Raw genomic sequence first — 72,089 nt, forward strand, 5'->3', positions numbered from 1 at the left:
ACATGAGGCGGGCCACGCCCCCTGCCGCCATCACAGTAGGCCAGACAAAGGATACAGCTTCAGCTATGGTACGTGTTGTGTAGTCGGTTGCAACGTTAAAGCTCACGATCGTGAAGGCAAGAAACTGGATTAATCTTTTCATCGTTTTCCATCCTGGCGGCAACGTGAGGGATCCCATGTATCCACCAAACAAAGACGCCAGGCATGGATTGCAGCGGTGAGACGAGCGGATATCGAGTTCCGTGCAATCCCCAGCTTTTTGTTGGTTTGCTCGCGGCATTTTCTCTCCGGTGAGTTCTAAAGTAATTCATATCACTATCCGATTGTTGAGTCTGACGTCACTAGCCGTGTCTGGGCCTAAACTCTGCTGCAGGTCCATATATCAAATGATCACTGTGGCATTACTGAGAGTTAAAACACTGTCTTAAGTCTTTCATCTTTAATAAAATTATCAGCGTTCTGCTCTACCAGGTGTAACAACTGAGTTAAACATCCAGGCATCCATGACAATGGAATTTATGACATATGAGTTAGAAGTTAGCAGCAAGTTAGCTCGCTAGCTTCTATCTAAATACAATATAGCATGTCCTGACTGCGGGGTTTTGGAAACAAATTAAAACGTACAGCTTTCTTATCACTTCCAACATAAATGAAGACAGAAAACTAAACAGCAGTGACATTTGTAGGGTTACTGAACTTGGGCTAGCTGGTATATAATGATGTGCTACGTGACCGCTAGCGACACAGCTATGTTAGCATAATATAAACACGCTAACTTTTTTTCCACTCGATAAAAGTTAACGTGAGTGTTCTCGGTGGTCAGGAACAAATGTAATCGCATGGCAGGATGCTGTAAAAGGACCAAACTAAAAGGCTTTTAGTGGGGGTTTTTTCAATGCGCTGCGGTCATAGATAATGAGATAAAACATGCTAATGTGTGATGCTGCAGAACCACGTCATGTCGACTGAATAGCTTTTGATTTGGCATTATTGCAGGCAAACCAGCATATGAAATGGATGTAACAAATCCAGTGGTGATGGGAGTGACAGCGTCACGGAAGCTGAAGGGCAGACGAAGGACTGTGTGTGCAGTCAACAGGGCAGAGCAGAAATAAACCGGCTGTTGGAGGAGAACAGACTGCTTCGAGCACAGTTGCAAAAGACAGAGCTGAATGAAACTTTCTTAAAGGACGATACCGAAAAAGTAAGATATTACACTGGACTATATTGTTATGCAGTCTTAATGTCCCTCTTCAACACTGTCAAAGATTTCCTGCCAATATCGAAGAAACTGACAGGTTTCCAAATGCTCTTACTCACACTAATGCGTCTGAGACTTGATCTTCCAGTCCAGCATCTTTGTCATCTATTCCATGTGTCGCACAAAACACTGTCTTCTGTCTTCACCGATACCGTTGATGTTTTGGGCAGACTGACAGAAAGAAGGATGACCTCAAAAAGTGATATAGTCCAGACAGAGCTTACAAATGATGGGCCATTTGCTAAACCTGCAGCACACACTGCTTTCTATGTGAAAGAACCATTCTGTGAGAAAAACTCTACTGCTCATTTGATCTATGACCTCTGAAAAACAGTTCATGATTTCCATTACTATTCAATTATATAAAAAAAGTACATTCCCTGGGTTATACAGCACTGATATGCAAAGCTTAATTGTATATCTGTAACTCTAGAACTGCAGTATTTATAGTTTTCTTAGTTTAATATTTCAATTTCATATTCTTCTTCTAAGTATAAAATCCCTTTTGTTATATTTGTCTCGTTAATTTAACTGAAATACACTGAAAATTGCTCACAAATTAAGGTTTATGTGTCAATACAAATGCAGGTTTTATTGCTGGGAGCTTCCCGTGATGCACTGACTATTTCTTCTTCCATGACACTAATGTTTTGTCTTTGCTTCATCATTTATGTACTGTACTGTATCCCCAGTTTTCCAGCGAGGGCTGCGTACATTTTGATTGCATTAACGTTTTTATCCAGCCTTTATGTGCAAGCTTGAGCTGCAAAATTCAAATGTAGTTACTGACAGGCCAAAGTGCAACAGGGAAGAGATTAAATGGGATCAAAGGGAGTGGCATTATAAATTCCTTCCTTCCTGAGATTCAAATCCTCCAATCAAAACGGTGCCAGCAATGCAAAGACAGATTTCTTTAAAAGATTGGACACAATAACAAAGTCAGTCGTTTATTTATTAAAGCACTGTTAATAATTTTAGTTGCTGCTATTTCAAATAAATGTTTGGTACAACAAATTTCTCCGTGTTCTGTCTCAGGCTTTATTCGGGCCCTGGTACTAGAGCTATGGTCTGTTCTTGAGTGCAGCAGTGACGACATCAGAGTGGTCCGTCCCAAACCAACTCCCATTGACCCCACAGATAGGAGTTGCATTAAGGTATTGTATGTATGTGCGTGCGTGTGTGTGTGAGAGAGAGGGAGAAGGAGAAACTTCCTGGAGCCCACAATGCCCCAATTTTTAGATATCTACATAATAGTACAGACACAGATCTCTTAGAAGTTTTGCTTTTCCATCATGTTTTTAGCTCACTGGTTACAAAGGTGTTTAAATTGATTAAAATTAAATTGATTCCAATTATTATTAACCCAGGACTCAGAATAGTGGTCCATGTGTTGCTGTGATACCAGCAGCCATGTAGAAAATTCACTTGTGAATATTCATATTTAAGAAACTGGCAATAGTGATTTTGTTAACAAGAAAGGCTTTTTGCTGATTGGTTTATGGGTGTCTGGGCAAATAAGCCTTACTTTCATAAGACTGCATTTTTAGTTATGTTTTTGGCAGAATTTCTCTCAGGAAATGTCAATGGTTTATTTAAATTAAACAAGACATTCTACAGGTTGAATAAAAACACTCAGACTGTTGTTCAAGGTTCAACAATGAAGACGTGCACGGGTGGAAGCTCGAAGGAGATCCACACCCGAGGCCTTGCAGTCAGATTTATTTATACAAAGGGACAGTTGCATTTCCTGTTTTTCAAGCATATTTATCAGCATGTGTGTGTGTTCTGTGTGTGTGTGTGTGTGTACGTGACAGGATGTAATGGCATGTGATACACAAATATATGAGCATTGCAATACATTCGAAAGCTTCATAACGGAGGTATCTTTTAATAATAGACATCTGCAGTTTAAACTTTAAGAGTTACTTCTAATGTCCCTGTGAAATATATGAACATTCTGAAGCATGCTAAGTAATAAAACCTTAATGCATAAGTGAATAAATCATAGTACAACTTAAATTCTTCTAACATTCCCTCCTGTTGTTCAAATATTTCATCTGTAACTTTATTGAGTTCAGTAGACAATCACTTGTGAAACATTTTCAATTGCCACGTCATTGACTAAGTACAGACGGAAACTACACATAGTCGTCATCTTCTTCACTGTCCGGGTTCTGATCGCTGTCATAGGCTGCGGGATTATGCACTGCTACATAAGCATTAACGGAATGAGCTATCATATTTGACACCATTTTCTTAAAGCAGGGTATTACACAGGTTGTGAAAACACACATTAATAAGAGTAAGGAGGCAATTCCAACAAGTCCTTTAATCAACAGGGACCTCCACCATCCGTTCAATAACCATGTTAACCAATCTTCAGGATCTAATATTTTGTCTTTTTGTTCTGCATTTCTAATTTGTTTCAGCACGTTTAGAGCGTCGGTCATGTTAGGTGAGTGTATGTTGTCTGGAATGTATGTGTTCTATCGTACACATAGCGGTACCAAGCGTTGTTCATCCAGGGGTGGTCATGGTCCTGTGTCAGGTCACATAGGTGTGAATCGTCGTGTGTCCATCTTTTACTGTGGGTGATCTCTTGGTCTTGTTTCCATAGGTCGCAGGGGTTGGTGCCATTGGGGTCAACACCATATCCTCTTGGACAGTAGGGATTGCAGGGGTTGTCCCTGCAGGCTATGTCCATGCAGATGGCGGCGAGTGCTGTAAACACTGAGATGATGAATAGAAAACACAGGGTTATGCATATGGTCAAGTAGCAGTTTTCAGACCAGTTCTGGGGGTTTAAGCGATCTCTCCATTGTGGGCTTCTGGGGGCTTCTTCTTCTGGGCTGCTCGTCTGCTCCTCCTCCAGCTCCTCTAATTCCTCCATCTCCATCTCCATGTCAGGCATCACGATTGGTCCCCACACCGGGCAGGTAGGCTAGGTTTGAGTCAAGGGAGCGATCTTCCCGACTGCAGCCTCTTTAGGCCTCCCGTGTGGCGACCCCTGGCCAGAGGAGCGAAATCACCTGTGTTGCCACCTGTGACCCTACTCCCCACCAGGCGGTACACAAAGAGGTTTGGAGAGAGCTGGAGTCTATGTGTTGGGCTCAACCTTCTTAGTGTGACTCTGGTGTATCCACGACGGCCTTTCAGCTATTTTGCAGGCTGTAGGGGTCGTCAGAAGAACCTGATAGGGGCCTTCCCACCTTGGTGTGCTCCAGCTTTTCCGCTGGAGGACCTTGATCAGGATCCAATCACCTGGCTTCAATCTGGAAGAAACTGGAGAAGAATCATCCGGCAGTTGGTTGTTCAGTACTATGTCTTTGTTTTTTTAACAGTTCAGTCATCCATTCTGCTAGTGTGGTTTCTCTGATTGACTTGTCTATGGGTTCGCTAGTTAAAGGTCATCCAGTTTAGTGGACGTTACCATTCCTCTGTTTTGCCATATCTTAGCGAAATGATGAACTGCAGCGAAAACGTATTGGCTGTCAGTGTGGATGTTTATTGCTTCGCCTTTGTGTAGCTCACAAGCTCTAATAACAGCAGTTAGCTCAGCACTCTGGGCTGAGTGAGAGGAGGTGAGGGGCTCTGCCTCTATTACAGTATCAGTTGTGGTTACTGCATAACCCACACGGCTTTTCCCCAAGCTATCTTTTGCTGCAGAGCCATCTACAAAAACGTTCTTGTAGCTTTGCTGTGGTGTGCTATAGATATCTGCTCTTGGTTTCGTGTCCTCATCTAATTTTTGCATACAACAGTGTTGTTCACCATCCTCCTCTGTGGGGAGGAGAGTGCTTGGGTTTGGCTGACCACATTTCTCGATTGTGATGTGCGACTGTGACAATAGGATGCCTACATATGAAAGCTGTCTTGCATGTGTCAGATATGATAGATTTGCTTGCAGTAGGATCGAGGTCACAGCGTGTGGCACCTTGATAATCAGGGTGTGTCCGAGGATAAGGTCAGCGGACTTTTTCACTGCTTCCGCTGCAGCCGCACAAGCTTGCACGCACGACGGTAGTCCTGCTGCTACTGAGTCTAATCTGCATGAGTAAAATGCTAGAGGCCTTTGCTTCTCGCCAAATGCTTGAGTTAGCACTGCTCTCATGTAGCCTGAGCCTCCGTCTACATGCAAATAGAAAGGCTTGTCATAGTCTGGCAATGCTAAAACTGTACGTGTTTGTAGCGCAAGTTTTAGATCATGAAATGCTTTTTCTGCTTTTGGTGTCCACTCTATTTTGTCTTTTAGAGCTAAGTGTTTGCCATAGATCAGATCCTGCAGAGGCTGCACTAAAAGTGCGTATTCGGGAATCCAGCATCTGCAGAAATTACATAGGCCTAAATAGCTCATCATTTGCTGCTTTGTGAGAGGTTTTGCTGCGTTCTGCACTGCTAGTTTTCTGCTGTCTAACAGTGTCCTGCCCTCTCCTGTGAGTTTGTGGCCAAGGTATGTAACTTCCTGGCTCCAGAGCTGTAGCTTGTGTTGTGAGACTTTGTGACCCTGTTCTGCCAGATGTCTCAATACCTTCAAAGTATTTGCTTTGCAGTCGACCTGCGTGTGTCCGGTGACCAGGATGTCGTCTACATATAATAGGAATTGTCCTGGAGCAGGCAGAGTGCAAAAAGACATAGATTTCTTTAAAGCTTCTGCATACAGGGTGGGGCTGTTTTGGAAACCCTGTGGTAGCCTTGTGTAGGTGTATTTTTGCCCATCAAATGTGAAACCAAACAACCCGCGTGAGCCAGGGTGCAGTGGTACAGAGAAGAACGCGTTTGATAAGTCTATCACTGAAAACCACTGTTCTTTCCGTGTCACTTGATTTAAGATGGTGTGAGGATTGGCAACTACTGGTGGAATTTGCTCAGTTATCTCGTTGATGGCTCTCAGGTAATGTACAAGCCTATACTTTCCTGTGTTTGCCTTTTTAATTGGGAAGATAGGCGTGTTACAAATTGTTTCATTTGTTTTTACTAATATTCCCGCTTTTTCCATGTCTGCAATCACTGGGCGAATTCCTGCCTTTGCTTCTGCAGATAGTGGATATTGCGGCTTCATTGGTCTGTGTTTTGAAATTACCTTTACTTGTATTGAGTCAGCGTTTTTTATCAGGCCGACATCTGTTGGTCCAGTGGACCATAGGGATTTTGGCAAGTTTGCAATGTCTGTTTCATCTACAGGTGCCAACAGCGATCATTCTGCCCTCTCAGTTACAAGGCATGTTTAAATAATTTCTTGTTTCTCAAAGAATTCACACATTTCACTCATCTTACATATTTCAACTTTGAAGTTAAAGTTTTCTTATTCCATCTCTCTCTCTATATATATATATTTAAACTTTGAATTGCTCACAGTTTACAGCTCTAAAACTGGGCATTGCCACAAATTTGTTTCCAAACCGACAAAATAAAATAATCAAATAAAACAAAAAACAAAAACAAAACATACATGAGTCAGGACACAAAAAGAAAAATGCTGCTACTGAAACAGAGCAGAAGTGTGAGGGAAAACTGAGCTCACATTCTATCACTCATACAAATAGTAAGCTGTTCTTCATTGCGCATGTTTGTGTTCTTAGCCCGGTTTAATCAGTCTCTATGCATTAATCTCCACGAGCTTGTCCTTGTAAGGTTAATGCATTTTCTGCTTGTCCAGGTCTGTTTTGCTCCTGAAGAAACACAACTAAGACATTTTCATTATTATCCTGAGTACTTAAACTACCCGTTTCCCTCTCTCTGGTCAGAAATACCAACTTATGTTATGTGTATAAGTGTAAGCAGGTCTTCAGTACTTTTCCTATGCATGTTAATGTTCAGTGAGTGTAAGCTGCTTTCTTCATTGCCTCTGCATGTTATAATCAGGTGTAATTCATGCATCTTTTCACTGATTTCTTAATTCAAAACCATCCCACTTCTGATTCTTTCCAAAAATAATCTCACATGTAACACTTTGTGTATGTGTGTTTTCTATTCATTGATAGACTGCTCCCTGTGCAGCTTCCGCTCGGAAACAAATAAATAAAAACGTTTAACTCGCTCATTAGCTTAGTAGTGTCCACATATTTAAATCAGCTTCTCAATCTTGTAGCTTTAGCTGTTATCTACAGGGTTTGGCTTATTAGTTGTCATTATAAATGTGCTCTACATCTCAGTAATATTTATCTAGGCTAAATGACAAGTTTTCAAGCAGGTTAAGTGCCTCTATGCACCTAATTGGTTTAGATATTGCCTTTATTTTCTTCATCTCATATGTCATTATACTGAGTTTGAGCAAACCTTAAACTTGATGCAGACTACTTCATAACAATTATCCATCTCACATCATACTGACTAGGATACTTCTTGTCATTAATATTATATTTTTATTAATATTATCATCTTTTTCTTTCTATATAATGACAACAGTATATTACAACATTTATCAGTGTAAATCACTATACTACTACTGAGCCAATTTAATAGTTTAGGATCATCTTACTCAGCAAACAGATAATTTAGTATTCATCCAATCTGTACAAATTTGCTTTTTCTCTGAACAGGTTTGTGCCTACTTTTTAGACTGGTCTTCTGTTTGCCTCATCTCCGATCCAACCTTCAGTCACATTCATTCTCTCTGTTGCCTGTCGAACCAAGTAATTTATTATTTTTTTTGTTTCTATATTTTATTTTGTATCCATCAAGGGCTCTGGGTGGGCTGCAGTCCCACCCGTCATCCAGGCTGGAGACATTTACCTTTTCACACACTTTCCTTGGCTGAACAATGACACAGCCTTAATCTACCTTATGCATCTCTCTTTTTATAGAAAAGGTTTTCATGTGAATGATTTCCTTTTATTTATTTTACACAATCTGGGCATGATCGTCATGCCAACTATATTTCATTGTTTAGTTCTGTTTGTAAGGTTCCTCTTGTAATTTTTTATCTAAATTAGCTATTGCTGTTGGATTGCATTTTCCTTCCCAAGTTGAGTCTTTTAGTGTCTTAGGATTTCTCCAACGATTAGCACTTATCTGTCCGGCGCCTGGACATTTTTTCCTCTAACCATTGTTCATCTGCAGTTAATTCTGGTTTTGTTTGTTTATTCCCCATTTTTCCTTTATTTTGTTTTTTCTTTACACTTTAGATTTTATTAATAGGAAGACAGAACTGTGTAACTTTCTCTGGTATGAGAATCAGGGGTGGTTATTAAGGCAGCCTTCTACCCTTGTCCTATTGTCAGGGGCGGCCTTAATTTTATGCGATGAAGCGCAACCTTCTCCCTTTATCACCAGTATATCAGTTATCACAGGATTACAGTAGGAGTGATGTAGGGTCCTAATGTCCCTTGTCAAAATACATTCACGTCCTTATTACTCACACAGATAACTTCACAAACGCGGCGTATTATTTCTTATCTACTGACACATCCTCTATTTTAGTCCCAGACTAATTTATTTAAACTGCCAGCTTCTCGAAACGAGTCTCCTGGAGACTGCCAGTTCCATTTGAAAGAAGCGAGTTCCACTATGGCTACCAGTCTCTGTAGACGAGCCTTTACACCTCAGGACAGTGTCAGATAATGAAACGATATTATCGCGATGTGTTTTGAGTGTTAATATTCACCTGGCTCCACGTTTTAAGTGCCGGTCAGAGATTCCCCCTCGTTCCCAGGACCGTGGACCACTTTGCTAAGGAACGCTGGCCAACCCCGAATTCACGTAGTTGGTCTTTACTCCTTTGTAGAAAGGAGGCTGTCGACAGACTTCAGCGCGGGCTCTCCACGATATCAGGGAACGACGAGGTCACTCTGTTGGAGCAAAATTAGCCCTAATTATTGGTAATTAACGTCCAATAATGTCCAATAATGTCCACTAATGTCCACTCCGGCTCGAAGGACCATTTTAATGTCAATGGTTTATTTAAATTAAACAAGACATTCTACAGGTTGAATAAAAACACTCAGACTGTTGTTCAAGGTTCAACAATGAAGACGTGCACGGGTGGAAGCTCGAAGGAGATCCACACCCGAGGCCTTGCAGTCAGATTTATTTATACAAAGGGACAGTTGCATTTCCTGTTTTCCAAGCATATTTATCAGCATGTGTGTGTGTTCTGTGTGTGTGTGTGTGTGTACGTGACAGGATGTAATGGCATGTGATACACAAATATATGAGCATTGTAATACATTCGAAAGCTTCATAACGGAGGTATCTTTTAATAATAGACATCTGCAGTTTAAACTTTAAGAGTTACTTCTAATGTCCCTGTGAAATATATGAACATTCTGAAGCATGCTAAGTAATAAAACCTTAATGCATAAGTGAATAAATCATAGTACAACTTAAATTCTTCTAACAGGAAAGCTTCAACAAGCTCCAGCGTGAGCCTGTCTGTGTGTGTCTGATGCTTGGCCTCTGACAGCAGCCAAGTCATCTCTCTCAGAGAGACTAGCCAAGTGAATACGGACAGCCAGTGATGTGTAAACTGTGTCCTGCCACAGGCGACTTTAAAGTCTGCCTTATCAGTGGGTTATACATATATGCTGAGGTCAAAGGAAAACTAAATATACACACACCAGCACTTTGGTGAATTAACTCGAGTCTTTGCTTTAATCTGTGCTAAGTACAGTAGGAGGTTTGGTAGTACATATGAAGATAAGTTCACACATGCACAGAAACATCAGAAGACACATGAAAGTATAGATATTTCTATTTTAGAAAAAAAAATCCATCGTATCTTGTTTTTTTCTTTACGTTTCTTTGAAGCTGTTTAATATAATCTAAGTTGTAGCTCGTTTGTGCAAGTGTCTCTCTTTTTTTCCTTTGATGCTTTTGATGATATATTTTCCCTGTTCTACCAGACCCAGTGAAAAATGCAGGGAGCTTTCCTGTAGTTTAATATTCTTCAGGCTGCAATAGGTTTCTGCTCAACCACTCTGCTCAGAATATATGTCTTATTCAGTTTTGAGAGTGTGGTAAACCATGTTTTATCTTTGCAATCATAAATTCTTTTTACATTTTGTTTTGCTTTGAATACTACAGATATTATTTGTCATATTATCGGTAGTGTTTGTAGTTGAATAGTGTTATATTATTATTATGTGTTAGGATTTGATCAATCCATGACGTGCACAAATGCATTCACAATGGTCTTTAAAAGCAAATACATTTTTTCTCTCTAACAGCTGCTGTATTTACTTTCCTCTTCAGTCCTTCCTGTACTTGGTCAACCTCCTCTCCTCTTCCCAGTCGGTGTGGCAACTGCTGGGCCGACAGTCTTTGGCCAACAAAAGCGAATACACCCTGAGGGAGATGCCAACCTCCATACCTGTAAGTGTTTTTCTTCTTCTTCTTTTCCACACACTGCAGTTTTTTTTTGTCATCCATCTGAGGGCATGTTTGCACTTTTTATTTGGCCTCCAAACACCACCCACCCATTTGTTTTACTTCAAACGCATTCAAATAAACCCTCTCACACTGAGACTGATATACGTTCTCCACCTTACCCATTGTAAATTTCCACACAGTTTTCGTTTTGCACCCTATCCGGTGCATTCTTGTTCAAAGCCTCTCATTTTACTCCACAGGATTTGATTGACAGACTGATTGCCGTGAATTCGGATGGGAAGATTCATTCTCTCTTCCACTACGAAGAGAGTCACACATTCGGCCTAAGGTGGGATTCATTATTTTTTTCATATTACTTAACATCAGTGGGGAAGTAGACGATATCAGATTATCACCTGGTGACTGCACACACACTTCAGCCTCTGGCAATAGGAGACTGGCATGGTGACGTAATCGGCCTTAAAATGCGGCCTTTAAGGCTGCAGACCCTGAATTGGGATACAGCCTCTGAATCGCTGCATCTTGTAGCTGTGTCGTCTTAAATTGGTCATGTGATTTTGACGCGCCGGCGCGTCCGGCAACCCCAGAGGTTTAACTTAATATTTAAGTGTCTCTTGGTTTTAGACTAGTTGTTTAGTCTAATTTGATGTTTTAAACCAGAAAAGGAAGAAGAGGGCTTAGAATTACAGGTAAGAACTGCTCAGTGGTATGTGATAAACTGTAAATGTAAAGCTTACAGGTCAGTCCTCATGTTTTTAAATCAGATTTTGAGTCTATACATGGCACATTATGCTTTTGCATGTTGTGAAATGTGCTGCAAAACAAACTGAGGTAAACTAACTGGTTTACTGTGATGGATTTAAAGTGCGTGTGACTGGTGCGCAGTGGCTGTGGTGCTCACGGTCAGAGTTCAGTCACAAAGAGGGTAACAGAGATGAATTTAAAGTTAAGGTGATGGTGCTTAGATTCATTCACAGACTGAAACCTTCACACCAACTTTATCCTGTGTCTCTTAGTTTTAGACTAGTTGTTTAGTCTATTTTGATGTTTTAAACCATATCACAGGGTTTTTACTTCACCATTTACGGGGTTTTAACAAGCAAACAAAAGACAGATCGTGATGTTTGAAAATGTTTTGGAAATATTCTTTAAAGATTAGATGTAAAATACGCAGAGGACAAATTCAATTGGTTTATTAGTTTATTACATAAGTTGAAAAAAAGTTAAACAAGTAAATAAAGAAACAACGTAAAAGAAAAGTAAACAAAACAAATCGGTAAATAAAGGAAAATGGTAATAAGAAGGGGAAAAAAAAGAAAAGAGAAAACCCCAACAATCCCCTCTGAGCAAGCACTAGGCGACAGTGGGGAAGAAAAACTGCCTTTAAACGGGCAGAAACTTCCGGCAGAACCAGGCTCACGAGGGGCAGTCAACTGCCGGGACTGGTTGGGGTGAAAAAAGATGAAGGAGAGAGGGAAGAAGTGTTAGGAGAGAAGGGGAGAGGAGAGGTGAAAATTAAGATGGAACAGAGGTGGAGGGAGACGAGGTGACGTCAGCAGTAGAAAAAATAGAAAGAGTAGAAAAAGCAGGAGTGTCCCTCCTCCAGAAGAAGCGGAAACGTTTTTTCTTCTTTTCCATGAGCTTTTCCACGACCACTTTTTTCTCTAGGATGAGGGTTCTCAACTGATCGGTTGTTTCTTCAACTTCCTTCTCAAGTTTCTGGCATCTTTGCTCCATTTCTTTTAATAGATTGCACTTGTCTGTATTTTGCTGTTGTTTTTCCTTGTGCATCTTTTCTAACTGCTCATTTCTTCTTGTGATTTCTTGAAGCTTACGCTGCAGGTCTTCATTTATTTTCTCTTGTTGCTGCTTTTGTGCAAGCATTTCAGCGTTTTCACACTTCAAGTTGTCTGAGTTCAACAACATCTCATTAATGACCTCTGAGTGTTTTTTCGCCATTTCATTGATCCTACGCTGCATCTTTGAACATCGTTTTTCCAATACTTCTCCTTCCAGTTCAGGTGTTCTGTCCTTCATTGTATTAATTTGTTCAGTTGTAGATTTCTTCTCTCCAAGTCCTGGAGAATACGTTTTTTTTCTTTTTCCTGTTGCTCTTTCTCTTGAAGAAGCTCTTTATTTTTGCACTCTGTTTCATCCAGCCTGACTGGATTTGGATTTATTGAAGAAGGACCACCAAAATCTTTGTTCTATTTGGTGTACATGTTAAGAGTTGCTGGACTAACAGTTGGTTTGATTTGCTTCAGAGAATCCTCAAAGTCTTTTATCTTAATGTTGCGCACCTCAGCAGCAGCTATAACACGGACTTGTTCTGGTGCCAACTCTCTTATTGGGCCAAGTGCAGCATCTTTGGCTAATGCTGTCAAATCGCTCCCTGAATATCCTTCAGTCACTTTTGCAAGACAGGACAGTTCGTCTTGGCTCAGTGGACTCCCGTGCGTTCCCAAAAGATTTTTCAGCAGCGTAAATCTTGTCTTCTCATCGGGTAAGGTCACATATACTCTTTTTGCAAAGCGCCTTAATATTGCTTCATCGAGCTCCTGGGGCCTGTTCGTTGCTCCCATTACAAGTACTCTGTCATCCTTTCCTGACTGCAACCCGTCAAACTCAATGAGGAACTCAGTTTTTAAACGGCGAGAGGCGTCGTGCTCCCCCTCCCTCCTTTGACAGAGCAAGCCGTCCACTTCATCGATGAAGATTACTGAGGGCTGTCTCTCTCTTGCAACTGCAAAGAGTGCTCGTACGAGCTTCTCGCCTTCTCCCACATATTTGGAGGTCAAACTAGCAGCACTGATGTTGAAGAATGTTGCATTAGACTCTGCAGCAACTGCTTTGGCGAGCATGGTCTTCCCATTTCCTGGTGGGCCAAATAAAAGCAAGCCACGTGCAGGAGCTCTCAGACCAGTAAAGAGATCAGGTCTTAAGGCAGGAAGGATGACAATTTCTTGAAGTGCTTGCTTTGCCAGATCCTGCCCTGCGATGTCATCAAATGACACAGTCGCTCCACTGTATACAATTTCATTTGTAATTAAGCTGACCAGTTTACTGTCCACATTCTTTTTCATATCCCTCTTCGGGGGCTGTTTCACAGCTGCCGGTCTTCCATTCTGAGTTTTTCCCACCCGAGCGGTTTTCTTTGCATCAGTTATTCTTAATGGAGGTCTTACAGAAGTGGAGGGTCTGATGGTGGTGGAAACACCTGCGGGTTGACTTTTAGGAACTGACTTTGGCTTACTTGCAATTGTTTTGGTCGACATTTCTCTTGCGCGACTTCCCCCCTGTTCACAGTCATAACACGGTAAACTAGTCATAAACGAAAACGTTTAGGCTATTTATCGCATTTAAAGGTCTTTCTTTGGGACAACGTCACAGAACACAGAAACGTCACAGGGCTTTGGAGCGTGATGTTACAGAGGTTTACAAATACTTTCAAATATAGCTCTGGTCGAACGTTTGAAGGCTGCGAACAAACTGACTAAAACTTGCTGCTCCTGACCCCTATTTATAGAAAAACTTCAAAGGCTCAAAGGCATGTGCTTGTGACATCATCACATGTCCTTGTGACATCATCACATGTCCTTGTGACATCATCACTCTTCATGAATCAGATTGTCACATGACATTTTAGAATGGGGATGTTTTTTTTTAAACCGTTTTCAAATTTAACCCTCTGTGGTCCAGGGTATAATTGGCCGTTCTTGACTATTTTTGATTTTACCTCTATATTTCACCTTTAAAATATGTTTTTCTTGCCTTATTTGGCACCATTATTTTCAGCACAACCTCAAATATCTGAAATTTGAGTTATTGTTTTCATTTTGGTATACTATATTAGCACAGTTGATCTAAATTAATAACACAATAAATTGTGTGTGCATCTCCTGTTTTGTCATGGTTGTATGTCCCGGTTCGTGACAGGCTGCATGAGCTCATCTGGTGGGAGTGTAGTACTGTAGTATTTCAGGCATAAAAACGTGGTTTTCACAGACCTTGTCACAGGGTCTGAGTCTAAGATTCAAATTGTAAACACACAAACACTCAGGCTTGCTGCAAACCTTAGCTGATCCCCCGTGGGCTTAATTTACTGCCATTGTTTACGCACCATTGTAATTGCTTCTCTAGTTTGGCATTACACTTTAATTATGGAATGTAATTATATTTTGTCTATTTTTAGTTGTGGCATTGTGTTGTAATTAATGAAGGGCCTGCACACTCCAATATCAATTTACAATTTAAATTCTCCACAGCATGTTTAACTACATTATGTTGTGCCTTTCCAGAATCCCAGATTTACTTACACATCTCCCTTTATGATACATTAGTACTACATTTGACCTAAACCTTTTCCATCCTTTTTCCAAACTCTCATTCATTTTTTACCTGATAACCAAAAACTGTGATAGTGAAAGGCTGAAATATTTCTAGGGGTATGAGATTTCTGTGTGTTTTCTGTAGGTGAGCAGCTGCGAGAAGTTTGGCTACGGGGTGATGGTGACACAGGTGGCAGCAACTGCTCCGGGAGTTGTGGCTCTGCACAGTTCAGGTACTATTGCAGTTATTTGGACACAACAAACACTTGTCAGCTGTGATGCTTAAGGCTTATATTATAAGTTGTTGTTGTTGTTTTTGTGTTGTCGGTATAAAGGAGACTTAAGGCAGCTTAGGGAGAAATGTATTTGTCAAACCGTTTTTGTTTGGGTAAGAAAGAGTAAGAAGAGGCGTTCTTTTTTGATAAATGGATTCACATATCAGTTGTATACTGATACTAGGTTTATCCATATGCAAAAGGCTCCAGGAAATACCGTACTCTTGTCAAAAGAGGTCAAAAAATGAAGCTAGTGAACAAATATTTTAATCCTGCATTCTTTCTATTGGCTAGAAGGGGCGACTCAACTGGTTATGGGAAAAGAAGTCTGATTACTTATCAGCCCTTCGCTTATAACAGCACCGCTGCGTTCTGAAACCTATTCTCTCCTATGACTTTACCCACGCAAGAACAGTTCCCTGCTGTGTTGAGCAGCGCTGGCTGTGGAGCACTCATGTGTTCCATGATGTGACATATGTTTGTGCCATCGATAAAAAGGCAGACTGACAGAAAGAAGGATGACCTCAAAAAGTGATATAGTCCAGACAGAGCTTACAAATGATGGGCCATTTGCTAAACCTGCAGCACACACTGCTTTCTATGTGAAAGAACCATTCTGTGAGAAAAACTCTACTGCTCATTTGATCTATGACCTCTGAAAAACAGTTCATGATTTCCATTACTATTCAATTATAAAAAAAAAAAAAAGTACATTCCCTGGGTTATACAGCACTGATATGCAAAGCTTAATTGTATATCTGTAACTCTAGAACTGCAGTATTTATAGTTTTCTTAGTTTAATATTTCAATTTCATATTCTTCTTCTAAGTATAAAATCCCTTTTGTTATATTTGTCTCGTTAATTTAACTGAAATACACTGAAAATTGCTCACAAATTAAGGTTTATGTGTCAATACAAATGCAGGTTTTATTGCTGGGAGCTTCCCGTGATGCACTGACTATTTCTTCTTCCATGACACTAATGTTTTGTCTTTGCTTCATCATTTATGTACTGTACTGTATCCCCAGTTTTCCAGCGAGGGCTGCGTACATTTTGATTGCATTAACGTTTTTATCCAGCCTTTATGTGCAAGCTTGAGCTGCAAAATTCAAATGTAGTTACTGACAGGCCAAAGTGCAACAGGGAAGAGATTAAATGGGATCAAAGGGAGTGGCATTATAAATTCCTTCCTTCCTGAGATTCAAATCCTCCAATCAAAACGGTGCCAGCAATGCAAAGACAGATTTCTTTAAAAGATTGGACACAATAACAAAGTCAGTCGTTTATTTATTAAAGCACTGTTAATAATTTTAGTTGCTGCTATTTCAAATAAATGTTTGGTACAACAAATTTCTCCGTGTTCTGTCTCAGGCTTTATTCGGGCCCTGGTACTAGAGCTATGGTCTGTTCTTGAGTGCAGCAGTGACGACATCAGAGTGGTCCGTCCCAAACCAACTCCCATTGACCCCACAGATAGGAGTTGCATTAAGGTATTGTATGTATGTGCGTGCGTGTGTGTGTGAGAGAGAGAGGGAGAAGGAGAAACTTCCTGGAGCCCACAATGCCCCAATTTTTAGATATCTACATAATAGTACAGACACAGATCTCTTAGAAGTTTTGCTTTTCCATCATGTTTTTAGCTCACTGGTTACAAAGGTGTTTAAATTGATTAAAATTAAATTGATTCCAATTATTATTAACCCAGGACTCAGAATAGTGGTCCATGTGTTGCTGTGATACCAGCAGCCATGTAGAAAATTCACTTGTGAATATTCATATTTAAGAAACTGGCAATAGTGATTTTGTTAACAAGAAAGGCTTTTTGCTGATTGGTTTATGGGTGTCTGGGCAAATAAGCCTTACTTTCATAAGACTGCATTTTTAGTTATGTTTTTGGCAGAATTTCTCTCAGGAAAGCTTCAACAAGCTCCAGCGTGAGCCTGTCTGTGTGTGTCTGATGCTTGGCCTCTGACAGCAGCCAAGTCATCTCTCTCAGAGAGACTAGCCAAGTGAATACGGACAGCCAGTGATGTGTAAACTGTGTCCTGCCACAGGCGACTTTAAAGTCTGCCTTATCAGTGGGTTATACATATATGCTGAGGTCAAAGGAAAACTAAATATACACACACCAGCACTTTGGTGAATTAACTCGAGTCTTTGCTTTAATCTGTGCTAAGTACAGTAGGAGGTTTGGTAGTACATATGAAGATAAGTTCACACATGCACAGAAACATCAGAAGACACATGAAAGTATAGATATTTCTATTTTAGAAAAAAAAATCCATCGTATCTTGTTTTTTTCTTTACGTTTCTTTGAAGCTGTTTAATATAATCTAAGTTGTAGCTCGTTTGTGCAAGTGTCTCTCTTTTTTTCCTTTGATGCTTTTGATGATATGTTTTCCCTGTTCTACCAGACCCAGTGAAAAATGCAGGGAGCTTTCCTGTAGTTTAATATTCTTCAGGCTGCAATAGGTTTCTGCTCAACCACTCTGCTCAGAATATATGTCTTATTCAGTTTTGAGAGTGTGGTAAACCATGTTTTATCTTTGCAATCATAAATTCTTTTTACATTTTGTTTTGCTTTGAATACTACAGATATTATTTGTCATATTATCGGTAGTGTTTGTAGTTGAATAGTGTTATATTATTATTATGTGTTAGGATTTGATCAATCCATGACGTGCACAAATGCATTCACAATGGTCTTTAAAAGCAAATACATTTTTTCTCTCTAACAGCTGCTGTATTTACTTTCCTCTTCAGTCCTTCCTGTACTTGGTCAACCTCCTCTCCTCTTCCCAGTCGGTGTGGCAACTGCTGGGCCGACAGTCTTTGGCCAACAAAAGCGAATACACCCTGAGGGAGATGCCAACCTCCATACCTGTAAGTGTTTTTCTTCTTCTTCTTTTCCACACACTGCAGTTTTTTTTTGTCATCCATCTGAGGGCATGTTTGCACTTTTTATTTGGCCTCCAAACACCACCCACCCATTTGTTTTACTTCAAACGCATTCAAATAAACCCTCTCACACTGAGACTGATATACGTTCTCCACCTTACCCATTGTAAATTTCCACACAGTTTTCGTTTTGCACCCTATCCGGTGCATTCTTGTTCAAAGCCTCTCATTTTACTCCACAGGATTTGATTGACAGACTGATTGCCGTGAATTCGGATGGGAAGATTCATTCTCTCTTCCACTACGAAGAGAGTCACACATTCGGCCTAAGGTGGGATTCATTATTTTTTTCATATTACTTAACATCAGTGGGGAAGTAGACGATATCAGATTATCACCTGGTGACTGCACACACACTTCAGCCTCTGGCAATAGGAGACTGGCATGGTGACGTAATCGGCCTTAAAATGCGGCCTTTAAGGCTGCAGACCCTGAATTGGGATACAGCCTCTGAATCGCTGCATCTTGTAGCTGTGTCGTCTTAAATTGGTCATGTGATTTTGACGCGCCGGCGCGTCCGGCAACCCCAGAGGTTTAACTTAATATTTAAGTGTCTCTTGGTTTTAGACTAGTTGTTTAGTCTAATTTGATGTTTTAAACCAGAAAAGGAAGAAGAGGGCTTAGAATTACAGGTAAGAACTGCTCAGTGGTATGTGATAAACTGTAAATGTAAAGCTTACAGGTCAGTCCTCATGTTTTTAAATCAGATTTTGAGTCTGTACATGGCACATTATGCTTTTGCATGTTGTGAAATGTGCTGCAAAACAAACTGAGGTAAACTAACTGGTTTACTGTGATGGATTTAAAGTGCGTGTGACTGGTGCGCAGTGGCTGTGGTGCTCACGGTCAGAGTTCAGTCACAAAGAGGGTAACAGAGATGAATTTAAAGTTAAGGTGATGGTGCTTAGATTCATTCACAGACTGAAACCTTCACACCAACTTTATCCTGTGTCTCTTAGTTTTAGACTAGTTGTTTAGTCTATTTTGATGTTTTAAACCATATCACAGGGTTTTTACTTCACCATTTACGGGGTTTTAACAAGCAAACAAAAGACAGATCGTGATGTTTGAAAATGTTTTGGAAATATTCTTTAAAGATTAGATGTAAAATACGCAGAGGATAAATTCAATTGGTTTATTAGTTTATTACATAAGTTGAAAAAAAGTTAAACAAGTAAATAAAGAAACAACGTAAAAGAAAAGTAAACAAAACAAATCGGTAAATAAAGGAAAATGGTAATAAGAAGGGGAAAAAAAAGAAAAGAGAAAACCCCAACAATCCCCTCTGAGCAAGCACTAGGCGACAGTGGGGAAGAAAAACTGCCTTTAAACGGGCAGAAACTTCCGGCAGAACCAGGCTCACGAGGGGCAGTCAACTGCCGGGACTGGTTGGGGTGAAAAAAGATGAAGGAGAGAGGGAAGAAGTGTTAGGAGAGAAGGGGAGAGGAGAGGTGAAAATTAAGATGGAACAGAGGTGGAGGGAGACGAGGTGACGTCAGCAGTAGAAAAAATAGAAAGAGTAGAAAAAGCAGGAGTGTCCCTCCTCCAGAAGAAGCGGAAACGTTTTTTCTTCTTTTCCATGAGCTTTTCCACGACCACTTTTTTCTCTAGGATGAGGGTTCTCAACTGATCGGTTGTTTCTTCAACTTCCTTCTCAAGTTTCTGGCATCTTTGCTCCATTTCTTTTAATAGATTGCACTTGTCTGTATTTTGCTGTTGTTTTTCCTTGTGCATCTTTTCTAACTGCTCATTTCTTCTTGTGATTTCTTGAAGCTTACGCTGCAGGTCTTCATTTATTTTCTCTTGTTGCTGCTTTTGTGCAAGCATTTCAGCGTTTTCACACTTCAAGTTGTCTGAGTTCAACAACATCTCATTAATGACCTCTGAGTGTTTTTTCGCCATTTCATTGATCCTACGCTGCATCTTTGAACGTCGTTTTTCCAATACTTCTCCTTCCAGTTCAGGTGTTCTGTCCTTCATTGTATTAATTTGTTCAGTTGTAGATTTCTTCTCTCCAAGTCCTGGAGAATACGTTTTTTTTCTTTTTCCTGTTGCTCTTTCTCTTGAAGAAGCTCTTTATTTTTGCACTCTGTTTCATCCAGCCTGACTGGATTTGGATTTATTGAAGAAGGACCACCAAAATCTTTGTTCTATTTGGTGTACATGTTAAGAGTTGCTGGACTAACAGTTGGTTTGATTTGCTTCAGAGAATCCTCAAAGTCTTTTATCTTAATGTTGCGCACCTCAGCAGCAGCTATAACACGGACTTGTTCTGGTGCCAACTCTCTTATTGGGCCAAGTGCAGCATCTTTGGCTAATGCTGTCAAATCGCTCCCTGAATATCCTTCAGTCACTTTTGCAAGACAGGACAGTTCGTCTTGGCTCAGTGGACTCCCGTGCGTTCCCAAAAGATTTTTCAGCAGCGTAAATCTTGTCTTCTCATCGGGTAAGGTCACATATACTCTTTTTGCAAAGCGCCTTAATATTGCTTCATCGAGCTCCTGGGGCCTGTTCGTTGCTCCCATTACAAGTACTCTGTCATCCTTTCCTGACTGCAACCCGTCAAACTCAATGAGGAACTCAGTTTTTAAACGGCGAGAGGCGTCGTGCTCCCCCTCCCTCCTTTGACAGAGCAAGCCGTCCACTTCATCGATGAAGATTACTGAGGGCTGTCTCTCTCTTGCAACTGCAAAGAGTGCTCGTACGAGCTTCTCGCCTTCTCCCACATATTTGGAGGTCAAACTAGCAGCACTGATGTTGAAGAATGTTGCATTAGACTCTGCAGCAACTGCTTTGGCGAGCATGGTCTTCCCATTTCCTGGTGGGCCAAATAAAAGCAAGCCACGTGCAGGAGCTCTCAGACCAGTAAAGAGATCAGGTCTTAAGGCAGGAAGGATGACAATTTCTTGAAGTGCTTGCTTTGCCAGATCCTGCCCTGCGATGTCATCAAATGACACAGTCGCTCCACTGTATACAATTTCATTTGTAATTAAGCTGACCAGTTTACTGTCCACATTCTTTTTCATATCCCTCTTCGGGGGCTGTTTCACAGCTGCCGGTCTTCCATTCTGAGTTTTTCCCACCCGAGTGGTTTTCTTTGCATCAGTTATTCTTAATGGAGGTCTTACAGAAGTGGAGGGTCTGATGGTGGTGGAAACACCTGCGGGTTGACTTTTAGGAACTGACTTTGGCTTACTTGCAATTGTTTTGGTCGACATTTCTCTTGCGCGACTTCCCCCCTGTTCACAGTCATAACACGGTAAACTAGTCATAAACGAAAACGTTTAGGCTATTTATCGCATTTAAAGGTCTTTCTTTGGGACAACGTCACAGAACACAGAAACGTCACAGGGCTTTGGAGCGTGATGTTACAGAGGTTTACAAATACTTTCAAATATAGCTCTGGTCGAACGTTTGAAGGCTGCGAACAAACTGACTAAAACTTGCTGCTCCTGACCCCTATTTATAGAAAAACTTCAAAGGCTCAAAGGCATGTGCTTGTGACATCATCACATGTCCTTGTGACATCATCACATGTCCTTGTGACATCATCACTCTTCATGAATCAGATTGTCACATGACATTTTAGAATGGGGATGTTTTTTTTTAAACCGTTTTCAAATTTAACCCTCTGTGGTCCAGGGTATAATTGGCCGTTCTTGACTATTTTTGATTTTACCTCTATATTTCACCTTTAAAATATGTTTTTCTTGCCTTATTTGGCACCATTATTTTCAGCACAACCTCAAATATCTGAAATTTGAGTTATTGTTTTCATTTTGGTATACTATATTAGCACAGTTGATCTAAATTAATAACACAATAAATTGTGTGTGCATCTCCTGTTTTGTCATGGTTGTATGTCCCGGTTCGTGACAGGCTGCATGAGCTCATCTGGTGGGAGTGTAGTACTGTAGTATTTCAGGCATAAAAACGTGGTTTTCACAGACCTTGTCACAGGGTCTGAGTCTAAGATTCAAATTGTAAACACACAAACACTCAGGCTTGCTGCAAACCTTAGCTGATCCCCCGTGGGCTTAATTTACTGCCATTGTTTACGCACCATTGTAATTGCTTCTCTAGTTTGGCATTACACTTTAATTATGGAATGTAATTATATTTTGTCTATTTTTAGTTGTGGCATTGTGTTGTAATTAATGAAGGGCCTGCACACTCCAATATCAATTTACAATTTAAATTCTCCACAGCATGTTTAACTACATTATGTTGTGCCTTTCCAGAATCCCAGATTTACTTACACATCTCCCTTTATGATACATTAGTACTACATTTGACCTAAACCTTTTCCATCCTTTTTCCAAACTCTCATTCATTTTTTACCTGATAACCAAAAACTGTGATAGTGAAAGGCTGAAATATTTCTAGGGGTATGAGATTTCTGTGTGTTTTCTGTAGGTGAGCAGCTGCGAGAAGTTTGGCTACGGGGTGATGGTGACACAGGTGGCAGCAACTGCTCCGGGAGTTGTGGCTCTGCACAGTTCAGGTACTATTGCAGTTATTTGGACACAACAAACACTTGTCAGCTGTGATGCTTAAGGCTTATATTATAAGTTGTTGTTGTTGTTTTTGTGTTGTCGGTATAAAGGAGACTTAAGGCAGCTTAGGGAGAAATGTATTTGTCAAACCGTTTTTGTTTGGGTAAGAAAGAGTAAGAAGAGGCGTTCTTTTTTGATAAATGGATTCACATATCAGTTGTATACTGATACTAGGTTTATCCATATGCAAAAGGCTCCAGGAAATACCGTACTCTTGTCAAAAGAGGTCAAAAAATGAAGCTAGTGAACAAATATTTTAATCCTGCATTCTTTCTATTGGCTAGAAGGGGCGACTCAACTGGTTATGGGAAAAGAAGTCTGATTACTTATCAGCCCTTCGCTTATAACAGCACCGCTGCGTTCTGAAACCTATTCTCTCCTATGACTTTACCCACGCAAGAACAGTTCCCTGCTGTGTTGAGCAGCGCTGGCTGTGGAGCACTCATGTGTTCCATGATGTGACATATGTTTGTGCCATCGATAAAAAGGCAGACTGACAGAAAGAAGGATGACCTCAAAAAGTGATATAGTCCAGACAGAGCTTACAAATGATGGGCCATTTGCTAAACCTGCAGCACACACTGCTTTCTATGTGAAAGAACCATTCTGTGAGAAAAACTCTACTGCTCATTTGATCTATGACCTCTGAAAAACAGTTCATGATTTCCATTACTATTCAATTATATAAAAAAAGTACATTCCCTGGGTTATACAGCACTGATATGCAAAGCTTAATTGTATATCTGTAACTCTAGAACTGCAGTATTTATAGTTTTCTTAGTTTAATATTTCAATTTCATATTCTTCTTCTAAGTATAAAATCCCTTTTGTTATATTTGTCTCGTTAATTTAACTGAAATACACTGAAAATTGCTCACAAATTAAGGTTTATGTGTCAATACAAATGCAGGTTTTATTGCTGGGAGCTTCCCGTGATGCACTGACTATTTCTTCTTCCATGACACTAATGTTTTGTCTTTGCTTCATCATTTATGTACTGTACTGTATCCCCAGTTTTCCAGCGAGGGCTGCGTACATTTTGATTGCATTAACGTTTTTATCCAGCCTTTATGTGCAAGCTTGAGCTGCAAAATTCAAATGTAGTTACTGACAGGCCAAAGTGCAACAGGGAAGAGATTAAATGGGATCAAAGGGAGTGGCATTATAAATTCCTTCCTTCCTGAGATTCAAATCCTCCAATCAAAACGGTGCCAGCAATGCAAAGACAGATTTCTTTAAAAGATTGCACACAATAACAAAGTCAGTCGTTTATTTATTAAAGCACTGTTAATAATTTTAGTTGCTGCTATTTCAAATAAATGTTTGGTACAACAAATTTCTCCGTGTTCTGTCTCAGGCTTTATTCGGGCCCTGGTACTAGAGCTATGGTCTGTTCTTGAGTGCAGCAGTGACGACATCAGAGTGGTCCGTCCCAAACCAACTCCCATTGACCCCACAGATAGGAGTTGCATTAAGGTATTGTATGTATGTGCGTGCGTGTGTGTGTGAGAGAGAGGGAGAAGGAGAAACTTCCTGGAGCCCACAATGCCCCAATTTTTAGATATCTACATAATAGTACAGACACAGATCTCTTAGAAGTTTTGCTTTTCCATCATGTTTTTAGCTCACTGGTTACAAAGGTGTTTAAATTGATTAAAATTAAATTGATTCCAATTATTATTAACCCAGGACTCAGAATAGTGGTCCATGTGTTGCTGTGATACCAGCAGCCATGTAGAAAATTCACTTGTGAATATTCATATTTAAGAAACTGGCAATAGTGATTTTGTTAACAAGAAAGGCTTTTTGCTGATTGGTTTATGGGTGTCTGGGCAAATAAGCCTTACTTTCATAAGACTGCATTTTTAGTTATGTTTTTGGCAGAATTTCTCTCAGGAAAGCTTCAACAAGCTCCAGCGTGAGCCTGTCTGTGTGTGTCTGATGCTTGGCCTCTGACAGCAGCCAAGTCATCTCTCTCAGAGAGACTAGCCAAGTGAATACGGACAGCCAGTGATGTGTAAACTGTGTCCTGCCACAGGCGACTTTAAAGTCTGCCTTATCAGTGGGTTATACATATATGCTGAGGTCAAAGGAAAACTAAATATACACACACCAGCACTTTGGTGAATTAACTCGAGTCTTTGCTTTAATCTGTGCTAAGTACAGTAGGAGGTTTGGTAGTACATATGAAGATAAGTTCACACATGCACAGAAACATCAGAAGACACATGAAAGTATAGATATTTCTATTTTAGAAAAAAAAATCCATCGTATCTTGTTTTTTTCTTTACGTTTCTTTGAAGCTGTTTAATATAATCTAAGTTGTAGCTCGTTTGTGCAAGTGTCTCTCTTTTTTTCCTTTGATGCTTTTGATGATATGTTTTCCCTGTTCTACCAGACCCAGTGAAAAATGCAGGGAGCTTTCCTGTAGTTTAATATTCTTCAGGCTGCAATAGGTTTCTGCTCAACCACTCTGCTCAGAATATATGTCTTATTCAGTTTTGAGAGTGTGGTAAACCATGTTTTATCTTTGCAATCATAAATTCTTTTTACATTTTGTTTTGCTTTGAATACTACAGATATTATTTGTCATATTATCGGTAGTGTTTGTAGTTGAATAGTGTTATATTATTATTATGTGTTAGGATTTGATCAATCCATGACGTGCACAAATGCATTCACAATGGTCTTTAAAAGCAAATACATTTTTTCTCTCTAACAGCTGCTGTATTTACTTTCCTCTTCAGTCCTTCCTGTACTTGGTCAACCTCCTCTCCTCTTCCCAGTCGGTGTGGCAACTGCTGGGCCGACAGTCTTTGGCCAACAAAAGCGAATACACCCTGAGGGAGATGCCAACCTCCATACCTGTAAGTGTTTTTCTTCTTCTTCTTTTCCACACACTGCAGTTTTTTTTTGTCATCCATCTGAGGGCATGTTTGCACTTTTTATTTGGCCTCCAAACACCACCCACCCATTTGTTTTACTTCAAACGCATTCAAATAAACCCTCTCACACTGAGACTGATATACGTTCTCCACCTTACCCATTGTAAATTTCCACACAGTTTTCGTTTTGCACCCTATCCGGTGCATTCTTGTTCAAAGCCTCTCATTTTACTCCACAGGATTTGATTGACAGACTGATTGCCGTGAATTCGGATGGGAAGATTCATTCTCTCTTCCACTACGAAGAGAGTCACACATTCGGCCTAAGGTGGGATTCATTATTTTTTTCATATTACTTAACATCAGTGGGGAAGTAGACGATATCAGATTATCACCTGGTGACTGCACACACACTTCAGCCTCTGGCAATAGGAGACTGGCATGGTGACGTAATCGGCCTTAAAATGCGGCCTTTAAGGCTGCAGACCCTGAATTGGGATACAGCCTCTGAATCGCTGCATCTTGTAGCTGTGTCGTCTTAAATTGGTCATGTGATTTTGACGCGCCGGCGCGTCCGGCAACCCCAGAGGTTTAACTTAATATTTAAGTGTCTCTTGGTTTTAGACTAGTTGTTTAGTCTAATTTGATGTTTTAAACCAGAAAAGGAAGAAGAGGGCTTAGAATTACAGGTAAGAACTGCTCAGTGGTATGTGATAAACTGTAAATGTAAAGCTTACAGGTCAGTCCTCATGTTTTTAAATCAGATTTTGAGTCTGTACATGGCACATTATGCTTTTGCATGTTGTGAAATGTGCTGCAAAACAAACTGAGGTAAACTAACTGGTTTACTGTGATGGATTTAAAGTGTGTGTGACTGGTGCGCAGTGGCTGTGGTGCTCACGGTCAGAGTTCAGTCACAAAGAGGGTAACAGAGATGAATTTAAAGTTAAGGTGATGGTGCTTAGATTCATTCACAGACTGAAACCTTCACACCAACTTTATCCTGTGTCTCTTAGTTTTAGACTAGTTGTTTAGTCTATTTTGATGTTTTAAACCATATCACAGGGTTTTTACTTCACCATTTACGGGGTTTTAACAAGCAAACAAAAGACAGATCGTGATGTTTGAAAATGTTTTGGAAATATTCTTTAAAGATTAGATGTAAAATACGCAGAGGATAAATTCAATTGGTTTATTAGTTTATTACATAAGTTGAAAAAAAGTTAAACAAGTAAATAAAGAAACAACGTAAAAGAAAAGTAAACAAAACAAATCGGTAAATAAAGGAAAATGGTAATAAGAAGGGGAAAAAAAAGAAAAGAGAAAACCCCAACAATCCCCTCTGAGCAAGCACTAGGCGACAGTGGGGAAGAAAAACTGCCTTTAAACGGGCAGAAACTTCCGGCAGAACCAGGCTCACGAGGGGCAGTCAACTGCCGGGACTGGTTGGGGTGAAAAAAGATGAAGGAGAGAGGGAAGAAGTGTTAGGAGAGAAGGGGAGAGGAGAGGTGAAAATTAAGATGGAACAGAGGTGGAGGGAGACGAGGTGACGTCAGCAGTAGAAAAAATAGAAAGAGTAGAAAAAGCAGGAGTGTCCCTCCTCCAGAAGAAGCGGAAACGTTTTTTCTTCTTTTCCATGAGCTTTTCCACGACCACTTTTTTCTCTAGGATGAGGGTTCTCAACTGATCGGTTGTTTCTTCAACTTCCTTCTCAAGTTTCTGGCATCTTTGCTCCATTTCTTTTAATAGATTGCACTTGTCTGTATTTTGCTGTTGTTTTTCCTTGTGCATCTTTTCTAACTGCTCATTTCTTCTTGTGATTTCTTGAAGCTTACGCTGCAGGTCTTCATTTATTTTCTCTTGTTGCTGCTTTTGTGCAAGCATTTCAGCGTTTTCACACTTCAAGTTGTCTGAGTTCAACAACATCTCATTAATGACCTCTGAGTGTTTTTTCGCCATTTCATTGATCCTACGCTGCATCTTTGAACGTCGTTTTTCCAATACTTCTCCTTCCAGTTCAGGTGTTCTGTCCTTCATTGTATTAATTTGTTCAGTTGTAGATTTCTTCTCTCCAAGTCCTGGAGAATACGTTTTTTTTCTTTTTCCTGTTGCTCTTTCTCTTGAAGAAGCTCTTTATTTTTGCACTCTGTTTCATCCAGCCTGACTGGATTTGGATTTATTGAAGAAGGACCACCAAAATCTTTGTTCTATTTGGTGTACATGTTAAGAGTTGCTGGACTAACAGTTGGTTTGATTTGCTTCAGAGAATCCTCAAAGTCTTTCATCTTAATGTTGCGCACCTCAGCAGCAGCTATAACACGGACTTGTTCTGGTGCCAACTCTCTTATTGGGCCAAGTGCAGCATCTTTGGCTAATGCTGTCAAATCGCTCCCTGAATATCCTTCAGTCACTTTTGCAAGACAGGACAGTTCGTCTTGGCTCAGTGGACTCCCGTGCGTTCCCAAAAGATTTTTCAGCAGCGTAAATCTTGTCTTCTCATCGGGTAAGGTCACATATACTCTTTTTGCAAAGCGCCTTAATATTGCTTCATCGAGCTCCTGGGGCCTGTTCGTTGCTCCCATTACAAGTACTCTGTCATCCTTTCCTGACTGCAACCCGTCAAACTCAATGAGGAACTCAGTTTTTAAACGGCGAGAGGCGTCGTGCTCCCCCTCCCTCCTTTGACAGAGCAAGCCGTCCACTTCATCGATGAAGATTACTGAGGGCTGTCTCTCTCTTGCAACTGCAAAGAGTGCTCGTACGAGCTTCTCGCCTTCTCCCACATATTTGGAGGTCAAACTAGCAGCACTGATGTTGAAGAATGTTGCATTAGACTCTGCAGCAACTGCTTTGGCGAGCATGGTCTTCCCATTTCCTGGTGGGCCAAATAAAAGCAAGCCACGTGCAGGAGCTCTCAGACCAGTAAAGAGATCAGGTCTTAAGGCAGGAAGGATGACAATTTCTTGAAGTGCTTGCTTTGCCAGATCCTGCCCTGCGATGTCATCAAATGACACAGTCGCTCCACTGTATACAATTTCATTTGTAATTAAGCTGACCAGTTTACTGTCCACATTCTTTTTCATATCCCTCTTCGGGGGCTGTTTCACAGCTGCCGGTCTTCCATTCTGAGTTTTTCCCACCCGAGTGGTTTTCTTTGCATCAGTTATTCTTAATGGAGGTCTTACAGAAGTGGAGGGTCTGATGGTGGTGGAAACACCTGCGGGTTGACTTTTAGGAACTGACTTTGGCTTACTTGCAATTGTTTTGGTCGACATTTCTCTTGCGCGACTTCCCCCCTGTTCACAGTCATAACACGGTAAACTAGTCATAAACGAAAACGTTTAGGCTATTTATCGCATTTAAAGGTCTTTCTTTGGGACAACGTCACAGAACACAGAAACGTCACAGGGCTTTGGAGCGTGATGTTACAGAGGTTTACAAATACTTTCAAATATAGCTCTGGTCGAACGTTTGAAGGCTGCGAACAAACTGACTAAAACTTGCTGCTCCTGACCCCTATTTATAGAAAAACTTCAAAGGCTCAAAGGCATGTGCTTGTGACATCATCACATGTCCTTGTGACATCATCACATGTCCTTGTGACATCATCACTCTTCATGAATCAGATTGTCACATGACATTTTAGAATGGGGATGTTTTTTTTTAAACCGTTTTCAAATTTAACCCTCTGTGGTCCAGGGTATAATTGGCCGTTCTTGACTATTTTTGATTTTACCTCTATATTTCACCTTTAAAATATGTTTTTCTTGCCTTATTTGGCACCATTATTTTCAGCACAACCTCAAATATCTGAAATTTGAGTTATTGTTTTCATTTTGGTATACTATATTAGCACAGTTGATCTAAATTAATAACACAATAAATTGTGTGTGCATCTCCTGTTTTGTCATGGTTGTATGTCCCGGTTCGTGACAGGCTGCATGAGCTCATCTGGTGGGAGTGTAGTACTGTAGTATTTCAGGCATAAAAACGTGGTTTTCACAGACCTTGTCACAGGGTCTGAGTCTAAGATTCAAATTGTAAACACACAAACACTCAGGCTTGCTGCAAACCTTAGCTGATCCCCCGTGGGCTTAATTTACTGCCATTGTTTACGCACCATTGTAATTGCTTCTCTAGTTTGGCATTACACTTTAATTATGGAATGTAATTATATTTTGTCTATTTTTAGTTGTGGCATTGTGTTGTAATTAATGAAGGGCCTGCACACTCCAATATCAATTTACAATTTAAATTCTCCACAGCATGTTTAACTACATTATGTTGTGCCTTTCCAGAATCCCAGATTTACTTACACATCTCCCTTTATGATACATTAGTACTACATTTGACCTAAACCTTTTCCATCCTTTTTCCAAACTCTCATTCATTTTTTACCTGATAACCAAAAACTGTGATAGTGAAAGGCTGAAATATTTCTAGGGGTATGAGATTTCTGTGTGTTTTCTGTAGGTGAGCAGCTGCGAGAAGTTTGGCTACGGGGTGATGGTGACACAGGTGGCAGCAACTGCTCCGGGAGTTGTGGCTCTGCACAGTTCAGGTACTATTGCAGTTATTTGGACACAACAAACACTTGTCAGCTGTGATGCTTAAGGCTTATATTATAAGTTGTTGTTGTTGTTTTTGTGTTGTCGGTATAAAGGAGACTTAAGGCAGCTTAGGGAGAAATGTATTTGTCAAACCGTTTTTGTTTGGGTAAGAAAGAGTAAGAAGAGGCGTTCTTTTTTGATAAATGGATTCACATATCAGTTGTATACTGATACTAGGTTTATCCATATGCAAAAGGCTCCAGGAAATACCGTACTCTTGTCAAAAGAGGTCAAAAAATGAAGCTAGTGAACAAATATTTTAATCCTGCATTCTTTCTATTGGCTAGAAGGGGCGACTCAACTGGTTATGGGAAAAGAAGTCTGATTACTTATCAGCCCTTCGCTTATAACAGCACCGCTGCGTTCTGAAACCTATTCTCTCCTATGACTTTACCCACGCAAGAACAGTTCCCTGCTGTGTTGAGCAGCGCTGGCTGTGGAGCACTCATGTGTTCCATGATGTGACATATGTTTGTGCCATCGATAAAAAGGCAGACTGACAGAAAGAAGGATGACCTCAAAAAGTGATATAGTCCAGACAGAGCTTACAAATGATGGGCCATTTGCTAAACCTGCAGCACACACTGCTTTCTATTAAATACTGCACGTGCAAAGTATGTATAATATGTGCTTGTCCAATAGATATGCTGTCTTAGCAGCTATTTACAATGTTACATAAGAAACAAATGTGGGATCCAACCACCATGCTACTAAAGAGACACTGTGCGTTTCCCCTCCAAAGCAAACCCTCCACTTCAGTGATGGAGTCATGCAATTATTCTACTGGGGTGAAGACAGTTTAATTACAGCATCACTGCAATAACAGTATCCATCCAAAAAAAAAAAAAACATCAAATAAAATTTTAATTATTTCTAAATAAGAAATTCGTGATAAAACAGTTTTCCAATTAACCACTACATAACAGTAGTGTCTAGTTCTTATTTGGTAGGAAATGTCCACCAGTGCTGTAACGTTTTCAAAAATAATAGTAAAAGAAAAAAAGCATTTTGATGAAAAACTAAACCAGCGTGACCTACTGTACAAGTTTGTTTAGGCTGCTTTTGCAGCAGTGCTCTTTATAAAGTCTCCAGGGTGTGATAGTAATAAATCATCTGTGAATGAAACCTTTTACACGTTTAAAATCACTTTGTCTGCCATAGGCAAGAAATCTGTTCCTATAAATACACCGTTTAATTATGTGTTCGCATTGCAACTGCTGCTCTGCCAGAAGTGTAGGTAGAGCAAAGTCAACCTATACATTATACATATCCTCATATTTGAACATTCAATATCAATATATTTTCCACATATTGTGAATATAACGCTGAGTCCTGCCTGACAGCACATTCCCATGAGTGTGCAGAGAGGGAGAAACACGCAAACACCGTGACGAGACAAGAGCACGGGCAGTGTGATGTTACTTCACCTCTAGATGGCACTATTGCACAACCTACAACCTTCTGCATCGTTTCACTGGAATGGATGACAAGTACAGTGCAAAAACAATAACAGGAACAAACTGAGTCCGATATGATATACATATTTATGCCAAAAAAAAATGCCCGTTTGATCTTGTGTTTCCATGTAGGAACAGGGAAAAATGTCTATATTGTGTTGTCTGGTTCACCTCGGCAGAGTTCTATGGCTTTGGCAGGAGGGTTGAGAGGAAACAGAAAGGGCCTTTACCGCCTGCACCTGGCATGTTTGTGATGAAGCAGCTGCCTCTACTCCTGCTGAGCCTCCTCCCTGTACCTCTGAACCCGAGTGAGCAGAGAGCACCGACGGTCATGCACACACACAGATACTGTACACTTCAACAGACACTGGAGATACAAATGATGGGCCATTTGCTAAACCTGCAGCACACACTGCTTTCTATGTGAAAGAACCATTCTGTGAGAAAAACTCTACTGCTCATTTGATCTATGACCTCTGAAAAACAGTTCATGATTTCCATTACTATTCAATTATAAAAAAAAAAAAAGTACATTCCCTGGGTTATACAGCACTGATATGCAAAGCTTAATTGTATATCTGTAACTCTAGAACTGCAGTATTTATAGTTTTCTTAGTTTAATATTTCAATTTCATATTCTTCTTCTAAGTATAAAATCCCTTTTGTTATATTTGTCTCATTAATTTAACTGAAATACACTGAAAATTGCTCACAAATTAAGGTTTATGTGTCAATACAAATGCAGGTTTTATTGCTGGGAGCTTCCCGTGATGCACTGACTATTTCTTCTTCCATGACACTAATGTTTTGTCTTTGCTTCATCATTTATGTACTGTACTGTATCCCCAGTTTTCCAGCGAGGGCTGCGTACATTTTGATTGCATTAACGTTTTTATCCAGCCTTTATGTGCAAGCTTGAGCTGCAAAATTCAAATGTAGTTACTGACAGGCCAAAGTGCAACAGGGAAGAGATTAAATGGGATCAAAGGGAGTGGCATTATAAATTCCTTCCTTCCTGAGATTCAAATCCTCCAATCAAAACGGTGCCAGCAATGCAAAGACAGATTTCTTTAAAAGATTGGACACAATAACAAAGTCAGTCGTTTATTTATTAAAGCACTGTTAATAATTTTAGTTGCTGCTATTTCAAATAAATGTTTGGTACAACAAATTTCTCCGTGTTCTGTCTCAGGCTTTATTCGGGCCCTGGTACTAGAGCTATGGTCTGTTCTTGAGTGCAGCAGTGACGACATCAGAGTGGTCCGTCCCAAACCAACTCCCATTGACCCCACAGATAGGAGTTGCATTAAGGTATTGTATGTATGTGCGTGCGTGTGTGTGTGAGAGAGAGGGAGAAGGAGAAACTTCCTGGAGCCCACAATGCCCCAATTTTTAGATATCTACATAATAGTACAGACACAGATCTCTTAGAAGTTTTGCTTTTCCATCATGTTTTTAGCTCACTGGTTACAAAGGTGTTTAAATTGATTAAAATTAAATTGATTCCAATTATTATTAACCCAGGACTCAGAATAGTGGTCCATGTGTTGCTGTGATACCAGCAGCCATGTAGAAAATTCACTTGTGAATATTCATATTTAAGAAACTGGCAATAGTGATTTTGTTAACAAGAAAGGCTTTTTGCTGATTGGTTTATGGGTGTCTGGGCAAATAAGCCTTACTTTCATAAGACTGCATTTTTAGTTATGTTTTTGGCAGAATTTCTCTCAGGAAAGCTTCAACAAGCTCCAGCGTGAGCCTGTCTGTGTGTGTCTGATGCTTGGCCTCTGACAGCAGCCAAGTCATCTCTCTCAGAGAGACTAGCCAAGTGAATACGGACAGCCAGTGATGTGTAAACTGTGTCCTGCCACAGGCGACTTTAAAGTCTGCCTTATCAGTGGGTTATACATATATGCTGAGGTCAAAGGAAAACTAAATATACACACACCAGCACTTTGGTGAATTAACTCGAGTCTTTGCTTTAATCTGTGCTAAGTACAGTAGGAGGTTTGGTAGTACATATGAAGATAAGTTCACACATGCACAGAAACATCAGAAGACACATGAAAGTATAGATATTTCTATTTTAGAAAAAAAAATCCATCGTATCTTGTTTTTTTCTTTACGTTTCTTTGAAGCTGTTTAATATAATCTAAGTTGTAGCTCGTTTGTGCAAGTGTCTCTCTTTTTTTCCTTTGATGCTTTTGATGATATGTTTTCCCTGTTCTACCAGACCCAGTGAAAAATGCAGGGAGCTTTCCTGTAGTTTAATATTCTTCAGGCTGCAATAGGTTTCTGCTCAACCACTCTGCTCAGAATATATGTCTTATTCAGTTTTGAGAGTGTGGTAAACCATGTTTTACCTTTGCAATCATAAATTCTTTTTACATTTTGTTTTGCTTTGAATACTACAGATATTATTTGTCATATTATCGGTAGTGTTTGTAGTTGAATAGTGTTATATTATTATTATGTGTTAGGATTTGATCAATCCATGACGTGCACAAATGCATTCACAATGGTCTTTAAAAGCAAATACATTTTTTCTCTCTAACAGCTGCTGTATTTACTTTCCTCTTCAGTCCTTCCTGTACTTGGTCAACCTCCTCTCCTCTTCCCAGTCGGTGTGGCAACTGCTGGGCCGACAGTCTTTGGCCAACAAAAGCGAATACACCCTGAGGGAGATGCCAACCTCCATACCTGTAAGTGTTTTTCTTCTTCTTCTTTTCCACACACTGCAGTTTTTTTTTGTCATCCATCTGAGGGCATGTTTGCACTTTTTATTTGGCCTCCAAACACCACCCACCCATTTGTTTTACTTCAAACGCATTCAAATAAACCCTCTCACACTGAGACTGATATACGTTCTCCACCTTACCCATTGTAAATTTCCACACAGTTTTCGTTTTGCACCCTATCCGGTGCATTCTTGTTCAAAGCCTCTCATTTTACTCCACAGGATTTGATTGACAGACTGATTGCCGTGAATTCGGATGGGAAGATTCATTCTCTCTTCCACTACGAAGAGAGTCACACATTCGGCCTAAGGTGGGATTCATTTTTTTTTTCATATTACTTAACATCAGTGGGGAAGTAGACGATATCAGATTATCACCTGGTGACTGCACACACACTTCAGCCTCTGGCAATAGGAGACTGGCATGGTGACGTAATCGGCCTTAAAATGCGGCCTTTAAGGCTGCAGACCCTGAATTGGGATACAGCCTCTGAATCGCTGCATCTTGTAGCTGTGTCGTCTTAAATTGGTCATGTGATTTTGACGCGCCGGCGCGTCCGGCAACCCCAGAGGTTTAACTTAATATTTAAGTGTCTCTTGGTTTTAGACTAGTTGTTTAGTCTAATTTGATGTTTTAAACCAGAAAAGGAAGAAGAGGGCTTAGAATTACAGGTAAGAACTGCTCAGTGGTATGTGATAAACTGTAAATGTAAAGCTTACAGGTCAGTCCTCATGTTTTTAAATTAGATTTTGAGTCTATACATGGCACATTATGCTTTTGCATGTTGTGAAATGTGCTGCAAAACAAACTGAGGTAAACTAACTGGTTTACTGTGATGGATTTAAAGTGTGTGTGACTGGTGCGCAGTGGCTGTGGTGCTCACGGTCAGAGTTCAGTCACAAAGAGGGTAACAGAGATGAATTTAAAGTTAAGGTGATGGTGCTTAGATTCATTCACAGACTGAAACCTTCACACCAACTTTATCCTGTGTCTCTTAGTTTTAGACTAGTTGTTTAGTCTATTTTGATGTTTTAAACCATATCACAGGGTTTTTACTTCACCATTTACGGGGTTTTAACAAGCAAACAAAAGACAGATCGTGATGTTTGAAAATGTTTTGGAAATATTCTTTAAAGATTAGATGTAAAATACGCAGAGGATAAATTCAATTGGTTTATTAGTTTATTACATAAGTTGAAAAAAAGTTAAACAAGTAAATAAAGAAACAACATAAAAGAAAAGTAAACAAAACAAATCGGTAAATAAAGGAAAATGGTAATAAGAAGGGAAAAAAAAAGAAAAGAGAAAACCCCAACAATCCCCTCTGAGCAAGCACTAGGCGACAGTGGGGAAGAAAAACTGCCTTTAAACGGGCAGAAACTTCCGGCAGAACCAGGCTCACGAGGGGCAGTCAACTGCCGGGACTGGTTGGGGTGAAAAAAGATGAAGGAGAGAGGGAAGAAGTGTTAGGAGAGAAGGGGAGAGGAGAGGTGAAAATTAAGATGGAACAGAGGTGGAGGGAGACGAGGTGACGTCAGCAGTAGAAAAAATAGAAAAAGTAGAAAAAGCAGGAGTGTCCCTCCTCCAGAAGAAGCGGAAACGTTTTTTCTTCTTTTCCATGAGCTTTTCCACGACCACTTTTTTCTCTAGGATGAGGGTTCTCAACTGATCGGTTGTTTCTTCAACTTCCTTCTCAAGTTTCTGGCATCTTTGCTCCATTTCTTTTAATAGATTGCACTTGTCTGTATTTTGCTGTTGTTTTTCCTTGTGCATCTTTTCTAACTGCTCATTTCTTCTTGTGATTTCTTGAAGCTTACGCTGCAGGTCTTCATTTATTTTCTCTTGTTGCTGCTTTTGTGCAAGCATTTCAGCGTTTTCACACTTCAAGTTGTCTGAGTCCTGGAGAATACGTTTTTTTTCTTCTTCCTGTTGCTCTTTCTCTTGAAGAAGCTCTTTTTTTTTGCACTCTGTTTCATCCAGCCTGACTTTCAGCACTTCGTATTTTTTCTTTATGCCTTTGAGTTGGTCCTGCATTTGTGTGACCCCTTCCTTTTTCTGTCCGAGGATTTGTGCAGTTTGTTCCATAGCTTCATCAAGCGTTCCTTGGAGCGCCTGATTCTTTTGCTCCATGTTTTGGAGATCCCTTTGCATCTCCCCAATAGTAGCATTCGCGCGTTGAAGCTGGGCAGACGTTTCTTTTAATTCAGCACTCTTTGTCTTGTTTTCCTTCATCAGGAACAAAATCTTCTGTCGTGCTTCACCAAACTTTCCTTCCCAGGCCTCACTAATAATTTTTGTGTAAGGCTGGCGTTGCTGTTGTTTTTCCAGCTCTTGATTTCGTGCTTCCAATTGTCTGCACTTCTCCTCCAGTTGAAGCTTCTCTTCTTCAATTTGTTTAATTTTTGCATGTAGGTCGGAGTTTTCCTGTAATGTCCTTTGGACTGATGAGGCACCAATGGATCGTGTCATATCAGGCTTCCCTCTTGAAGTGAGTGGCCGGCCAGACCTCGAAGGAGAGGCAGCAAGATTGTTTATTCTTTGTTGGCATTTTCGTGGATACATTTTTAATCCTGTGCACAGTGACTCTGAAGAGGTTTACAAATACTTTCAAATATAGCTCTGGTCGAACGTTTGAAGGCTGCGAACAAACTGACTAAAACTTGCTGCTCCTGACCCCTATTTATAGAAAAGGCTCAAAGGCATGTGCTTGTGACATCATCACATGTCCTTGTGACATCATCACATGTCCTTGTGACATCATCACTCTTCATGAATCAGATTGTCACATGACATTTTAGAATGCGCCCCCTGCCGCCATCACAGTAGGCCAGACAAAGGATACAGCTTCAGCTATGGTGGTACGTGTGTAGTCGGTTGCAATGTTAGATCTCACGATCGTGAAGGCAAGAAACTGGATTAATCTTTTAATCGTTTTCCATCCTGGCGGCAACGTGAGGGATCCCATGTATCCGATATCACCAAACAAAGACGCCAGGCATGGATTGCAGCGGTGAGACGAGCGGATATCGAGTTCCGTGCAATCCCCAGCTTTTTGTTGGTTTGCTCGCGGCATTTTCTCTCCGGTGAGTTCTAAAGTAATTCATATCACTATCCGATTGTTGAGTCTGACGTCACTAGCCGTGTCTGGGCCTAAACTCTGCTGCAGGTCCATATATCAAATGATCACTGTGGCATTACTGAGAGTTAAAACACTGTCTTAAGTCTTTCATCTTTAATAAAATTATCAGCGTTCTGCTCTACCAGGTGTAACAACTGAGTTAAACATCCAGGCATCCATGACAATGGAATTTATGACATATGAGTTAGAAGTTAGCAGCAAGTTAGCTCGCTAGCTTCTATCTAAATACAATATAGCATGTCCTGACTGCGGGGTTTTGGAAACAAATTAAAACGTACAGCTTTCTTATCACTTCCAACATAAATGAAGACAGAAAACTAAACAGCAGTGACAGTGGCTGCAAATTTTACCAGGGTTTTAGTCAAATGCCCCCCTGTGATTTTACCTGCACCCTGCGATTTGATTTTTAGTTATTTTAACAGCAAACTGAAGAAAAGCCTTGACTCCGTTGCTCCACTCACCACCAAAAAGATTAACGTAAAACATGCATCACCCTGGAGAAACGAAGAAGTCAAAAAACTCAAAAGAAATTGCAGGGCAGCAGAAAGGAGATGGAGGAAAAATAAAAATAATATCAACCATCAAATATTTTCCGAGCAATTTAAAATGTACAATAATACATTAAGGAAGTCAAGAAATTCATACTTCGCCAAAATAATCAGTATTAACAAAAATAATCCCAAGGTCCTCTTTTCCACCATAGATCATTTATTTAACCCTGATTTTAACAGCTCCCAAAGAACCCCCACAGACTCGCTCTGTGAGCAGTTTGCAGACCACTTCAGGGGAAAGATCAGCGCCATCAGATCTGATATTTTATCTAATCGCGATATGATTGTAAACACATCTGAGGGCTCGATTGTACCTGAGGAGACACTGGACAGCTTTGTCCTGGTTAATGCTGAGAACTTTCAGAAGGTTTTCTCCACAGTGAGACCCACCACATGTCTTTTAGATCCAATCCCCTCTTCACTCTTTAAAACACTTTATGGATTTTTTGAGGCTGAGCTTTTATACATGATGAATTGCTCTCTTCAGTTGGGTGTCTTCCCTGCTGCCTTTAAAACGGCGGTGGTGAGGCCCCTTCTGAAGAAGAGCAATTTGGATTGTAATGATTTTAATAACTACAGACCTGTATCCAACTTACCATTTTTAAGTAAAGTCTTAGAAAAACTTGTTTTTACTCAGATTACTGATTTTCTCAATGATAGACAGATCCTGGAGATATTCCAGTCTGGATTTAGGGTGAACCACAGCACAGAGACGGCTCTCCTAAAGGTTTTAAATGATCTTAGATGTAACTGGGACGCCCAAAAGCTCTCAGTCCTGGTGCTGCTGGATCTAAGCGCAGCCTTTGATACAGTAGACCACGCTATTCTTTTAAACAGACTAAAACACATGGTGGGCCTCTCTGGTGCTGTACACAACTGGTTCACTTCCTATCTCTCTGACAGATCTTTTATGGTGAGTATGGATACATGCTCCTCTAAGATCCATAAAATGACATGTGGTGTGCCTCAAGGGTCGGTTCTAGGCCCTGTACTTTTTAATTTGTATATGTTGCCTCTCGGCAGTGTCATCAGGAGGCATGGAGTGAACTTCCACAGTTACGCTGATGACACGCAGCTGTACATCTCCGTGTCTCCTGATGACACCAGACCAATGGATGCCCTTTTTAACTGTATCTTGGATATAAGATCTTGGATGGCAGAAAACTTTTTACAGCTTAACCAGGACAAAACTGAAGTTTTAATTGTCGGTCCTGAAGCTCAGAGAGAGAAACTCTTGTCTAAATTAGAGGCATTTTCACTATGTCCTTCGCTACAAGTGAAAAACCTGGGTGTTATTTTTGACTCTGAGCTTGGTTTTATCCCACATGTTAAACATGTAACCAAAATTGGATTTTATCATCTAAAAAATATAGCCAGAGTCCGCCCTATTCTCTCTCGGGCCAACACGGAGATGCTGATGCATGCTTTTATTGCCAGTCGCATTGATTACTGTAATGCCCTGCTCTCTGGTCTTCCTAAGAAGAATATTTCAACTTTACAACTCTTGCAAAACTCGGCAGCTCGTGTGCTGACGAAGACCAGAGGGCGGGCCCACATTACACCGGTTTTAGAATCGCTGCATTGGCTCCCCGTGTGTTTCAGGATCGATTTTAAAGTTCTTTTATTGGTTTTTAAATGTCTTAATGGTCTTGGGCCTTCTTATCTCTCAGATCTGCTTTTACCATACGAACCCTCGCGGACCCTGAGGTCCTCTGGTACTGGCCTTTTGATTGTCCCTAAAGTCAGGACACATACTCACGGAGAGGCAGCTTTTCAGTGGTATGGTCCTCGTCTGTGGAACAGCCTGCCGGAGGAGCTCAGGGCCGCAGAGAACGTACATGTTTTTAAGAACAGGCTCAAGACCCACCTTTTTAATTTAGCTTTTACTTAGCGTTTATTTATTTTTTATGCTTATTTATTCTATCCTGTTATTCTATTATTAATTTAGGATTTACCTAATATTTTTTGATTTTATTCTTATTCATTTTTTAATCTTCTTACTCTATTTATATTTATATTTATATTGTATCCTGTTCTTATTTATTTTATCATTTTACCCTGTATATATCGTATTGCGTCATATCTCCAGTGTTTCCTCGGAGGGCGCTCTCTGCACCGGGGCTGTTATTGACCGTGGCTGCTGGTCTCTGGGGTCCTCTCAGCCTGGTTGGGGGGCTCCTTGGCCTCCCTCCGGCTGTGTGCCCAGCCCGGAGGCTGCGGTCTGTGACCGGCTCCCGGTGCAGACGGCTCTCTGTTATAATGTTTCCTCACTTGGCTCATGCGAGCCCAGCCCAATTTTTACTCTTTAAGTGTGCGCGTGTGTGTATGTGTGTGTGTGGGTGGGGGTGGGGGGATATATGTGTATTGAGAGTGTGGGGAGTGAGTTGGAGGGTGGGGTGGGCTGCTTTTAACTATGTAAAGCACTTTGTGCTACATTTTTTCTGTATGAAAAGTGCTTTATAAATAAAGCTTGATTGATTGATTTGTAGGGTTACTGAAGTTGGGCTAGCTGGTATATAATGATGTGCTACGTGACCGCTAGTAACACAGCTATGTTAGCACAATATAAACACGCTAACTTTTTTTCCACTCGATAAAAGTTAACGTGAGTGTTCTCGGTGGTCAGGAACAAATGTAATCGCATGGCAGGATGCTGTAAAAGGACCAAACCAAAAGGCTTTTAGTGGGGTTTTTTTCAATGCGCTGCGGTCATAGATAATGAGATAAAACATGCTAATGTGTGATGCTGCAGAACCACGTCATGTCGACTGAGTAGCTTTTGATTTGGCATTATTGCAGGCAAACCAGCATATGAAATGGATGTAACAAATCCAGACTGGGCACCAACACTGCACATGGGGCACGACGACAAACCTGTGTCAGACTCGGACCGGCACGCAAGGCGTATGCAACGGAAGCGAAAAAGAGCACCCATTGCAGGTAAACACCCCCCTCTGAAAACATACTAAATTGCTCTTATGGTACACTAATCCGCACATAACTTAAAGATGAATCACACACCTGTCATTGGAATATTGGTGTACATTAACCTTAAGTCTATGCACTATTTTTTATCTTACAGGCTTGATGATCGATGAAGGTCTGACAGAAGAACAACAACCATGTCATGGAGGCAGTGGACAGCAGTTGTGTTGGACAAGTGGAGGTTGACGTACCAGCTGCAAATGTGGACAGTGGTGATGGGAGTGACAGCGTCACGGAAGCTGAAGGGCAGACGAAGGACTGTGTGTGCAGTCAACAGGGCAGAGCAGAAATAAACCGGCTGTTGGAGGAGAACAGACTGCTTCGAGCACAGTTGCAAAAGACAGAGCTGAATGAAACTTTCTTAAAGGACGATACCGAAAAAGTAAGATATTACACTGGACTATATTGTTATGCAGTCTTAATGTCCCTCTTCAACACTGTCAAAGATTTCCTGCCAATACCGAAGAAACTGACAGGTTTCCAAATGCTCTTACTCACACTAATGCGTCTGAGACTTGATCTTCCAGTCCAGCATCTTTGTCATCTATTCCATGTGTCGCACAAAACACTGTCTTCTGTCTTCACCGATACCATTGATGTTTTGTATGCCCACTTAGGAGCACTGGTGCACTGGCCTGAGAGGCACTGTCTGCAGGCGACAATGCCTCCACAGTTTACTGAAACTTTTGGAAAACGAGTAGCAATCATTGTTGACTGTTTTGAGATTCGAACAGAAAGACCATCTAATTTAAAGGCACGCGCACAAACATACTCTCATTACAAGGGTACACAGACCATAAAATACCTCATCGGGATTACACCCCATGGAGCTATTTCTTTCATTTCCAGGGGATGGGGGGTCGTGCATAGAGCAGGGCGATATGGCCAAAAATATTTATCACGATATATATTTGAAAATTTGCGATAACGATATAACCGACGATATAATTGATGCGAGACAAAATACAACTCCACAACATTACTAGCGCAAAAAGACAACCTTCCATTTATTTTCACCTAAACAAGAAGCTGGTTTTTATGTACATTAAAGCTTTATAAAAATGTAACAGTGCAAATGCAAATTCCTTGCTGAAAGTTTAACCAAAAGGCATTTCCAGTAGAAATGGGCTGACATATCCTGAGCATAACCATGTATAATATCCACTGAAGTTAAAAAGAGGTGCTTTGCAACATTAAACTGCAGTGTGCAGTACGCATTTTTCGGACCATAAGGTGCACGGGATTATAAGGCACATTAAGCGAAACAAAGCAGTCAGATAAATCAAACTTTATTAAACTCATTCTTCTTGCTTCCTCCACTTCTGTACCATTGATTCATTAATGTTGAATTCTCTGGCAGCTGCTCTATTCCCATGTTGTTGCAGTATATTAATGACTAACCTGGTATTGTGGATAGATTATCTCAGTTGTTCTCCTGACTGAAGTTTGGTCCGTTTACAGCATCCTGCCATGCGATTGCATTTGTCTCTAACCATGAAGAACCTTCACGTTAACTTTTATAAGTGGAAAAGTGTTAGTGTTCGTCCTCCAGCTTCACTGTTTATGTTATGCTAACATAGCTGTGTCGCTAGCGATCACGTAGCACATCATTATATACCAGCTAGCCCAACTTCAGTAACCCTACAAACGTCACTGCTGTTTAGTTTCCTGTCTTCATTTATGTTGGAAGTGATAGCAGAGCTGTACGTTTGATTTTTTTCAGAAATCTCTCAGTCAGAACATGCTAAATCATGCTTAGGTAACTAGCGAAACTAGCGAGCTAACTTCCGCTAGCTTCCTGCTAACTTCTAACTCCATTAAATGTAATAACTTTTTGTTTTCATGGAAGTTAAACTTTATAGTTACACCTGGTAAAGCAGCAATGCTGATCGTTTTACTAAAGATGAAAGAATTTAGACAGTTTTTAACTCTCAGTGATGCTGCAGTGTTGTTTGACCTGAAGCATACGGAGTTTAGGACCCAGATTACTCCCAGATTTAAGAGCATCTTAGTCCGACAAATACGACAATAACGACGACCGCTTGCATGTTCTGCAAAAAAATGTGCTTTGTCGTGTATCTGACAGACAAACACCAAACCAGTTCCACATCACGGAAGTTGCACCATTTTTACAAACCAATTCTGGTTCATCTGTTTCACTCAACAATCGGCCATGTGCGTATGAAAACAAAGGCACTGCGCATGCGCGTTTTACTCCCATTCTATCGCGATATTTCATTTTCCTATCGTTGCCTAACATTATACCGGTATTACCGTGAATGGTATAATATGGCCCAGCCCTAGTCGTGCATCAGATAAACACATCATAGAGAGATGTGGCATTCTTCAAAAGCTGTTACCAGGGGACGTAGTATTGGCTGACAGAGGCTTTGACATCAGAGATGCTGTAGGAATGATGTGTGCGGAGGTCAAGATTCCAGCTTTCACAAAAGGCTACTGTCAACTTGATGCAAGGGACGTTGAACAAACGAGAGCAATTGCCCACCTGAGAATTCATGTTGAGCGAGTAATAGGTAGTTTGCGCAACAAGTTCAAAATGTTACACACAGTCTGATTACTCTTATCATGTGAGGCTGAAGACACAACACTTCTTGATAAGATCGTTAAGGTTTGCTGTGTTTTTGTTAATATGTGCCCCAGTGTTGTTGTCAAACCAGGGCCAAATGACACTTGCTCCTGTTGAGTATTCTTAAAGCTGTTCTTTTGGATGTACTGTACATTGTAAATAGTTGTACTTTGTGTGAAGTTGTTTTAATAAAACAAAAAAGAATAGTATATTTGTTTGTTTTTCTTTATTATAGATCTATTCACATGTACACAGCAATCACATAAAAATGAAATGCAAACTATTTACATCGCACCACACAGCTGTCATCAATCTTTAACCACAACATGAAACATTACAGGCTATTTAGAGCAGCACGTTGTTTCGAGAAGTATTTCCCAACAAGTTCAGGAAGGCACATTTTACGAAAGAAGTCTTGTGCTTTCTTTAAGCGCGGTTTCCAGAAATCCACAGCAGGGAAGACGCGAGTCACAGCAAGGTCTCTCTGTGTCCACACAACGAGGCCACAGTGGCTGGCGCCCGTAACAAAGACTCAGCGTCTCTGTTGTGTAAACACGCCAGTGATTGGGGTAATGTGGGTGACTGTGTAGTGTAGTTGGTGTAATAGTTTTCGACTCCACACAGTCACTGCTTTGCTGTGCTTCTGCAGCGTATCCAGTAATGGTGACAAATCCTCCAGCGTTGCAATAGGAAGCTGCTCTTAAGCGCAGAAAGAATTGTTTCCAGGGATTTCTATTTGTATCCAGCTTGGCGTGCAGGATCCTTTGTGTAATCTATGCTTACATATGTATTTTACACACAGACAATGTGAAAAATACAACACATTGCTATGGATTGATGCTGAAAGTGCTAATTGCACTAAAAAATTTAGCTGAAAAAAATAACACCAACTAAATAGATAAGCATGTCTGTTAACAAAAACCCCCAAACGCTTTACCCAACTGGGGTTTTTCAACTACCTCACTGACAGAATGAGCCCAGGTATTGCCAGTGCCACTGATGGAAATGAGCCACAGCAGCTCTTCAGCACCTACAAATGAGACCTGCCCACACCAACAAGCAAGAAGGGAGACCAGGTGGCGAGCATCGCCACACTTTCCAATCCAATAAACTACCATTGCAGTTAGTAGTAAGTGGTTGATTAGTGCAGCAACAACAAAAACACACTGAATGTCATTTTAAAATACACAAAATGTTTTATTTTACATTCTATCGAAGTTCCTGCTGGAAAGTGCTGTACTGTACAAGATGCTTCCCTCACCGCAAACTCAGGTTTACTGCTGGATAAATTTTATTTCCACATTAGTCAACTCAACAACCAAGACAGAGCACAATAGAGACAATAAGGGGGTGGCTGTAGCTCAGGCGGTAGAGCAGGTCATCTGCTGATCGGAAGATTGGTGGTTCGATTCCTGGCTTCCCCCAGTCTGCATGCCAAATATCCTTGGGCAAGATATTAACCCCAAATTGCTCTCCGATGCATCCATCGGAGTATGAATGTGTGTGAATGTTACTTAGAAAGCACCTAGAACAATGTGCTTGTGCGAATGGGTGTGAATGGGTGAATGCACAAGTTGTGTAAAGCGCTTTGAGTGCTCAGAAGAGTAGAAAAGCGCTATATAAGAACCAGTCCATTTACCAATATGTGCACTGGTCTAATGATGTTTATGGCTCCCAAAGTATCGAGTATTGAGGTCTATTGCACTGTTGACTATTTACAAAAGTATTGCACAAAAGGTATTGCACAGTGAGGTGAAGAGGCACTACAGCTTAGTTGTTCCCCCCTCCTTTGTCCTCCTGTTTCCCCTCCCTCTCCCCTCCAGAGAGGAGTTAAACAGTCTGATGGCGTGTGGGACAAAGGAGTTTTTAAGTCTGTTAGTTCTTGTCTTGGGGAGAAGCAACCTGTCACTGAACAGACTCTTCTGGTTGTTAATGGCCGTGTGCAGAGGATGCCTGGCATTGTCCATAATGTCCATCAGTTTCTTTAGTGTCCTTTTCTCTGCCACTGTCACCAGGGTGTCCAGCTTCATGCCGACCACAGAGCTAGCCTTCCTGATCAGTTTTTCCAGCCTGGATGAGTCCTTCTTTGCTGTGCTGCTCCCCCAGCACACCACAGCATAGCACTTTAAGAATCTAAAAGATAACAAAATCTGATAGGTAAAAATAACATTTTGAACCAACTAGGTGGTTCCCAAAAATCTGGCGTGCTGTGAGTCCTTAAAAAAATTGAGGAAACCGGAAAAGTAGCAGGACTAAATAACTCTGTACAGCAGATGAACTGTATCTGGAAATCATGTCCTTAAGATGTAGAAAAATATAAAGAAAAGCAAAGACTTGAAGTACCTGAGAGATGCACTGGCCCTTTAATGGATCCATCTGCTGTTTGCTGAAGCCTCATCAGAAACGGTCTCAGTGGAAGGCTGTCAGGAAGCCATTTTTAGTGAAGAGAAACAGGGAGAAAAGGCTGAGGTATGGTAAATTACACGAGAACTGGACTATATCAGTGGCAACAGGTCTTACAGCATTATGAATTCATATTTGACATTTTTGGTTCAAATAATTGTTGATATGACTCCAACAGAGGGTGTTTACATCCATCTGTAAAACACGATGAAGGCTCTGCCAGTGGTGTTGGGAATCTTGAGAAAGCTGATGGAAATATGAACCAGATATTAAGATTTTCATTAATCATGCAGTCCCAGCTGAAAAGCATCTAGTTGGAAAAGGCATATTTTTATTCATTACGACAATGATCCCAAACACACGGTGAATGCAGTAAACGTATACCTAGATCAGTCATGGATTGGCCTCCCCAGAGCCCAGACCTCAACATTTATTAAAGCAGTGTGTTCCGGAAAGAGAGAGTCCAGGCTATGTTCGATAGTAAAGGTGGCCATACCAAATATTGACTTTCAAGTACATTTTTGCCTTATGTACTGTATTTCCATTTATGTTTGCACGTTTCAGTGAATTGCTCTGCCTATTTCCCATTTTCCCAGCAGAATATAACGAAATGAGGATGCCTCAAGACTTTTGCAATATTGTATCAGAAGGAGAAAAAAGGTGACAAATGTCCCAGTTCTTCGTGGTTAATCTTGTTAATGTTGCCTTCTGTTTTCTAATGGTTTCCTGCCAAAAACCCTAAAAAAGTGTTCTCCAACCTCGTGAATTGAAAACACTGGATTTGTTATAGAATAACTTCTAATTAGCTATTATTTCACAGAGGAAATAAGATAATCGATAAAAGAAAAAAAGACGTGAAAAGGAGACAATAAAAGAAGCCCCTTCCTTTCCCACATGTGCTAAACTTAGAGCCAAAGCCTCACCCTGCCGCTTTCCGCTTCATTAGAGCTGTTTAAACAAAACAAGTTTAAAATAGGGTTTCTATCTGAAACAGCACATGCAGTTAAAAGGCCAATGTGGAAAATAAATCCTTGTGATTATAGTTGAACAGGAAGCAGCACTTGCTCTGCCTTTCAGCCCCATTGAACAAGACGTCAGCAGCTCTATGGAGGTAGTTTAGTCTTTTTTACAAATTCAAAATTAAATATGCGAGCACTCAAAAATTAAGGTTCACTGAGAAATGTCCTCATTTTTTAAAAAGAAAGGCATATTCCTTGTTATTTAATACAACATTCAATTGATCAGAAATGTTAGAAATCATGGTAAATGGGCTCATCAATACAAAATCATGATTGTCTTTTTAATTGTATAACTTTGTAGACTACTTTTCCCAAACCATCACTCTAGTGCTCCACTGGCACCTCGTATTACTTAATGCAAGTAGTTTACAGGTGTTGTGTCGTGTCTTTCTACAGATGTAGAAAGGTCAGCTACTCAAGAGACCTTCCCCAAATCTCCCTCATCTTCATCTTCGTCAACGAGGCTCTGTCGGTGATCCTGCGCTCAGTCCACTCAGCTGTCAATCACACACTTGCTCAAGGAGGTCATCCTGGTGGACGACAACAGCGATGACGGTCAGTATAGATTAAATATTTTCTTCAGCTAATACCAAATAAGAAGAGTGGCTTTTTCGCCCTCTGATTAGAAGATGGTTTATAGTGAGTGAAACACAGAATTTCCATCTAAAATCCACTGAGTCATCAGCAGGATTTCTACTGAAAGCAACAAAATACACATCAAATTGTCATTCAGCATCCCAGAAATAATTATCTTATACAATAAGTGTCATGTAACCTGAATATAATTATATAATTAAGTTTTATATTATTATAAAACTGAAACTAGTGAATAACCTTTGCACTGTCCTCTTCCTGCTGTGACAAAACAAATTTCCCACGTGTGGGACTAATAAAGGTTATCTTATCTTATCTTATCTTATCTTATCTTATCTTATCTTATCTTATCTTAAAAAGGTGGCGCGGTCGTTGATGCTCAGGAAGCAGTAGACCCCCGTTGGTGTTGTTTAGAGTGAGTTGGAGCTTAAAACAGCACCGCAGGGAGCTGAGTGAGAACTTTTATGTCATCTCTCTATTTGCATGTGTGCTTCTGTATTTCTTTATTTATCAACTGTGTTGTTGTGGTGATGAATTTGTATGTTTTTTATGTTTGTTTTCAGCTTTTGATAGTGTAGCAGTGACAATAGTTGGCATACATTAGTGGTTATTTAGGATAGGATGAGCTAATAAGCCATCATGTCTTTGTATTTTGCTAGGAAAATGGGAAATAGATGCAGCAGTTTACTGAAACTTGCAAACATAAGATGCCAGATGCATCGCTCAGGTTGTGTGTCAGTTTTGTGTTATTTCTTAAGGACACAACTTTCAAATTCTGTTCGTCTGCTGTAGATGTTTTTATTTAAGCTGCCAGTTCTTTTGTCCTCTACTTGTTTAGTTTCTTGACATATGTCAAGTTTTTGGCTAATAGCTCTTTGGTAATCACCTTGCTGGTGTGTTATCGTTGTCATTTTTTGTGCAGGAAACAAATTGTGTATTTGTGACAAGCTGCTGGTAATGTGCCAGTAACGAATTTGTCCCTTGAGTTAGGTGCCTTTATTATGTGTGAATGATTCATAGGAACAAACAAATAAAGGACTGCACTGAAAATTATAATAAAATGATGTCCAAAGAAAAATTTGAAGGAGCTTCAGAAAGCCTGAAGAACGTGAAATAAATTACAGAATTAAAAGACAGTTCGGTTCCTTGGAAGCAAAATGTAAAGACAAAATGTTCACACATGGCTCTATGCAACTAAATAAGAGCTTTAGGATTGTCTGAAAGTATTTGTTTGGGTTTTTGCTCGTAATTATCTGCTCCACTCTATGTTCACCTGTTCCTTATTACCCGGCTGCTCTAAAGTGATTTCTGCCAATCTTTGTCAGCTCATCTGTGAGCTTGTTTCACTCATGCGCTCTGCAACAGTCCCTCATGTTATTCTCTGCTTCACAGGTTTTTTACTCATTTTCCACCCCTTGGGCTTTGTTCTCCCAATATCAGCTTTATTTAAATAAGCTTTCTTTATGGTGGTTTTGCTGATTTTCTGTATTCATTTGGAAAAGCTTACAAACCTAACACAAATAATTGGGGTATAACCCTCAATCTCATTGGGCCTGTTTGAGTGCACATATGTCAATGAACTTAAAAAGGGCTAGTATGTGCACTTTGCTAAAGAAATGCTTTGATTATATATATATATACAGTGAGTATATTTTCATAGGTACAGTGGGGCAAAAAAGTATTTAGTCAACCACCGATTGTGCAAGTTCCTCCACCTAAAATGATGACAGAGGTCAGTAATTTGCACCAGAGGTACACTTCAACTGTGAGAGACAGAATGTGAAAAAAAAATCCATGAATTCACATGGTTGGATTTGTAAAGAATTTATTCGTAAATTAGGGTGGAAAATAAGTATTTGGTCACCTCAAACAAGGAAAATCTCTGGCTCTCACAGACCTGTAACGTCTTCTGTAAGAAGCTTTTCTGTCCCCCACTCGTTACCTGTATGAATGGCACCTGTTTGAACTCATCATCTGTATAAAAGACACCTGTCCACAGCCTCAAACAGTCAGACTCCAAACTCCGCCATGGCCAAGACCAAAGAGCTTTCGAAGGACACCAGGAAAAGTATTGTAGACCTGCGCCAGACTGGGAAGAGTGAATCTACAACAGGCAAGCAGCTTGGTGTGCAAAAATCAACTGTGGGAGCAATCATCAGAAAATGGAAGATATACAAGACCACTGATAATCTCCCTCGATCTGGGGCTCCACGCAAGATCTCATCCCGTGGGGTCAAAATGATCATGAGAACGGTGAGCAAAGATCCCAGAACCACACGGGGGGACCTGGTGAATGACCTGCAGAGAGCTGGGACCAAAGTAACAAAGGTCACCATCAGTAACACACTACAACGGCAGGGAATCAAATCCCGCAGTGCCAGACGTGTTCCGCTGCTGAAGCCAGTGCATGTCCAGGCCCGTCTGAAGTTTGCCAGAGAGCACATGGATGATACAGCAGAGGATTGGGAGAATGTCATGTGGTCAGATGAAACCAAAGTAGAACTTTTTGGTATAAACTCAACTCGTTGTGTTTGGAGGAAGAAGAATACTGAGTTGCATCCCAAGAACACCATACCTACTGTGAAGCATGGGGGTGGAAACATCATGCTATGGGGCTGTTTTTCTGCCAAGGGGACAGGACGACTGATCCGTGTTAAGGACAGAATGAATGGGGCCATGTATCGTGAGATTTTGAGCCAAAACCTCCTTCCATCAGTGAGAACTTTGAAGATGAAACGAGGCTGGGTCTTCCAACATGACAATGATCCAAAACACACCACCCGGGCAACAAAGGAGTGGCTCCGTAAGAAGCATTTGAAAGTCCTGGAGTGGCCTAGCCAGTCTCCAGACCTCAACCCCATAGAAAATCTGTGGCGGGAGTTGAAAGTCCGTGTTGCTCGGCGACAGCCCCAAAACATCACTGCTCTCGAGAAGATCTGCATGGAGGAATGGGCCAAAATACCAGCTACTGTGTGTGCAAACCTGGTAAAGACCTATAGTAAACGTTTGACCTCTGTTATTGCCAACAAAGGTTATGTTACAAAGTATTGAGTTGTATTTTTGTTATTGACCAAATACTTATTATGTAGTGTGAAGCGCTTTGGGGTCCTTAGGGACTAGAAAAGCGCTATACAAATGCAGGCCATTTACCATTTAGTGCTTAGTGGGTTGCCCTTTGTGTTCTTATCATGTTGTTTCACACAACCAATACTAAGGCTTGATGTGAGGTTTATAAAGGAGTGCAGGCTGCCAGTGAGAGAAGTGAGACAAAAGAGTTGTCATACTGGGAATGGTTGCTTAAGCTCACTCTGCTGTCCTTTCATATTTATCGACATGAATTCCAATTATTGTGATTGCATGAAAATAATTATGCAAGCTAGGCATAATGTGTCAGGCTTTGATTGTTGCTGCCAGAGGGGACTCTGGAACAGCATTTTTCTTTTTTTCCTCCTTTCTTCAGTAAAGAGGGCTGCAATGGATCTGATGTTAGAGAAGCTAAGAAAAAAATACAAGCACTTTCTTTAGCATGTAGGGATTCTTCTTAAACTCGCCAACTTAGCTGCAATGGTGATATATTCTTTTCAGGCTTTATTAGTCCTGACATCAGATCAAATACTGGAAAACTCCAGCTGGCAGACTGTTCAAGGATAGATGTGCAGATTATAAGCTAAACTGCAGATTCAAAGATCAACTAAAGATCAGTCTTTATAAGCATTTCTGACTTGTTTTGTTTGATGTGTTATCTTCATTTTCTGAACTGTAGAGCAACTGAAAGGTCCACTGGAGGAGTATGTGAACAAACGCTATCCCGGCCTGGTGAAGATTGTAAGGAACCAAAAGAGAGAGGGATTGATCAGGGCCAGGATCGAGGGTTGGAAGGTAGCCACTGCTGAGGTGACAGGATTTTTTGATGCCCATGTGGAGTTCACCCCATCATGGTGAGTGGGTCCTATCATCTAGCGGGAAGCACGGTGTTATTAACAGTCAGGAGTGAATTTTTGGTATTTGGAAAAAGGCTTATTTTAGTGTAAATTAAAGTGAAACACAGCATTCAAAAACAAAAATGACATGTACTCAAAATTAAATCTGGAAAAAAACATATCTTTGCCAAATGTATGAACATTGGAATAACTTATAGAGAGATACTCCCATACGGTTTATGACAAAATTTAATCCAAAGTGATTGATGGCCCTAATCATGACCTTTTGACCTCCCCCCTCCCCCCCGGAAGCGAGTAATGACCGTGACGAATTGCATCCGGAGAAGGGGGGGGGGCGGGAACCCCCCGACATCCGGAGAAGGGGGGGCGAACCCCGGAAGCGCGCCATCTGTCGCTAAGCGTGTCGAATTGCATCCTGAGAAGGGAGGGGGGGTAAACCTCCGGAAGCGCGCCATCTGTTGTTGGGAAAAAAAAAGAAAAAAGTTTTTAGAGGGAGGAGAATAAAAGCAGAGAGGAGGAGTTCACAATTTCTAAGCCTCAGACACACAAGATGGATTTCATTCTGCAGCCCAGCAGCTCTCCTGTGTCCGATGAGATCTGCTCTCCCAAAGAAGAAGGCTTTGAATATGCCATATTCAATTACAGCATATTTACTAAGGAAGGCCTCGATCCGGACCTTATGACACTTCCGGAAATACTCCGGAATTGTCTAGTCATTTTCAGACCTGATGCGTCATGTTCCATATACATGAGGGGAGGGGTTTGGTTCCTGAAGCACAGCGGTGATGCAGCAGCTGATTTTGTGCTGTATAGAGAGACAGAGCGGCAGCTAGTTTTCCGCAAACTCATAGTCTGAATTCTGTTTCAATATTATGACGATTTTCTCTGTATTTCTTAATGGGAATAAAGAGTGACTTCCTGTAGAGATTTCAATAGTATTTTATTTTCCTATAATACAGACGCAGTAAAAAAAACCTTTAAGATGATCTGCCTAGCAACAAATTGCATTTTTAGGCTACACCATAGCTTGTGATGAAAAGAAGAACTTTCTATCCGCTTGTAACCTACAGGCTGCCTACCCCGTATGTGTAAAAATGAATAAATATCCCTTAGTGAATACTTTTCTTTGAATACTACTTTTCCTTTTGAGAATCCCTTTTACAAGGGACTGAAAAAACAAACCATAATTGCCGTGACAGGCGATCTTGTTTCACACACACACACACACACACACACACACACACACACACACACACACACACACACACACACCGCGGGTCAAGGAGGAGTGAGATATCAGATATCAGTTTTTTCTCAATGCTTATAACCTATAACGCGCCCCCCAAAACAATATTATTATTATTAAAACATCTATAAGGTAGGTTTTGCGCAGCCTGCTCCTTGTCAGACCAAAGTTTTTTTCTTCATTACTTTTAGCTACTTTTACACTGGGTTTTCTCAATAGACAGAAAATGAAAATGAGGAGTCAACAGCCGATATTATCATTGCTTGTAACCCGGTAAATAATTTCGTACATCTCCCCATAAAATAAGCCTTAGTGGAAAAAAGCTCATATTCGAATAAGTTTATTCCCCTCTGTGGGAAAGAGTTTTTTTCTCAGAGTCAACCATGAGGCGAGTTTTGTCAACAGCAATTGTCCATTTGGTAAAACAAATATCCGCCTCTAAGTCGTATTTTACCGTTGCAGAATGTGGAAAACAGACAGCCCTCACAGGAGGCACCCAGGGGCCCACCTCACACACCATAGTTAAAATATTTAAATTTCAACTAAATTTGTAGTAATGATCGGATTTCCTCACTTATCTACACCACACTCCTTGATTTCTTATCGTTTCTTATCGTTCCTCTGTCCCTTAATAGAAACTATCCTCCCTTTCAGTTGTCTTTTGCACTTCCATATCGCAAAGCAGTTACTGTAGGTTATTTTCTGCTTATGCATTAATGTAATTAATTAACTTATTTATCCTTAAGTACGGTAATGACTTGAGTTCTAATGCTTTTTGTCTCTTGAGTTAGCCGTCAATGTGGGATTTTTTTACCCTTTTGTTCAGTTAAAGCTGCCTTTCATTCTTCAACGCAGCTTAAACTCTAATAGGTAAGCTTTCTTGTAATTTCTTAGTTCTGCAGGCTTCTTGAAAGACATCCGAGACTCTTCTTTGGATGCTGGATGCCTTTTGTTTTGTTTTCTGTCAAGATGATCCCACACTGCTTCGATTATCTTGAGGTTCGAACCCTGGAGAGATCAATCCATGACTGATGCGTTGTTTCATCCAGGCATACTTTGACTACAATGGCAGTATGTTTGCGATCATTGTCGTACTGAAAGTTGCTGCCAATCAGACATTACTTGGTATTACATGGTCGATCAAAATCTGGTGGAACTTTTCTACATTCATAATTTGATTAATTTGGATAAGAGCTCCAACAACACTGGCTGAAATCCAGCCTCAAAGCACGGTAGAGTATCCACGCTGTGTTAAAGACGGCTATAGACATTCACTGTTGTATCTCTCTTCGGACCTCTTCCATGCATATTTCAAATTTGGATTCATTACTCCATAAGACATATTACAGCTGATTTCTTTTTCCAGTCAATTTCTTGTGTAATTTGGCACACCTCAGCCTTATTTTTCTCTGTTCTCCTTCCTTAAGAATGGCTTATTAACAGCCACCCTTCCAACTCAGATAACTTTTGATGAAATGTTTACAGCACTTGAGTTACTCGCCACGGCCATCCTAAATGCTAAGAACACTAAACTTTAATTCTAAATTACGTTAACCAGAAAAAACAAGCCAAAGTCGAGATGTTGCTGAGCTGACCTGTGCTATGCTATGCCTTCTAAAGCACGTATAATGTAAACAGAACTGGTCTTTGCACAGAAGCCTGTGGAGCTTCATAATTAACCTCAGTGTGTGAAGAGCACTCTCCATTTAATAATAGCTGTAATAAAATGTTATGGCCGACGGTGTTAAACGCTGCACTTGGGTCTAGCAGGGAAGATTTCAACTTTTCAATACGAATGAAGGCTGAAAACTGATTAGATTAATGTCTGATGATCTTTTCTGTGCTTCTTCAAGTTTGTAACACCAAACATATTAAAGGATGATGTAAGGCTCACAGGAAGAGTTTAATTAGACACACATTTACTATTTTCTTTATACTCTTTCTTTCTTGACATGTTTAATATGATTACTATCAGAGGAGAAAATGACCCTTGTGTAGTTTAAAAAAGTTTTATTTAATCAAACTGTAATGTTGTTGAACTCTGACGGACGTGTCTTTTAATCTTGTCAACAAATCCTTAATCATCTAAATCTGCCATTTATCATCTAGTAAAATGTTCCCTCTGCTTCTGCTGCACATCTCCCCGGACACTCTCCGCTTCACCTGTCCTGTGCAGGTGGTCCAACCCCTGCCTGCCTCCTTAAACTGGGGTGTTTAAATCTCTTTACCTCTGTTGTGAACTTCACACAAAGTTTGTGGTAACAAAATCAAACTGACGAGGATCTCGTTTGAAAAACACACACTCACGAGACAAAATAAAAACAGACTGCTCAAAGCAAAAGCAGAGCCCTCACAGCTGGTAGTACAAAACACAGCGACAACATGCGTATTAGATACCCTCAGTGCCAGAAGCATAAATATGAAAAAATGTGATCACCAAGAGTATCCTAACAACGGCGTTGAGGTGGGTGTTACAGTAAAAAAAAAAAGTAGCCAAATTTTCATCTGAAAATGTTGAATTTTAGTAAAAACAATGCTCTGTAGTTTGATACTGTCGTTACAGACTAAGCAGATGTTTAAAGCCTTCGGACGCTCATTTGAAACGCACTCATTCTCCTTATCAGCTGGAAACATTAAAGCCGTAAAATGACTTTTTCAAACGGATAAAAACTATTGAACAACAGCAATGTTGAGCCTGTTCCAAAATTTGGATGTACATGTGTTGAAGGTGTGGGTCTTGTTGAATTATTAAACATACATTCTTTAATTTTTCGAGCCACAAAAACAACAACTTTTAATTTTCTTCTGCTTGAGTATCGGCCTCGGGTAGCTCTACTTATCATTGCTCAGTCAGTTGTCTGTTTGTGCTACTTTTTTAAGGAGCAGCGTATTATTGGTAAGGGTGACTTTATGTGTTTAGCTACTTAAGTGGAAGTACTGTGGATAGTTTTACCTTACATACATAGATCTACCAATACAGCTTCTGAGGTAACTGTTTACAAAATGTTATAATCTATTCAAAGGTTCTTTGCAATTTTACATTGATAAACATTATCCTTAACACATTTGGCCCACATAAAGTACTATGGCCATCACACTGTCATTTAGAATTGTTTAAATAACTCCTGTCTTAAGTCCTTCCATCAAAAAAAAAAAAAAAAAAAAAAAAAAACATGGTTCACTTTTACATCACAAAATGTTAGAAATATAAGTCGTTCATAACAAACTGAAAGGTTGGGAGTTTAAAAATCCAAACCGATGGAAGAATCAGAATCAGAATACTTTATTGATCCCTGGGGGAAATTATTTTTTGTTACAGTGCTCCATTATAAACCAACATTAAGACAAGACAGACAATACACTAACTAAGAATAGTACAATATATACATATATATACATACATACATACATACATACATAAGTCACTCATAAATAAATAGCTGGAAAAGAAACATGTGTAGCTGTAGCAGCAAACAGTGTGTTAAGTGGATGCGTTGTACAGGGAGATGGCCACAGGCAGGAAAGATTTCCTGTGTCGTTCAGTGGTGCTTTTCGGTAATCTCAGTCTCTCACTGAACGTGCTCCTGTGACTGACCAGCATGTCATGGAGTGGGTGGGAGGTGTTATCCAACATTGTCTTTATCTTGGACAGCATCCGCCTCTCCGACACCACCTTGAGGGTGTCCAGCTCCATCCCCACAACATTGCTGGCCTTACGGATTAGTTTATCGAGTCTGTTGGCATCTGCGACCCTCAGCCTGCTCCCCCAGCATGCAACAGCATAGAGGATCGCACTGGCCACAACAGACTCATAGAAAACTCATAGAAAATAGGAAGCAGAAGTAGAAGACTATAACGTCTCAGAGCACACGGTGTCTATTATTGTGTAGACATGTATAAATAAGAGCTTAATAAAGATGCTTAATTTCTTAAGAAATAAACAGGTGGAGTGATCTTTATCAAAAGTGGATGTTGCATCTGTGGCTAAACCACTGTACCCAAAAAAACTTTAAAAATCTACTGTGTGTGAGGCTGTGTAAGTAAAGCTTGCCCTTCACACCCGCGTGTAATAAACCATTTGTTGGGGGGTTGTGGATTTGGCACCTCAGCATTGTGAAAGTGGGGAAACATGTTTCTGGCTGTGCATAAGATTTCTGCTTACAACTTAGAATCTCAGTTCTAAATGAAATTCAGATGTTTTTTTTAAGTATGGCTAATGTATTATTTGACTTCTAAGACACACACACACACACACACACACACACACACACACACACACACACACAAGAACAACACAGAGAAGAAGAAGAGGGGGTCGTTTTACTACGCATCATAAAAACGCAATCATTCATAACATGGACAGTGAGAAGTAAAACTCGTCGTCTTACCACATGTTATATTCTGTAAACTTAAAATAATCCGCAGAAATTAGAGTTTAGTGTTTTAATTCATCTATTAAAAAACACGAGTCAACATTACTGAAGTGACGCTTTAACGATGCGTCTTATCATCGTGTTTATGATGATAAAACATGTTCTCTCGTTAGTAGATGTCTGCGCTGTCACTTGTCACGAAAATGTTCAGAGCCAGGGTTCCTCTTTAATTACCATTGATCGTTAATAGGGTCACAAAAGATTTGTCGCATTATCCCCATAAACAAAATGCTTTTATAGAAATCATTGTGATACAAATATTTAGATTCTTGATTCACAATGTGCACGAACTCAAAATCTTTAGAGGTTCATATTTATAAAGTATCGCAAATAATACATTTATACCATTGTATGAGCTACACTTCTTGTAAAAACTGATTGAAAAAAGCTCCTGTCGTGACCTTCCTTCTGTGAGGACACACACACACACACACACACACACACACACACACACACACACACACACACACACACAGAGAGAGGGAGAGGGGGGGGGGAGATCATTAGGATTGGAGGCGTTTTTTGGATTTTCACTTATTGTCGGCTTTACAGTCACATAAAATTCATTCCAATTTTTTGCCTTTGCTTCAATTAAGGTGTTTCTTTAAATCTACAGCAGCTCCCTTTTCAAAAGGTTTACTGACAACTGACAACGATCAATAGCAGCATACGTGGGGGGAAGAGTATGAGTCTTACGGTGACAGCGGGGCCGTGGGAGCCGGAGGGAGGGGTGAGGGTCCGCGCTAAATTTGCAAAGTTACTGATTTAAAAATTATATTTTTGAATTTTTAATTGCATGACAAACATACGATAGACTCTTGAGCATATTTATATAGCTAAATACACAACGGTATAACCGTGCTAAATAAAAGAGGTCCAAGTACCAAAGCACTCTAATGCAAGCCTCTAAACTGCATGTTGATAAGTACGTGAAGCGTACCTCTACAGCTGAAAACAGATTGTATCCATACTTTGAGGATCTGCTGAATTGTTTTTTTTTTTTGATGAACTGCAGATGATGATGAATTCCTCTTTATTGTAGAAACAGTCCCTAAGCTGTTGTTGCTCATACTTACCGAGTTCCCTAGCTACTTCCTTACTATGTCAGTAAACCTTTTGAAAAGGGAGCTGCTGTAGATTTAAAGAAACACCTTAATTGAAGCAAAGGCAAAAAATTGGAATGAATTTTATGTGACTGTAAAGCCGACAATAAGTGAAAATCCAATCACAGAAGGAAGGTCACGACAGTATCAGTAAATATGAACCTCTAAAGATTTTGAGTTCGTGCACATTGTGAATCAAGAATCTAAATATTTGTATCACAATGATTTCTATAAAAGCATTTTGTTTATGGGGATAATGCGACAAATCTTTTGTGACCCTATTAACGATCAATGGTAATTAAAGAGGAACCCTGGCTCTGAACATTTTCGTGACAAGTGACAGCGCAGACATCTACTAACGAGAGAACATGTTTTATCATCATAAACACGATGATAAGACGCATCGTTAAAGCGTCACTTCAGTAATGTTGACTCGTGTTTTTTAATAGATGAATTAAAACACTAAACTCTAATTTCTGCGGATTATTTTAAGTTTACAGAATATAACATGTGGTAAGACGACGAGTTTTACTTCTCACTGTCCATGTTATGAATGATTGCGTTTTTATGATGCGTAGTAAAACGACCCCCTCTTCTTCTTCTCTGTGTTGTTCTTTTGTGTGTGTGTGTGTGTGTGTGTGTGTGTGTGTGTGTCTTAGAAGTCAAATAATACATTAGCCATACTTAAAAAAACATCTGAATTTCATTTAGAACTGAGATTCTAATTTGTAAGCAGAAATCTTATGCACAGCCAGAAACATGTTTCCCCACTTTCACAATGCTGAGGTGCCAAATCCACAACCCCCCAACAAATGGTTTATTACACGCGGGTGTGAAGGGCAAGCTTTACTTACACAGCCTCACACACAGTAGATTTTTAAAGTTTTTTTGGGTACAGTGGTTTAGCCACAGATGCAACATCCACTTTTGATAAAGATCACTCCACCTGTTTATTTCTTAAGAAATTAAGCATCTTTATTAAGCTCTTATTTATACATGTCTACACAATAATAGACACCGTGTGCTCTGAGACGTTATAGTCTTCTACTTCTGCTTCCTATTTTCTATGAGTTTTCTATGAGTCTGTTGTGGCCAGTGCGATCCTCTATGCTGTTGCATGCTGGGGGAGCAGGCTGAGGGTCGCAGATGCCAACAGACTCGATAAACTGATCCGTAAGGCCAGCAATGTTGTGGGGATGGAGCTGGACACCCTCAAGGTGGTGTCGGAGAGGCGGATGCTGTCCAAGATAAAGACAATGTTGGATAACACCTCCCACCCACTCCATGACATGCTGGTCAGTCACAGGAGCACGTTCAGTGAGAGACTGAGATTACCGAAAAGCACCACTGAACGACACAGGAAATCTTTCCTGCCTGTGGCCATCTCCCTGTACAACGCATCCACTTAACACACTGTTTGCTGCTACAGCTACACATGTTTCTTTTCCAGCTATTTATTTATGAGTGACTTATGTATGTATGTATGTATGTATGTATATATATGTATATATTGTACTATTCTTAGTTAGTGTATTGTCTGTCTTGTCTTAATGTTGGTTTATAATGGAGCACTGTAACAAAAAATAATTTCCCCCAGGGATCAATAAAGTATTCTGATTCTGATTCTTCCATCGGTTTGGATTTTTAAACTCCCAACCTTTCAGTTTGTTATGAACGACTTATATTTCTAACATTTTGTGATGTAAAAGTGAACCATGTTTTTTTTTTTTTTTTTTTTTTTTTTTGATGGAAGGACTTAAGACAGGAGTTATTTAAACAATTCTAAATGACAGTGTGATGGCCATAGTACTTTATGTGGGCCAAATGTGTTAAGGATAATGTTTATCAATGTAAAATTGCAAAGAACCTTTGAATAGATTATAACATTTTGTAAACAGTTACCTCAGAAGCTGTATTGGTAGATCTATGTATGTAAGGTAAAACTATCCACAGTACTTCCACTTAAGTAGCTAAACACATAAAGTCACCCTTACCAATAATACGCTGCTCCTTAAAAAAGTAGCACAAACAGACAACTGACTGAGCAATGATAAGTAGAGCTACCCGAGGCCGATACTCAAGCAGAAGAAAATTAAAAGTTGTTGTTTTTGTGGCTCGAAAAATTAAAGAATGTATGTTTAATAATTCAACAAGACCCACACCTTCAACACATGTACATCCAAATTTTGGAACAGGCTCAACATTGCTGTTGTTCAATAGTTTTTATCCGTTTGAAAAAGTCATTTTACGGCTTTAATGTTTCCAGCTGATAAGGAGAATGAGTGCGTTTCAAATGAGCGTCCGAAGGCTTTAAACATCTGCTTAGTCTGTAACGACAGTATCAAACTACAGAGCATTGTTTTTACTAAAATTCAACATTTTCAGATGAAAATTTGGCTACTTTTTTTTTTTACTGTAACACCCACCTCAACGCCGTTGTTAGGATACTCTTGGTGATCACATTTTTTCATATTTATGCTTCTGGCACTGAGGGTATCTAATACGCATGTTGTCGCTGTGTTTTGTACTACCAGCTGTGAGGGCTCTGCTTTTGCTTTGAGCAGTCTGTTTTTATTTTGTCTCGTGAGTGTGTGTTTTTCAAACGAGATCCTCGTCAGTTTGATTTTGTTACCACAAACTTTGTGTGAAGTTCACAACAGAGGTAAAGAGATTTAAACACCCCAGTTTAAGGAGGCAGGCAGGGGTTGGACCACCTGCACAGGACAGGTGAAGCGGAGAGTGTCCGGGGAGATGTGCAGCAGAAGCAGAGGGAACATTTTACTAGATGATAAATGGCAGATTTAGATGATTAAGGATTTGTTGACAAGATTAAAAGACACGTCCGTCAGAGTTCAACAACATTACAGTTTGATTAAATAAAACTTTTTTAAACTACACAAGGGTCATTTTCTCCTCTGATAGTAATCATATTAAACATGTCAAGAAAGAAAGAGTATAAAGAAAATAGTAAATGTGTGTCTAATTAAACTCTTCCTGTGAGCCTTACATCATCCTTTAATATGTTTGGTGTTACAAACTTGAAGAAGCACAGAAAAGATCATCAGACATTAATCTAATCAGTTTTCAGCCTTCATTCGTATTGAAAAGTTGAAATCTTCCCTGCTAGACCCAAGTGCAGCGTTTAACACCGTCGGCCATAACATTTTATTACAGCTATTATTAAATGGAGAGTGCTCTTCACACACTGAGGTTAATTATGAAGCTCCACAGGCTTCTGTGCAAAGACCAGTTCTGTTTACATTATACGTGCTTTAGAAGGCATAGCATAGCACAGGTCAGCTCAGCAACATCTCGACTTTGGCTTGTTTTTTCTGGTTAACGTAATTTAGAATTAAAGTTTAGTGTTCTTAGCATTTAGGATGGCCGTGGCGAGTAACTCAAGTGCTGTAAACATTTCATCAAAAGTTATCTGAGTTGGAAGGGTGGCTGTTAATAAGCCATTCTTAAGGAAGGAGAACAGAGAAAAATAAGGCTGAGGTGTGCCAAATTACACAAGAAATTGACTGGAAAAAGAAATCAGCTGTAATATGTCTTATGGAGTAATGAATCCAAATTTGAAATATGCATGGAAGAGGTCCGAAGAGAGATACAACAGTGAATGTCTATAGCCGTCTTTAACACAGCGTGGATACTCTACCGTGCTTTGAGGCTGGATTTCAGCCAGTGTTGTTGGAGCTCTTATCCAAATTAATCAAATTATGAATGTAGAAAAGTTCCACCAGATTTTGATCGACCATGTAATACCAAGTAATGTCTGATTGGCAGCAACTTTCAGTACGACAATGATCGCAAACATACTGCCATTGTAGTCAAAGTATGCCTGGATGAAACAACGCATCAGTCATGGATTGATCTCTCCAGGGTTCGAACCTCAAGATAATCGAAGCAGTGTGGGATCATCTTGACAGAAAACAAAACAAAAGGCATCCAGCATCCAAAGAAGAGTCTCGGATGTCTTTCAAGAAGCCTGCAGAACTAAGAAATTACAAGAAAGCTTACCTATTAGAGTTTAAGCTGCGTTGAAGAATGAAAGGCAGCTTTAACTGAACAAAAGGGTAAAAAAATCCCACATTGACGGCTAACTCAAGAGACAAAAAGCATTAGAACTCAAGTCATTACCGTACTTAAGGATAAATAAGTTAATTAATTACATTAATGCATAAGCAGAAAATAACCTACAGTAACTGCTTTGCGATATGGAAGTGCAAAAGACAACTGAAAGGGAGGATAGTTTCTATTAAGGGACAGAGGAACGATAAGAAACGATAAGAAATCAAGGAGTGTGGTGTAGATAAGTGAGGAAATCCGATCATTACTACAAATTTAGTTGAAATTTAAATATTTTAACTATGGTGTGTGAGGTGGGCCCCTGGGTGCCTCCTGTGAGGGCTGTCTGTTTTCCACATTCTGCAACGGTAAAATACGACTTAGAGGCGGATATTTGTTTTACCAAATGGACAATTGCTGTTGACAAAACTCGCCTCATGGTTGACTCTGAGAAAAAAACTCTTTCCCACAGAGGGGAATAAACTTATTCGAATATGAGCTTTTTTCCACTAAGGCTTATTTTATGGGGAGATGTACGAAATTATTTACCGGGTTACAAGCAATGATAATATCGGCTGTTGACTCCTCATTTTCATTTTCTGTCTATTGAGAAAACCCAGTGTAAAAGTAGCTAAAAGTAATGAAGAAAAAAACTTTGGTCTGACAAGGAGCAGGCTGCGCAAAACCTACCTTATAGATGTTTTAATAATAATAATATTGTTTTGGGGGGCGCGTTATAGGTTATAAGCATTGAGAAAAAACTGATATCTGATATCTCACTCCTCCTTGACCCGCGGTGTGTGTGTGTGTGTGTGTGTGTGTGTGTGTGTGTGTGTGTGTGTGTGTGAAACAAGATCGCCTGTCACGGCAATTATGGTTTGTTTTTTCAGTCCCTTGTAAAAGGGATTCTCAAAAGGAAAAGTAGTATTCAAAGAAAAGTATTCACTAAGGGATATTTATTCATTTTTACACATACGGGGTAGGCAGCCTGTAGGTTACAAGCGGATAGAAAGTTCTTCTTTTCATCACAAGCTATGGTGTAGCCTAAAAATGCAATTTGTTGCTAGGCAGATCATCTTAAAGGTTTTTTTTACTGCGTCTGTATTATAGGAAAATAAAATACTATTGAAATCTCTACAGGAAGTCACTCTTTATTCCCATTAAGAAATACAGAGAAAATCGTCATAATATTGAAACAGAATTCAGACTATGAGTTTGCGGAAAACTAGCTGCCGCTCTGTCTCTCTATACAGCACAAAATCAGCTGCTGCATCACCGCTGTGCTTCAGGAACCAAACCCCTCCCCTCATGTATATGGAACATGACGCATCAGGTCTGAAAATGACTAGACAATTCCGGAGTATTTCCGGAAGTGTCATAAGGTCCGGATCGAGGCCTTCCTTAGTAAATATGCTGTAATTGAATATGGCATATTCAAAGCCTTCTTCTTTGGGAGAGCAGATCTCATCGGACACAGGAGAGCTGCTGGGCTGCAGAATGAAATCCATCTTGTGTGTCTGAGGCTTAGAAATTGTGAACTCCTCCTCTCTGCTTTTATTCTCCTCCCTCTAAAAACTTTTTTCTTTTTTTTTCCCAACAACAGATGGCGCGCTTCCGGAGGTTTACCCCCCCTCCCTTCTCAGGATGCAATTCGACACGCTTAGCGACAGATGGCGCGCTTCCGGGGTTCGCCCCCCCTTCTCCGGATGTCGGGGGGTTCCCGCCCCCCCCCCCTTCTCCGGATGCAATTCGTCACGGTCATTACTCGCTTCCGGGGGGGAGGGGGGAGGTCAAAAGGTCATGATTAGGGCCATCAATCACTTTGGATTAAATTTTGTCATAAACCGTATGGGAGTATCTCTCTATAAGTTATTCCAATGTTCATACATTTGGCAAAGATATGTTTTTTTCCAGATTTAATTTTGAGTACATGTCATTTTTGTTTTTGAATGCTGTGTTTCACTTTAATTTACACTAAAATAAGCCTTTTTCCAAATACCAAAAATTCACTCCTGACTGTTAATAACACCGTGCTTCCCGCTAGATGATAGGACCCACTCACCATGATGGGGTGAACTCCACATGGGCATCAAAAAATCCTGTCACCTCAGCAGTGGCTACCTTCCAACCCTCGATCCTGGCCCTGATCAATCCCTCTCTCTTTTGGTTCCTTACAATCTTCACCAGGCCGGGATAGCGTTTGTTCACATACTCCTCCAGTGGACCTTTCAGTTGCTCTACAGTTCAGAAAATGAAGATAACACATCAAACAAAACAAGTCAGAAATGCTTATAAAGACTGATCTTTAGTTGATCTTTGAATCTGCAGTTTAGCTTATAATCTGCACATCTATCCTTGAACAGTCTGCCAGCTGGAGTTTTCCAGTATTTGATCTGATGTCAGGACTAATAAAGCCTGAAAAGAATATATCACCATTGCAGCTAAGTTGGCGAGTTTAAGAAGAATCCCTACATGCTAAAGAAAGTGCTTGTATTTTTTTCTTAGCTTCTCTAACATCAGATCCATTGCAGCCCTCTTTACTGAAGAAAGGAGGAAAAAAAGAAAAATGCTGTTCCAGAGTCCCCTCTGGCAGCAACAATCAAAGCCTGACACATTATGCCTAGCTTGCATAATTATTTTCATGCAATCACAATAATTGGAATTCATGTCGATAAATATGAAAGGACAGCAGAGTGAGCTTAAGCAACCATTCCCAGTATGACAACTCTTTTGTCTCACTTCTCTCACTGGCAGCCTGCACTCCTTTATAAACCTCACATCAAGCCTTAGTATTGGTTGTGTGAAACAACATGATAAGAACACAAAGGGCAACCCACTAAGCACTAAATGGTAAATGGCCTGCATTTGTATAGCGCTTTTCTAGTCCCTAAGGACCCCAAAGCGCTTCACACTACATAATAAGTATTTGGTCAATAACAAAAATACAACTCAATACTTTGTAACATAACCTTTGTTGGCAATAACAGAGGTCAAACGTTTACTATAGGTCTTTACCAGGTTTGCACACACAGTAGCTGGTATTTTGGCCCATTCCTCCATGCAGATCTTCTCGAGAGCAGTGATGTTTTGGGGCTGTCGCCGAGCAACACGGACTTTCAACTCCCGCCACAGATTTTCTATGGGGTTGAGGTCTGGAGACTGGCTAGGCCACTCCAGGACTTTCAAATGCTTCTTACGGAGCCACTCCTTTGTTGCCCGGGTGGTGTGTTTTGGATCATTGTCATGTTGGAAGACCCAGCCTCGTTTCATCTTCAAAGTTCTCACTGATGGAAGGAGGTTTTGGCTCAAAATCTCACGATACATGGCCCCATTCATTCCGTCCTTAACACGGATCAGTCGTCCTGTCCCCTTGGCAGAAAAACAGCCCCATAGCATGATGTTTCCACCCCCATGCTTCACAGTAGGTATGGTGTTCTTGGGATGCAACTCAGTATTCTTCTTCCTCCAAACACAACGAGTTGAGTTTATACCAAAAAGTTCTACTTTGGTTTCATCTGACCACATGACATTCTCCCAATCCTCTGCTGTATCATCCATGTGCTCTCTGGCAAACTTCAGACGGGCCTGGACATGCACTGGCTTCAGCAGCGGAACACGTCTGGCACTGCGGGATTTGATTCCCTGCCGTTGTAGTGTGTTACTGATGGTGACCTTTGTTACTTTGGTCCCAGCTCTCTGCAGGTCATTCACCAGGTCCCCCCGTGTGGTTCTGGGATCTTTGCTCACCGTTCTCATGATCATTTTGACCCCACGGGATGAGATCTTGCGTGGAGCCCCAGATCGAGGGAGATTATCAGTGGTCTTGTATGTCTTCCATTTTCTGATGATTGCTCCCACAGTTGATTTTTGCACACCAAGCAAATACTTATTTTCCACCCTGATTTACGAATAAATTCTTTACAAATCCAACCATGTGAATTCATGGATTTTTTTTTCACATTCTGTCTCTCACAGTTGAAGTGTACCTCTGGTGCAAATTACTGACCTCTGTCATCATTTTAGGTGGGGGAACTTGCACAATCGGTGGTTGACTAAATACTTTTTTGCCCCACTGTACCTATGAAAATATACTCACTGTATATATATATAATCAAAGCATTTCTTTAGCAAAGTGCACATACTAGCCCTTTTTAAGTTCATTGACATATGTGCACTCAAACAGGCCCAATGAGATTGAGGGTTATACCCCAATTATTTGTGTTAGGTTTGTAAGCTTTTCCAAATGAATACAGAAAATCAGCAAAACCACCATAAAGAAAGCTTATTTAAATAAAGCTGATATTGGGAGAACAAAGCCCAAGGGGTGGAAAATGAGTAAAAAACCTGTGAAGCAGAGAATAACATGAGGGACTGTTGCAGAGCGCATGAGTGAAACAAGCTCACAGATGAGCTGACAAAGATTGGCAGAAATCACTTTAGAGCAGCCGGGTAATAAGGAACAGGTGAACATAGAGTGGAGCAGATAATTACGAGCAAAAACCCAAACAAATACTTTCAGACAATCCTAAAGCTCTTATTTAGTTGCATAGAGCCATGTGTGAACATTTTGTCTTTACATTTTGCTTCCAAGGAACCGAACTGTCTTTTAATTCTGTAATTTATTTCACGTTCTTCAGGCTTTCTGAAGGTCCTTCAAATTTTTCTTTGGACATCATTTTATCATAATTTTCAGTGCAGTCCTTTATTTGTTTGTTCCTATGAATCATTCACACATAATAAAGGCACCTAACTCAAGGGACAAATTCGTTACTGGCACATTACCAGCAGCTTGTCACAAATACACAATTTGTTTCCTGCACAAAAAATGACAACGATAACACACCAGCAAGGTGATTACCAAAGAGCTATTAGCCAAAAACTTGACATATGTCAAGAAACTAAACAAGTAGAGGACAAAAGAACTGGCAGCTTAAATAAAAACATCTACAGCAGACGAACAGAATTTGAAAGTTATGTCCTTAAGAAATAACACAAAACTGACACACAACCTGAGAGATGCATCTGGCATCTTATGTTTGCAAGTTTCAGTAAACTGCTGCATCTATTTCCCATTTTCCTAGCAAAATACAAAGACATGATGGCTTATTAGCTCATCCTATCCTAAATAACCACTAATGTATGCCAACTATTGTCACTGCTACACTATCAAAAGCTGAAAACAAACATAAAAAACATACAAATTCATCACCACAACAACACAGTTGATAAATAAAGAAATACAGAAGCACACATGCAAATAGAGAGATGACATAAAAGTTCTCACTCAGCTCCCTGCGGTGCTGTTTTAAGCTCCAACTCACTCTAAACAACACCAACGGGGGTCTACTGCTTCCTGAGCATCAACGACCGCGCCACCTTTTTAAGATAAGATAAGATAAGATAAGATAAGATAACCTTTATTAGTCCCACACGTGGGAAATTTGTTTTGTCACAGCAGGAAGAGGACAGTGCAAAGGTTATTCACTAGTTTCAGTTTTATAATAATATAAAACTTAATTATATAATTATATTCAGGTTACATGACACTTATTGTATAAGATAATTATTTCTGGGATGCTGAATGACAATTTGATGTGTATTTTGTTGCTTTCAGTAGAAATCCTGCTGATGACTCAGTGGATTTTAGATGGAAATTCTGTGTTTCACTCACTATAAACCATCTTCTAATCAGAGGGCGAAAAAGCCACTCTTCTTATTTGGTATTAGCTGAAGAAAATATTTAATCTATACTGACCGTCATCGCTGTTGTCGTCCACCAGGATGACCTCCTTGAGCAAGTGTGTGATTGACAGCTGAGTGGACTGAGCGCAGGATCACCGACAGAGCCTCGTTGACGAAGATGAAGATGAGGGAGATTTGGGGAAGGTCTCTTGAGTAGCTGACCTTTCTACATCTGTAGAAAGACACGACACAACACCTGTAAACTACTTGCATTAAGTAATACGAGGTGCCAGTGGAGCACTAGAGTGATGGTTTGGGAAAAGTAGTCTACAAAGTTATACAATTAAAAAGACAATCATGATTTTGTATTGATGAGCCCATTTACCATGATTTCTAACATTTCTGATCAATTGAATGTTGTATTAAATAACAAGGAATATGCCTTTCTTTTTAAAAAATGAGGACATTTCTCAGTGAACCTTAATTTTTGAGTGCTCGCATATTTAATTTTGAATTTGTAAAAAAGACTAAACTACCTCCATAGAGCTGCTGACGTCTTGTTCAATGGGGCTGAAAGGCAGAGCAAGTGCTGCTTCCTGTTCAACTATAATCACAAGGATTTATTTTCCACATTGGCCTTTTAACTGCATGTGCTGTTTCAGATAGAAACCCTATTTTAAACTTGTTTTGTTTAAACAGCTCTAATGAAGCGGAAAGCGGCAGGGTGAGGCTTTGGCTCTAAGTTTAGCACATGTGGGAAAGGAAGGGGCTTCTTTTATTGTCTCCTTTTCACGTCTTTTTTTCTTTTATCGATTATCTTATTTCCTCTGTGAAATAATAGCTAATTAGAAGTTATTCTATAACAAATCCAGTGTTTTCAATTCACGAGGTTGGAGAACACTTTTTTAGGGTTTTTGGCAGGAAACCATTAGAAAACAGAAGGCAACATTAACAAGATTAACCACGAAGAACTGGGACATTTGTCACCTTTTTTCTCCTTCTGATACAATATTGCAAAAGTCTTGAGGCATCCTCATTTCATTATATTCTGCTGGGAAAATGGGAAATAGGCAGAGCAATTCACTGAAACGTGCAAACATAAATGGAAATACAGTACATAAGGCAAAAATGTACTTGAAAGTCAATATTTGGTATGGCCACCTTTACTATCGAACATAGCCTGGACTCTCTCTTTCCGGAACACACTGCTTTAATAAATGTTGAGGTCTGGGCTCTGGGGAGGCCAATCCATGACTGATCTAGGTATACGTTTATTGTATTCACCGTGTGTTTGGGATCATTGTCGTAATGAATAAAAATATGCCTTTTCCAACTAGATGCTTTTCAGCTGGGACTGCATGATTAATGAAAATCTTAATATCTGGTTCATATTTCCATCAGCTTTCTCAAGATTCCCAACACCACTGGCAGAGCCTTCATCGTGTTTTACAGATGGATGTAAACACCCTCTGTTGGAGTCATATCAACAATTATTTGAACCAAAAATGTCAAATATGAATTCATAATGCTGTAAGACCTGTTGCCACTGATATAGTCCAGTTCTCGTGTAATTTACCATACCTCAGCCTTTTCTCCCTGTTTCTCTTCACTAAAAATGGCTTCCTGACAGCCTTCCACTGAGACCGTTTCTGATGAGGCTTCAGCAAACAGCAGATGGATCCATTAAAGGGCCAGTGCATCTCTCAGGTACTTCAAGTCTTTGCTTTTCTTTATATTTTTCTACATCTTAAGGACATGATTTCCAGATACAGTTCATCTGCTGTACAGAGTTATTTAGTCCTGCTACTTTTCCGGTTTCCTCAATTTTTTTAAGGACTCACAGCACGCCAGATTTTTGGGAACCACCTAGTTGGTTCAAAATGTTATTTTTACCTATCAGATTTTGTTATCTTTTAGATTCTTAAAGTGCTATGCTGTGGTGTGCTGGGGGAGCAGCACAGCAAAGAAGGACTCATCCAGGCTGGAAAAACTGATCAGGAAGGCTAGCTCTGTGGTCGGCATGAAGCTGGACACCCTGGTGACAGTGGCAGAGAAAAGGACACTAAAGAAACTGATGGACATTATGGACAATGCCAGGCATCCTCTGCACACGGCCATTAACAACCAGAAGAGTCTGTTCAGTGACAGGTTGCTTCTCCCCAAGACAAGAACTAACAGACTTAAAAACTCCTTTGTCCCACACGCCATCAGACTGTTTAACTCCTCTCTGGAGGGGAGAGGGAGGGGAAACAGGAGGACAAAGGAGGGGGGAACAACTAAGCTGTAGTGCCTCTTCACCTCACTGTGCAATACCTTTTGTGCAATACTTTTGTAAATAGTCAACAGTGCAATAGACCTCAATACTCGATACTTTGGGAGCCATAAACATCATTAGACCAGTGCACATATTGGTAAATGGACTGGTTCTTATATAGCGCTTTTCTACTCTTCTGAGCACTCAAAGCGCTTTACACAACTTGTGCATTCACCCATTCACACCCATTCGCACAAGCACATTGTTCTAGGTGCTTTCTAAGTAACATTCACACACATTCATACTCCGATGGATGCATCGGAGAGCAATTTGGGGTTAATATCTTGCCCAAGGATATTTGGCATGCAGACTGGGGGAAGCCAGGAATCGAACCACCAATCTTCCGATCAGCAGATGACCTGCTCTACCGCCTGAGCTACAGCCACCCCCTTATTGTCTCTATTGTGCTCTGTCTTGGTTGTTGAGTTGACTAATGTGGAAATAAAATTTATCCAGCAGTAAACCTGAGTTTGCGGTGAGGGAAGCATCTTGTACAGTACAGCACTTTCCAGCAGGAACTTCGATAGAATGTAAAATAAAACATTTTGTGTATTTTAAAATGACATTCAGTGTGTTTTTGTTGTTGCTGCACTAATCAACCACTTACTACTAACTGCAATGGTAGTTTATTGGATTGGAAAGTGTGGCGATGCTCGCCACCTGGTCTCCCTTCTTGCTTGTTGGTGTGGGCAGGTCTCATTTGTAGGTGCTGAAGAGCTGCTGTGGCTCATTTCCATCAGTGGCACTGGCAATACCTGGGCTCATTCTGTCAGTGAGGTAGTTGAAAAACCCCAGTTGGGTAAAGCGTTTGGGGGTTTTTGTTAACAGACATGCTTATCTATTTAGTTGGTGTTATTTTTTTCAGCTAAATTTTTTAGTGCAATTAGCACTTTCAGCATCAATCCATAGCAATGTGTTGTATTTTTCACATTGTCTGTGTGTAAAATACATATGTAAGCATAGATTACACAAAGGATCCTGCACGCCAAGCTGGATACAAATAGAAATCCCTGGAAACAATTCTTTCTGCGCTTAAGAGCAGCTTCCTATTGCAACGCTGGAGGATTTGTCACCATTACTGGATACGCTGCAGAAGCACAGCAAAGCAGTGACTGTGTGGAGTCGAAAACTATTACACCAACTACACTACACAGTCACCCACATTACCCCAATCACTGGCGTGTTTACACAACAGAGACGCTGAGTCTTTGTTACGGGCGCCAGCCACTGTGGCCTCGTTGTGTGGACACAGAGAGACCTTGCTGTGACTCGCGTCTTCCCTGCTGTGGATTTCTGGAAACCGCGCTTAAAGAAAGCACAAGACTTCTTTCGTAAAATGTGCCTTCCTGAACTTGTTGGGAAATACTTCTCGAAACAACGTGCTGCTCTAAATAGCCTGTAATGTTTCATGTTGTGGTTAAAGATTGATGACAGCTGTGTGGTGCGATGTAAATAGTTTGCATTTCATTTTTATGTGATTGCTGTGTACATGTGAATAGATCTATAATAAAGAAAAACAAACAAATATACTATTCTTTTTTGTTTTATTAAAACAACTTCACACAAAGTACAACTATTTACAATGTACAGTACATCCAAAAGAACAGCTTTAAGAATACTCAACAGGA

At 40.3% G+C, this 72,089-nt stretch overlaps 2 protein-coding genes, 1 long non-coding RNA gene and 3 pseudogenes across 3 annotated transcripts in view; 1 reads left to right on the plus strand and 5 right to left on the minus strand.

Annotated features, from left to right (window-relative positions):
• LOC146693588 (uncharacterized) overlaps window positions 1-625 on the minus strand; it is a 2,151-nt gene extending 1,526 nt beyond the window's left edge. The window contains exon 1 of the long non-coding RNA XR_014923820.1: window positions 1-625. This exon is cut by the window's left edge and continues 280 nt beyond it. This is a non-coding gene — a long non-coding RNA (uncharacterized LOC146693588).
• Window positions 626-11,828: 11,203 nt separating this feature from the next.
• Window positions 11,829-14,125, minus strand: LOC146693589 (spastin pseudogene; annotated as a pseudogene).
• Window positions 14,126-19,312: 5,187 nt separating this feature from the next.
• Window positions 19,313-21,630, minus strand: LOC146693590 (spastin pseudogene; annotated as a pseudogene).
• Window positions 21,631-26,810: 5,180 nt separating this feature from the next.
• On the minus strand, window positions 26,811-29,128 carry LOC146693591 (spastin pseudogene; annotated as a pseudogene).
• Window positions 29,129-40,513: 11,385 nt separating this feature from the next.
• On the plus strand, window positions 40,514-43,867 carry LOC146693592 (uncharacterized). The gene is made up of 2 exons (XM_085478620.1): window positions 40,514-41,026; window positions 41,169-43,867. The coding sequence occupies exon 2, from the start codon at window positions 41,214-41,216 to the stop codon at window positions 41,997-41,999; it is 786 nt and encodes a 261-aa protein (XP_085334746.1). The 5' UTR covers window positions 40,514-41,026; window positions 41,169-41,213; the 3' UTR covers window positions 42,000-43,867.
• Window positions 43,868-71,988: 28,121 nt separating this feature from the next.
• LOC146693593 (uncharacterized) overlaps window positions 71,989-72,089 on the minus strand; it is a 3,353-nt gene continuing 3,252 nt past the window's right edge. Inside the window, exon 2 of the mRNA XM_085478625.1 lies at window positions 71,989-72,089. This exon is cut by the window's right edge and continues 2,599 nt beyond it. The gene's annotated coding sequence lies outside the window, so the exon portion shown is untranslated.

Source organism: Copadichromis virginalis, linkage group LG14, assembly GCF_057382275.1.
Source record: "Copadichromis virginalis isolate Kocher_CV1m ecotype Utaka linkage group LG14, C_Virginalis_male_GT1.1, whole genome shotgun sequence".
Taxonomy (NCBI): domain Eukaryota; kingdom Metazoa; phylum Chordata; class Actinopteri; order Cichliformes; family Cichlidae; genus Copadichromis; species Copadichromis virginalis.

Bases quoted from the DNA above. Each gene is read 5' to 3' on its own strand.
- LOC146693592 (XM_085478620.1), top strand. From the start codon at position 41,214: ATGGAGGCAGTGGACAGCAGTTGTGTTGGACAAGTGGAGGTTGACGTA.